At 34.4% G+C, this 72,089-nt stretch overlaps 1 protein-coding gene and 1 non-coding gene across 2 annotated transcripts; both read left to right on the top strand.

Annotated features, from left to right (window-relative positions):
• The first annotated feature begins 18,422 nt into the window (after nucleotides 1-18,422).
• Nucleotides 18,423-25,022, top strand: LOC139844906 (translocon at the outer membrane of chloroplasts 64-like). The gene is made up of 13 exons (XM_071835131.1): nucleotides 18,423-18,763; nucleotides 19,073-19,225; nucleotides 19,720-19,844; nucleotides 19,962-20,087; nucleotides 20,524-20,706; nucleotides 21,120-21,264; nucleotides 21,695-21,863; nucleotides 22,000-22,134; nucleotides 22,573-22,773; nucleotides 23,199-23,326; nucleotides 23,403-23,454; nucleotides 23,921-23,990; nucleotides 24,662-25,022. The coding sequence occupies exons 1-13, from the start codon at nucleotides 18,558-18,560 to the stop codon at nucleotides 24,742-24,744; spliced, it is 1,776 nt and encodes a 591-aa protein (XP_071691232.1). The 5' UTR covers nucleotides 18,423-18,557; the 3' UTR covers nucleotides 24,745-25,022.
• A 41,941-nt stretch (nucleotides 25,023-66,963) lies between these two features.
• LOC139845808 (small nucleolar RNA R71) lies at nucleotides 66,964-67,070 on the top strand. The gene has a single exon (XR_011758564.1). It is a non-coding gene; the product is annotated as a small nucleolar RNA R71 (small nucleolar RNA).
• Nucleotides 67,071-72,089: the final 5,019 nt, after the last annotated feature.

Genomic DNA, 72,089 nt, shown 5'->3' with positions numbered 1-72,089 from the left:
TAAATGTATAAATAATTTTTCTGACTTTTTTGTAACATTATAAGCATAGAAAAAATATTGGTTGAATTAATTTGGTTCATTTAATAATTAATTCTTTATAAACTTTGTATTATTACAAACCGAAAGGAAAATGGAAAATAAATACTTAAACACCATAACAAAAATCTATAAATTTTTCTTAAGCTTATTTTGATCAGTAGAACATAAGAAAAATATAAAATGTGATGTTTAATTTGTTTACCTATTTATTTACATTTTAGCTATTAAAACAATAATAAAAAGTGTTATTTAATACACAAAACTTAATATTAATGTGTATAAAAATTTTATTATGTTTTATACATATTACCTACTGATATTAAATCAATATTACACTTGTTAATATTATTAGATAATTAATTGATGCTATTATTGATCTAAAACAAAATTTAAAATAAATATATATATGTATCCTTACATATATATAATATTTATATATATTGAAACACTTATAAGTAAAATAACTAAAGTGTTGTATTCCTATACACACCTAAAAACATATTGGATCGGTATATTAGACTTGTATAGATCTTAAACTTTCTCGATGTGGATGGAAGCTCGAAAGTCTTAGGTGGAGGGTCTGGATTGACCAATTTAATGGATCCTAGTGCTCAGAAACCTAATGACCTGAAAAGTCCATTTTAAATTGAAAGTGGGTAGATTGGAAGCTTGTCTAATATGCAAAAGCCTTTCCAAAACGATAAACAATCTTTAAACTTACTACACACGAAAATACTTAAACTTATCTTCATACGGGCAAAACATCTAAACTATTCTCAACTTATTCTTAGGTTGACTTATCTTGTGCTTCGATCATCCATACATTCTCTTTAAGGACTACCTTACTTCATCGAATTACTAAGGTGATTTTTATAGCCCCACTTTACTTGAGCTCAATTTACTTTTTATACTTATTGGGGTGAGACACATGCTGCTTTTACTATTTACAATTTAGACACAAGTACCAACTAAAACTATGCTATACCCGGATATGTCCGACTAAGTCCCTACAGTGATATTTTTAGGTGCTGCGGCATGCTTAGTTATTGGGGGTAGGCCTATCGGGAGTAACGTCCCCGATACATTTGATGTTATCTTTGTATTGCTTGATAATGAAATTAAACCGACAAGTAGAACTAACTTGTCATGGGGCAAACTTGAACGTTTAGTCTAAATATCACGCACTGGCATAACTTTTTGATCCTGCGGGAGATCAACCTTACAAATTAAATCTTGTGGTCTAAAACAAACGGTCAAACTTATTTGTTAAACCTATGAACTTCACTCAACCTTTTGGTTGACACTTTAGCATGTTTTGTCTCAGGTGCTGTTTGATTCAAGCTCTTATACTTACTGCTTATGTGATGCTACTTGGACATAGGATCAAGAGATATCGCATTTATTACTTCTGCATGTGAACATTTCCATTATTGTTATTCCTATCATTGTAACTACGTTTCATTTTCCGCTGCGTGCTCAATAAAGTTTGTTTTATCATTTAGTATTGTTCTCGTATATTATAATATGTTGGTTGATTTGATATTAAGTCACATTTCACCCAGGCCCTAACTGGGGGTGTGACAGATTGGTATCAGAGCAAACCAGGCTGTTATAGAGAACCAGGATTGCATTTTTATGTGTGCCTTACTTGTTAGCTAGGGTGCCTTAGCAATCTAGGAAACTATAACCTTTCCTGCCTTAGACTTAAAGCACTTAGGATTGTCGTATAATCTTAACAATTATGCTTTAATAAACTTGACTCAAAGATTCTAATCAAGGTCTCTTTCCTAATGATAGGATGTCAAGCTCAAGCGTTAACAAAGCAACTCACAACCCTACCACCGAAGTAGGTGTTGGACACTCTTCAACTTCGAGACCAGTTCGAAGTCCTCTTTATAGTCCTGCTTCACCACCGCTGAATTATAGCCCGAATACTATTTTAGATTCACATGGGTCTCCTCAATACTACCCAACTCCGAGAACCCAAGATAAGGGAAAACGGCATGAAGAAGTTGGTCCATCAAGGAAGAGAGCCCGATCTCCTTTTTATGATGGTCCTAAGTATGAAATCATGAGATTACGAAACGATACCGAGAGAAACATTGGAGGTCTACTTCGCCACATGGAAAGAGTGGATCGTCGAATGAAGAAACTTATGAAAGAAAACGTCGAGCTAAGAAAGGAGTTGCTGATGCTAAAGTGCGAGGAAGAATGCAACACTCGCTGGGGAAAGCAATCACTTGCTTACCTCAAGGAGGATGTTGATGTCCGAATGAAAATGGAGAAAGGTCGAGTCGACGAACAACTTGCCATAAGAGAGTACAACACTAATGCCGTAAACAGTCGTGTTACCAACCTTTATGACAACTTCGAGTATCTCTATGAGAAACAAAAGACGAAAAATGAGAAAGTTGAGGAGTTTATGAAGAAGGTTGGAGACGAAATACGAAGACTACTTCAATCTTAATATTTCCTAGTTATTTTTCCTATTTTCCATCTATGTAAAGGCTGTGCCTTAAACAATTTCTATTGCCGAATCGTGTAATAAAGGCTTATTTAATGCCTCGTTCTAATAATATAAAGTGTTTTATTAATATCATGCGATATCAATACTTTAGTTTATTCATACTTGTGATTACTCAAACTTATAACTTGTTAAACTTATCAAACATATGTTCACTTTTATGTAGTGACATCATGGTTCGTTCAGCTGCACCTACCGTTAACAACGTTGTGTTAACTACTGAGCAATTCCAACAGTTACTCGCTGCTGCCCAAGGCAACGCCCAAGCTAATCATGCTAATACTCAACCAAAACCTTGTTCCTACAAGGACTTTACAAACTGTCACCCTCCCGCTTTTAAGGGAAACGAAGAAGCTGTCGAACTAGTTCGTTGGTTAGAAAAGATGGAATCTATTTTCCGTATTTGCAACTGTGGTGATGATGATCGAGTAAAGTATGCCACTAGCTCGTTGGGTGGTAATGCTTTAACTTGGTGGACTGCTTATGCCAAGTCCGTAGGAATTGATAATGCTAATGCAATTCCATGGGACGAACTCAAAAGTATGATGGTCAACAAATTCTGCCCAAGGAGTCAAGTTCAGAAGCTTGAAGCTGAGTTCTGGGAACTCAGGGTCAAGGGTACTGACATTGAGAATTATACCAATCGTTATCTGGAGCTTTCTACTCTATGTCCTGAAATGTTTCCTACTGAAGCTAGAAGAATTGAGCGGTATATTGAAGGTCTTCCCGAGGATGTTCAAGGGAATGTTATTGCTGCTGAGAAGGTTACTTTAGATGCTGTGATTCTCATGGCACAAAATCTCATGTTGGCCAAGAGAAGAAGGGCGTCGGCCAATAAGCAAGTTGAAACCAAGGGTAATGATGGTAAGAGGAAGTTTGAGCCGTCTCAAGGTTCAACTCAGAATGTTAGTAAAAAGCTTATGGATAGTACAAGGACGAATTATAAGGGCACTTATCCTTTTTGTGTTCGTTGTGAAAGGCATCACCCGGGGCAGTGCACTGCCACTTGTTCGTTGTGTAAGAAAGTGGGACACGTAGCTAAGACGTGTAGGACTCCTCCAAAGAATAATTCTATTGTTCCTGCCAAAGCTCCTCCTACTTGTTATACTTGTGGGGAAAAGGGACACATTAGTCCAAATTGCCCTAAGAAGAGAGATAATCCTGCTACTGGAGCCAATACTACTGCTGCAAAGGGTCGTGCATTTGTTATTACTGCTGCTGAAGCCCGAGATGAAGATGAGGTCATCACGGGTACGTATCTCGTCAATAATTGCTACGCAACTATTTTATTCGATACTTGTGCCGACCGAAGTTACGTATCTAATGAATTTTGTACCCTATTTACTGAAAAGCCTCAACCCTTAGAAACTAAACGATTAGTAGAAGTAGCCAATGGAAAGATCATGAAAGTTGATAAAATTTATAAAAACTGCAACCTAATCTTAGCCAGCAAAGAATTTAAGATAGACCTTTTGCCGGTCGAGCTAGGAAGTTTCGATGTCGTAGTTGGAATGGATTGGTTACGTCCATTAAGAGCTTCGATCATGTGTTACGATAAAACCGTTCATGTTCCATTAGGAAATGGAGAGACTCTTATTATCCAAGGTGAAAAGAGTGGTTCCAATCTCAATATTATCTCCTGTATTAAAACCCGCAAATACCTTATGAAAGGTTATCCAGCTATTCTAGCCCACGTTAATCTGATTGAATCGAAAGAGAAGCGAATTGAAGATGTACCAGTAGTTAAAGACTTTCCCGATGTGTTTCCCGAAGATCTTCCGGGTATTCCACCTCCTCGACAAGTTGAATTCCAAATTGATTTAACTCCTGGTGCTGCTCCTGTTGCTAAAGCACCATACCGTTTAGCACCTTCCGAAATGAAGGAATTATCCAACCAACTCCAAGAACTATTGGATAAAGGTTTCATTCGTCCAAGCTCGTCCCCTTGGGGAGCTCCTATTCTGTTTGTTAAAAAGAAGGATGGTACATTAAGGATGTGCATTGATTACCGCGAACTTAACAAGCTTACTATCAAGAACCGTTATCCGTTGCCACGTATTGATGATCTATTTGACCAACTTCAAGGGTCAAGTGTTTATTCAAAGATTGATTTAAGATCCGGTTATCACCAACTCAAGGTCAAGGAATCCGATATTCCTAAGACTGCTTTTCGCACTCGTTATGGGCACTATGAATTCTGTGTCATGCCTTTTGGTTTAACTAATGCTCCTGCCGTGTTCATGGACCTCATGAATCGTGTTTGTAAACCGTATCTTGACAAATTTGTCATCGTATTCATTGACGACATCTTGATCTATTCGAAGAATGAGAAAGAGCATGAGCAACATTTGCGCATGATTCTTGAACTCTTACGAAAGGAACAACTTTATGCTAAATTTTCTAAGTGCGAGTTTTGGCTCAAAACCGTACAATTTCTCGGACATGTTGTTGATAGAAACGGAATACATGTCGATCCAGCTAAGATTACTGCTATTCAGAACTGGGAGATACCAAAGACTGCAAAGCATATTCGTCAATTTTTGGGACTTGCCGGTTACTATCGAAGGTTTATAAAAGATTTTTCTCTCATTGCCAAACCTCTTACAAAGCTGACTCAAAAAGGGAAGAAATTTGAGTGGTCCGAAGAACAGGAATCTGCTTTCAAGATTCTGAAGGAGAATTTGACCACAGCCCCGATTCTTTCTTTACCTGAAGGTACCGACGACTTTGTTGTTTACTGCGATGCCTCAAAGCATGGCTTTGGTTGTGTTTTAATGCAACGAGAGAAGGTTATCGCCTATGCATCTAGACAGTTGAAGAAACATGAAGTAAACTATACCACACATGACCTAGAGTTAGGTGCCGTGGTATTTGCATTAAAGATATGGAGACATTATCTCTATGGTAATCACTTTACGGTGTACACTGACCATAAAAGTCTTCGACACATCTTTGATCAAAAACAGCTGAATATGAGGCAAAGTCGATGGCTCGAGACATTGAACGATTATTATTGTGAGCTGAAATATCATCCTGGCAAGGTGAATGTAGTTGCCGATGCCCTTAGTCGAAAAGACGATATTAAACGTGTTCGTGCTTTAAACCTAAAAATCAAATCGAATCTTATTTCACGAATCTGTGAAGCTCAATTGGAAGCTATTAGACCGACACTTATCGAAGGTGAAGGACCTATTGGTTTTGAGAACCAACTTCAAGTGAAAGCTAATGGTACACGGTACTTTGGCAATAGAATCTGGGTTCCTCGTTTTGGTAATCTTCGCGAACTAGTCTTGGATGAAGCACATAAGACTAGATATTCTATCCATCCCGGTTCCAGTAAGATGTTTCACGATGTGAAGGAATTCTACTGGTGGCCTAACATGAAAGCCGATATTGCTACTTATGTTAGTAAGTGTCTCACTTGTTTGAAAGTCAAGGCCGAACATCAAAAGCCTTCTGGTCTGTTGACACAACCCGACATTCCGCAGTGGAAGTGGGAAGGTATCACTATGGACTTCGTTACTAAGTTACCTAAGACTTCGAACGGTAACGATACTATTTGGGTCGTAGTTGATCGTCTTACTAAATCTGCACATTTCATACCGATCAAGGAAACCGACAAGATGGAGAGATTAGCACAGCTTTATATTAAAGAAATCATCTCACGTCATGGTGTTCCTATCTCGATCATTTCTGATCGCGATAGTCGATTTGTTTCTAGATTTTGGAAAACTTTACAATCTGCTCTTGGAACTCAACTCGACATGAGTACAGCTTATCATCCGCAAACCGATGGTCAAAGTGAACGAACCATTCAAACTATGGAGGATATGCTACGTGCTTGTGCAATCGATTTCGGCAAAGGATGGGATAGACATCTACCTTTGGTTGAATTTTCTTATAATAACAGTTATCACTCCAGCATTAAGGCTGCACCTTTTGAAGCTTTATGTGGACGGAAGTGTAGATCCCCTTTGTGTTGGGATGAACTTGAGGACAGACATTTAACTGGTCCTGAAATTATTCACGAAACTACCGAAAAGATCGTTCAAATCAAGCAACGTTTAGAAACTGCCCGTAGCCGACAGAAAAGCTATGCCAATAAGAAACGAAAAGACATCGAATACCAAGTTGGAGATAAAGTCATGTTGAAAGTATCCCCTTGGAAAGGTGTTGTCCGCTTCGGTAAGCGAAGTAAACTCAGTCCACGATATGTTGGACCATTCACAATCACTGAAAGAGTCGGTCCCGTGGCATACCGATTAGAACTGCCAACCGAACTTAGTCAAGTACATGATGTGTTTCATGTCTCAAATCTTAAACGGTGTATTGCCGATGACACACTCGTTATTCCTCTGGATGATGTCCGCATTGATGAGCAAATGCACTTCGTTGAAGAACCTATAGAAATCATGGAAGGAGAGGTCAAACAAACGCGTAAAAGCAATATACCTATCGTTAAAGTCCGGTGGAATTCGCGTAGAGGCCCCGAATATACCTGGGAACGCAAAGACCATATGAAACGGAAATATCCCCATCTCTTCTCAACTGCTGATGCAAACGAGAAAACTACCTAAAAACTTCGGGACGAAGTTTTCAATAACGGGGAGGTACTATAACGACCCTCATTTTTCCATTCTATATTTTTTCAATATTAAATGCCCAAACAATATAATTAAAACTTAATGATCAAACTTTAATCAACAATTGTTAAGTGTTAAGAGTTAGAAAACATATTAATTAACTTTGTGCAATAATTGACAAGTTAATAAAAGATGAAAATAATAAACTGTTAGTCGACACTCGCTACTAATTAAAATTTATGCATTTATGTAATATTATAACTAATAACCTGTAAGTAATAAATAAAAAGTGACATTTATATAAATAATAAAACAATTGGGAACTAAATATATACAAGTCATGAATTAGTAAAAAGAAAATAATACTTATCAATGTAGTAAATGTAAAAATAATAATAGTAATAATAATGAGACTAAAGAATCTTAAACCATTACATCCTTATGTTGACTAAAAATAAGGTATAAACTAGTACCACCTATTGTTGACTAAAAAAAAAAAATTATAAAACTCATTTTATCAACTTTATTTTCACTATAAATAGCACCCATTTGTTTCATTTCAACTCACACCTCAAAACACACTCTCAACTTGAAAGAAACTCTCCCAAGTCTCAGCAACTATTTTTTTTGTAAGTCCCCTAATTAATTTATATAGTTTTTATTAAGTTTTTATATAGTTTTATGCTAGTTTTTATGTTAAAAACTAATTAAATACAAAATTAATTTTAATAAAAAATGTAAATACATGATAATTAGTGTTAAGTATCCTAATGTCTATAAAAATTAGTTTCATGAATTATAAAGTCGGAATAGTATTTATTAAAAATCAAAAACTGATTTTTTTTATAAACCGAAATACATAAATGATTTTTATTAAATAGTAAACGAATTTTTTTGTAAAATTTTATTTTAGTCGCTTGCTATATCATATGTAAGGGTAATTATAAATTTTTTTTATAATTAAATTCGCATGTTTAATATTTAATTTGAATTTTCTTCTGAAAACGCTACAGTACCCGATTAAACTGTTTTTTTATAATAAAATGAAATTACATGTTACAGCAGGTTTTTAACCATGATAACTATTAAAAACTACTTAATAACTATTAATAAAGTTATAAAAATATTTGTAGAATTAATGGTTATGTATTTCTATTTAATTTTTTTTATTAAAACTAAAAACTACACAATAGTATGATTAAATAGTTAAACTATTTATATAAATGTATAAATAATTTTTCTGACTTTGTTGTAACATTATAAGCATAGAAAAAATATTGGTTGAATTAATTTGGTTCATTTAATAATTAATTCTTTATAAACTTTGTATTATTACAAACCGAAAGGAAAATGGAAAATAAATACTTAAACACCATAACAAAAATCTATAAATTTTTCTTAAGCTTATTTTGATCAGTAGAACATAAGAAAAATATAAAATGTGATGTTTAATTTGTTTACCTATTTATTTATATTTTAGCTATTAAAACAATAATAAAAAGTGTTATTTAATACACAAAACTTAATATTAATGTGTATAAAAATTTTATTATGTTTTATACATATTACCTACTGATATTAAATCAATATTACACTTGTTAATATTATTAGATAATTAATTGATGCTATTATTGATCTAAAACAAAATTTAAAATAAATATATATATGTATCCTTACATATATATAATATTTATATATATTGAAACACTTATAAGTAAAATAACTAAAGTGTTGTATTCCTATACACACCTAAAAACATATTGGATCGGTATATTAGACTTGTATAGATCTTAAACTTTCTCGATGTGGATGGAAGCTCGAAAGTCTTAGGTGGAGGGTCTGGATTGACCAATTTAACGGATCCTAGTGCTCAGAAACCTAATGACCTGAAAAGTCCATTTTAAATTGAAAGTGGGTAGATTGGAAGCTTGTATAATATGCAAAAGCCTTTCCAAAACGATAAACAATCTTTAAACTTACTACACACGAAAATACTTAAACTTATCTTCATACGGGCAAAACATCTAAACTATTCTCAACTTATTCTTAGGTTGACTTATCTTGTGCTTCGATCATCCATACATTCTCTTTAAGGACTACCTTACTTCATCGAATTACTAAGGTGATTTTTATAGCCCCACTTTACTTGAGCTCAATTTACTTTTTATACTTATTGGGGTGAGACACATGCTGCTTTTACTATTTACAATTTAGACACAAGTACCAACTAAAACTATGCTATACCCGGCTATGTCCGACTAAGTCCCTACAGTGATATTTTTAGGTGCTGCGGCATGCTTAGTTATTGGGGGTAGGCCTATCGGGAGTAACGTCCCCGATACATTTGATGTTATCTTTGTATTGCTTGATAATGAAATTAAACCGACAAGTAGAACTAACTTGTCATGGGGCAAACTTGAACGTTTAGTCTAAATATCACGCACTGGCATAACTTTTTGATCCTGCGGGAGATCAACCTTACAAATTAAATCTTGTGGTCTAAAACAAACGGTCAAACTTATTTGTTAAACCTATGAACTTCACTCAACCTTTTGGTTGACACTTTAGCATGTTTTGTCTCAGGTGCTGTTTGATTCAAGCTCTTATACTTACTGCTTATGTGATGCTACTTGGACATAGGATCAAGAGATATCGCATTTATTACTTCTGCATGTGAACATTTCCATTATTGTTATTCCTATCATTGTAACTACGTTTCATTTTCCGCTGCGTGCTCAATAAAGTTTGTTTTATCATTTAGTATTGTTCTCGTATATTATAATATGTTGGTTGATTTGATATTAAGTCACATTTCACCCAGGCCCTAACTGGGGGTGTGACACAGTGTTATCAATAATTTTATAAGCATCAGTTTCGGTTTTCTTCATAATAGAACCACCAGCTGCTATATCGATGTCTTTCCTTGTAGTGATGTCGCATCCTTGGTAGAATATTTGTACTATTTGACAAGTGTCTAAACCATGTTGCGGACATCCTCTTAATAACTTTCCAAATCTTGTCCACGCCTCATATGGAGTTTCATTCGGTTTCTGTGTAAACGTAACAATTTCTCCTTGAAGTCTTACGGCTTTAGATGCCGGAAAGAATTGTTTAAGAAATTTTTCAGCTAAAACATCCCATGTATCGATCGCCCCTTCAGGTAACGATTCCAACCAATCTTTGGCTTCTCCCTTTAAAGTCCAGGGAAATAACATGAGATATATCTGTTCATCCTCCACTTCTCTTATTTTAAATAGTGTGCAGATTCTATTAAAGGTACGAAGATGTTCGTTGGATCTTCCTTCGGCGCACCACTAAATTGGCATTGATTAGTCACCATGTGTAGAATTTGTCCTTTGATTTCATAATCTGGCGCATTAATGTCTGGATGAGTAATTGCGTGACCTTGGCCAGTGCGTTTAGCTCTCATTCGGTCTTCCATACTTAGAGGTTCCAGATTTTCCATGATTGAATTTGTTGAATCTGAATCACTAGAGGATTCTGATTTAATGGTTCATTCCTCAACAATCTCTGTTTGAATGATTGGTGGTTCCGGAGGAAAAATTAATGGTTCAGGATCTATGAATCGTCCCTGAATATTCTCCAGATTCTCAATTGTGAGGTCGGGTTCAAAAAATGGATTATCGGAAATTTGAATTAGAGTACTTGGTCGACTGGATGATGATTCTAAAGAAAAATCAACGGCGGTAATATTAGCTAGATGTCTTGATCAAGTTACAAGTGGTGAACGTACAAAAGGTGGTGAACGTCTTGCTCGGTGCATTCACTGAATATCCTATTAGTTATTAAAAGGAAAGAAAAATTATATAAGTTATCCAATTAATAGACTTTTCTGATTTTGCCCACGTTTCGAATAGCCAAAAGATGCAGCAGAGGGGCAGGATTCGTTTGGTCTCAATATAATTGAGTACTGTTTGGCTCCAATAACCCGGTCCACGTACAAATCCAACTATTACTACGAACTAGAAAATTTTGATGTCTATCAATTTAACCACTTAAAATAAATTTTCGTAATTTAAAGAAATATAGAGAAGAAGTAGAATAAAAATCTATGTCCTAAAACTAGAATGGCGAGAAATAAGGACGAAAAAGAGCGCGTCGGAAAAGGTCAAAAAAGAAAAGGGTTGAAAAATAAAAGGCGTCGAAAAATAAGAAAGAAAAAGAAAATGACTATAAAACTTTAAAACACTCGACTAACCCAACCTTATTATTATCACTAACTTAAAATTAAAATTGCAAATTGAGATTACTAATTGGAGTGATAATTGATACATAGGTAAAAGGCGTCGAAAAATTCTAAAGCACCTAGATCTTAGTCTAAAGAAAAAGCACTTAAGAGATTTTACGGCAAAGCTTAAAAATCTAGAAGTAAAAATAACTATGGCAAAAACTATGGATTAAAACTAAATATGAGCGAAAAATACAAAAAATTACGCTAAAACAATTAAAAAGGGACAAAATAAAAAAATATACTAAAAGTTGTAAAAATTACATTTTTTATAAAAATATTATTTTTATATCATTTATTTTATTTAACTATTAATTTTGTAAATTAATTAAACTAATTAAAACTAAATATATAAAATAATTAAAACTAAACTAAATTAATTAATTAACAAAACCTAATTAGGGTTTTTATAATAATAATAATAATAAACTCCGTATTAATTGCTGATTAGGGTTCTGTCAGGCGCGTCAGGGTAAACTCCGCGAGTCGCGGTTGGCCCGGTTCAAAAACTTCGCAAGTCGCTGGGCTTGAAAATTCAAATCAGGTGCAGGTCAAGTTTCGACAGGTCAGTTTTTTTTATATATTTTTTTCTTTTCTGTTTTATATTTTCTGTTTTAATAATTAAATAAAATATATATATAAATTATATAAAAACTTATGTTTTAAAAACTAAAATAAAAATGGAAATACTTTATAATTTTATAAAAATCTTAAAAATAAATTTATATATATATATATATTTTTTTTCGGTGTTTTTTTTATGTTTTAAATAAAAACAAAATATTTAAATAAAACTTATATTTTTATAAAATAAAAATAAAGAAACTTTATAAAACTTAAATATTTAACAAACTCTTAAAAATATTTATATTTTTGTTTTCTTTTTATGTTTTCGAATATTTAAAACATATTTTTACAAAAGCGTATTTTTATAAAAGTAAACTAAAAATAAAAATCTTTTTTTTTTATATAGCGTTGCGCTTCCGGCTTTTAAGCTAGATTTTGTTCTCCGGCAGCGGCACCAAAAATACTTGATAGTTAAAGCTAAGGGGTATAAAATACTATTAAATTTTACAAGGAAATACTATTAAATACGATACAATTTTACACAAGATATTTATTTATTTATAGAATGGATATACTTAAACCTTGCTACAACACTTATAGGCAGTGTACCTAATCGTACAGTAGTGTAGTTTTTAGTAAGTCCTGTTCGTTCCACAGGGAAAAATCTTTAAACAAAGCTTAACGCTATATCAGTTTTAATTTATAAAAATACAAATATATATATATAAGTAATATTATTATTATTATTATAAAGAGGGGTTTTTACCGTTTAATGACCGGTTTGTCGATTTTAAAAAAAACTTTAGTCGCAGTTAAAACCTAATGTAAAATATTAATAATAAATATAACTTAATTTAAAGCGTAAAGTAAATAACGATAATGAAATTGCGATAAATAAAAGTGCGATAAAATAAAATTGCGATAATTAAAAAGTACGATAATTAAAAGTTCAATTAAATACAATGACAATAAATAAAAGTGCGATAATTAGAAGTGCAATTAAATATAAAATAAAGGAAATTAAATATGAAATAAAATAATTATGCTTATTTAAACTTCCGTAATCATGATGTTTGACGTGTTGATTTTAGTTTTATGCCCATGGGTTAATTGTCCTTTATCCTGGATTATTTAATATGTCCGTCTGGTTTTTGTCCATAACAGTCCATCAGTCATAAATATAAAGTGCGAGTATCCTCGTCAAATTATCCTTATACCCGAAGTCAAATATTGTAACTAATTGGGGACTTAAACTGTAACAAGGTTTTAATACTTTGTTTAATAATTACATCAGGATATCGACTGCGTGTAACCCAAGGTTTTAATACTTTGTTATCAATTATGCCAAGTGTCTTTGTATATAATTTCACCCCTGTTTTAATAATTCTAGTGACTATTAATCCATTCCCGTGTCCGGTTAAATGAACGATTATTCGTACATATAAATACCCCGCCCATCGTGTCCGATCGAGTGTATATGGTTATTTATAGGGACGTCCAATTATAAATCTTTATATTAAAATTAACAAACTATCATTTAGTTAAACAAATATAAAGCCCATTAATAGCCCATAGTCTAATTTCCACAAGTGTCGTTCTTTTGTCCAAACCCCAATTATGGTACAAAACTCAATTACCCAATTTTAGTAATTAGCCCAACATCATGATTACTTCGATTTAAATAAGCATAATAATAACTTAGCTACGAGACATTAAATTAAAAAGGTTGAACATAACTTACAATGATTAAAAATAGCGTAGCGTTACACGGACAGAATTTCGACTTACACCCTTACAACATTCGCTAACATACCCTTATTATTATTAATTAAAATTAAAATTAAAATATAAATTATATATATATATTTACGTTTAGAGAGAGATTGATATATGATATATTTTACGTTCAGAATGCGCAAGCTTTTATAGGCATTTTAGTCCAGGGAGGCTCCGCGAGTCGCGGCCTTTTTGGCCTTCAAACTCCGCAACTCGCGGAGTTCGTAAAACCAGCTCACACAAGTTTGGATCCTAGTCTGCCGACGGTTTTAATATAAATATAATATATATATAATTTATATAATTAATTATATATTATATTATATTTATATACATAGTTAACTTGTAATTTTTAGTCCGTTGCGTCGAGCGTTGAGAGTTGACTCTGGTCCCGGTTCCGGATTTTCGAACGTCCTTGCGTATAATTTAATATCTTGTACTTTGCGTTTTGAATCTTGTACTCTTGTAATTTTGAGACGTTTCTTATCAATAATTGGAACCTCTTTGATTGTATTTTGTACTTTTGAGCGTTTTGGTCGTTTGCGTCTTCAATTCGTCGAATCTGTCTTTTGTCTTCACCTTTTATTATTTAAACGAATATCACTTGTAAATAGGACAATTGCAACTAAAAGCTTGTCTTTCTTGAGGGATAATGCTATGAAATATATGTTCATTTTTAGCATTATCAGGTAGCTACCGGGTTTAACACCCCCACCCAGAATGTTCACTAGACGGAAGAGCTAGTGGGCGTGGTGTTTAGTACTTCGAAGTTTATATATTTTACAGACGAGATGTTCTGTTTTGGGGATATTATTGATGCGCATTATATGTTAAGGTCGGTTACCAAGCCAAGCTATGAAAGCAATGTGAACGTTATGTATCGAGAGAATGATTTTTATACACAGGTTATGTGTATTAGTTTTGTGCACGAGATATGTGCACGATTATTTAAAAATCGCGAGGCAACCTACGGGGGAGAAAAGGATACGAACCTACTCTGCTAAGCATTATGAAAAATGGTTTCGTACACGAGATAGTTGTACTGTATTTGAATCTTGTGGTCTATCAAAATGATGAATTTTATTGTTTACTATAAACTTATGAACTCACCAACCTTTTGGTTGACACTTTAAAGCATGTTTATTCTCAGGTATGAAAGAAATCTTCCGCTGTGCATTAGCTCATTCAAGAGATATTACTTGGAGTTATTCATGACATATTTCAAAAGACATTGCATTCGAGTCGTTGAGTTCATCAAGATTATTACTAGGTTAATTATAGTTGGATATATTATGAAATGGTATGCATGACATCAACTTTCGATGAAATGAAAGTTTGTCTTTTAAAAACGAATGCAATGTTTGTAAAATATATCATATAGAGGTCAAGTAACTCGCGATGTAACCAAATGTAATGTATTCATCCAGATGGATTAGGACGGGTCGTTAAATTGTTGCCCGGGCGTTTGTGTTAATTAGTTAAGTTATTTGATCATTATTTTTATATTATTAAAAATTGAGAACACACGAACGACCAACATCACTCACCACAAGGAAGCATTTTTACGTAGTTTAATTACAACAAGCTTCACCTTGAGGTGTCCGGGGATATCCTTAATGTCGAATACCCGTTCGACGGGTTTCAACCAATCAAGAAAATCATCCGGTTGCATATTCATGTGAATCCCGGGATCTCCACTTTCATTCCCAAGGTTCGCAAAGGGTCATCGTACCCCTACGATCCCTCTGATAACTATCAATGAACACATTACCCTATTCATAATCATCGAGTGATTGCTCAGAATCACAATCATAGTTCTGTTGGTTGTGCAATTCCAATTCTGCGATCCTTCTTTGCAGGCGTTCGATCTCCACGTATGGATCAGTGTTTTCCGATTCAAATAGATCGGTAAGCACCACGACAAGGTTGTTGTTCGGCCATACTGACTCCTGATAACACTTAATGTAGAGGTTAATGATCGAGGCCAAACAAGATTAAAAAACACAAATAATTAGAACACTGATAAAAAAAAGTCGTTGCTTTTATTCACGATATGATAATGAACAAATAAAACTAATCACAGATGGCCAACTAATGCCTTATTTAAACACACTAATCCAGCTATGACTCTAACTGCAGCAACCATGTGATTTAAAACTCCTATTTCCAGCTCAATATTGAAGCCCAACAATGGGCCCAAACAATGTTTCTCCACAATCCAGCAGTCGAACTTGTTTCCTTGATCTCCTTTGATAAACTTGAGCCCATTTATTTTGTGAAACACCGTCGAGCTGTAATCCTGCATTATCTCACTAAGCATTAGCTTACCTCTCTCGTTGTTTACCTTTTTATAGGTACCCGTTGGATGTATTAAAGGATTCCTAGTAGTTCGACTAGAATGCTAGGAGTTTGCTTGAGCTTGGTGGATTTGGCTCTTGATACTTGGCTTCGGTTGGGGATGGATAGTCCCCGAGATCATGCTCTTGGTATCGGGTTGGGGGTTTTGAGTCTTAACCCATGATTTGGTGTATTTGGGTTGAAATTACAAGTTCAGTTTTGTAACGGGTCGTGGATGTTATAATTCATCTAATGACTAAAACCACATGTTTTGATATCATGTTATAAGTTAAAATGAGTTTTGGACTTATGTAGTCATCATCAAAACAAAGTGGTTAACATTTAAATATATCATTGAATCACTAACCAACAGTTTTGTATAGTCGAGTTGTTGCGGCTGGAGCAACGATGTTTACCGTTTGTGTTTCATCACCTCAAACCCTAATATCCCTAAATCTTCATTCGATTTTAAGAAACAGGGAAAAACAAGCGGTTCGTTGCCACGATTACATGCTCAAAAGTGTAAACCTACCAATAATTTATGTTAATTCCAACCAAGGGAGACATGACAATCGCCATAATGAATTACTTGGTTGGTGGAATGAGAAAAATGGTAGGTGGGGTAGGTAGGTTTATGGAATGATAATAAATTATAATTAGAATGTGTAAACAGACTCCATATATATTAGACACAAAACGACAGAGCTTATAAACAAAACGACTGAAATCAGTGAGCTTTTTAGTATTTAAAGGGTTAATAATAATAATAAATATTAAATTTTATAGATATGTTAAAATCATATCTCATTCTTTTCTCTCGTACAACTTCCCGCCTACCCCTTGTAACCGTAACTTTTGCGTTGCCACCATCATTTCCAACTTTTTTTTCTGCCATTTTGTAGCTCTAGACATCCTTCGTTCTTCAATCACCAACACCTCTTTGGTAGTTTGGTCTCTCCCTTATCTCTCCTCAGTTTGGCACGATGCCTGTGTTCCGTCTGACCAACGATTTCCTTTGGCGTCCCCGCAATCGAGTTCGTTGTATGGTTGGGATACATGTTGACTTACGGTTTCTTGTTCAGGATCTGGCCGATTTTGTTTATATTGTCGAAGTTTTGTTGACATTCTCCTGGCTGTCAGTGCACTCTTGAAGCTCCTTCTTCGTCGGATCTGGGTGTAGGCCGTTGGTGATGTACAGAGTCCATCAGGTCGGACAACTGGGCTTGGTCGATGGGCGGCCCATAAGTCTATTACCAGCACCCTAATTCCCTCTTATTTATAGAGGGTTCATTAAAGCAATTAGGGTAGACAATCTTCTTTGGGTTTTTTTGCCTACGGCTCCTCGTGGGATTCTTCCCTTCACTGCCGATTAGCGCTGTCTATCGGTCGGCGTTCTGCCTTTGACCATCCTTCCGAGATCATCATCTCGGCTAGGGCTATCACGGTAACCCGGCCGGACGTTAACGTCGTTGAATCTAAAAAACCCCTCATCCTTTGCACTCAAGTATGTTTTCAGCCCTTAGTAGATATATGCCTGATCCGCTGTGATTTTGCCTTTGCCCGGAATATGTTTTTTGTGTCAGAATCTACTTTTCTATTTCCTTTCGGCTCGGGAACCAGAAGGCTAGTACCTTTCTCGATACTCTAGTTCTAGTAGATGATAAGTTTTGGAGATTTGTTGATGCGTGTTCTTGGGTTTTGAAGGAGGTTTTGGTATGATGGTGGTTGAACTTTTTTCGGTCATCTTCTTTGTAGTCGAGGTGGTATGTCGGTTTCATTATGGTTCGCCTTGCAAGCCTTGCTTCCGCTGCGTCGTTTTCTTGCTTCGGGGTCTTGGCCATAATGTGTTCTTCGAATGTGGATTTTTTTTTGGCTGGATTATAGATAGCTAGCCATTGGGTTGTCGACCGTTTTGTTGCATTGGCGGGTAGGTGTTATTTCGCTTGTCTTCCCTGTTATTCTCAGATTCCCGCATGTTTGGGGGTCTCCGATCTTCTTTATGATGGCTATTGTGCTCATGTGAATGGTTTATTGTAGCCGGTACTACAGTTTTCCCGTGTTATATCGTTTGTTACATTTTATTTTCTAGTGAAATGCGTTTTCACCTTTTCGATGAGTCCATTTGTTTAAGGTGGTTATTGTTGTTGTTGTTCTGTTATTCTTTTAGGCGCTATTTTAATTTATTTTTGTATCGATTGTATTTGTATATTTTTTTGTTATATTTCTTAACATTTTTTTTTTTTTTCCGGAAAAACGTGTGATGGTAGACGAGTATTACTCAAAATCCTCGCGAATGTTAAAAACCTTTTGGAATTGAATTAGGTCTCGTTGTTTCTCGTTCACCTCACCCCCTTTCTCTTATCCTTTTATCATCTTCAATTCTCCAACAACATACCAAACCAACCTATACGTACAGTTTTCATCATTTATATATATATCGATCAGCTGTCTTAAATCTTTTCAATTGGTCAAATTATCATCCATGGCATCATCAGCAGCACCTAACTTATGGGTGCTACTGGGTTTAAGTTTAGCCGGAATCTTATTAATGGCTAAAAAATTTAAAAAAGTTATAAAAGTTGATTTTGGGGCGTTCGTTAACAAGTTTGAAATTCTACCACCGCCTCCGCCGGCGCCACCCAAAGCTCCTCACCCCCTCACCGGCCTCACCTTTGCTGTCTCTGATATGTATGCTGTTCCTTTCTGGTTTTTGTAAATAGTTCAAGCTTCCTACTTTTTATGCCCACCACCTGTTTGTGTTAATGCCCAAATGAGTTTTTATTTTATTTTTGGTTGAGTGATAAGAATATGTATTTTGTTAGTAGGTATTAGTTCATTGAGTTATTAATAAAACATTTGATGCATATTTAATTGATATTTTATTTTTATTAGTGTGTTTATGTTTACTGGCAATGGTGTAATTTTATGCTTTAACTGTGTGATATAGCCGGTATTTGAATTTTTTTGTTTATGTGAAGTGATTATTATGATTTGCAGATTTGATATCAATGGGTATGTAACCGGATTTGGGAATCCAGACTGGGAAAGAACACATGAATCTGCTTTACAGACGTCTGCCGTTGTTTCAGCTCTTGTAGATGGAGGAGCAACTTGCGTTGGAAAAACTGTGGTGGATGAAATGTCATTTGGGTTAGTGATGATTGTTAGTTAGTTGCTTATTTAAATGTTTAGTTCTAGTGCTTAGACATTTTAGTTATAGTATCATGAATTTATTTTTCAATTGAGACCAACTAGCATATATGTTTACCAAAGATATGAGGTGGCAAAATGGCCGGTGGAGTAACTACTAAGTAACGAAAAGGGTAGTTTCTTGGCATTGGACGAAATCAGGTGCTAGTGTGGTTACTAGCTAGCGTGTCAAGTTATATTACTGAAGTTACATTCATTCAGTAATACTCAAATTAGTATAAACAAATGATTGATGAGGTTTAAGCTTTAGAAATACTTTGGGCCAGAGTTTCTGGTTTGACCAAGGTTGTTTTATTGCTGTATTAATGAAATTGACCCGTTTATAAATAACTAGGTCGAAATTACTGCGACTAGATATAATCAATCGGTATCACTTTGTTTTTTCTTTAATTCATGACCATGAAATATTATTTATTGCGGCATGTGTTGTACAGTGTGAGTGGAGAAAATAGACACTATGGTACACCAACCAATCCGGTTGCTCCTGCAAGAATACCCGGAGGTTCATGTAGTGGAGCAGCTGTTGCTGTTGCTGCAAAACTTGTTGATTTCTCTTTAGGTATGATCCTTCTGTTAAGAGTCTGGAAATCTATCATTTTAGCACTTGGTCGTATGTTCTATTATTATCTTCTTTGTTTTTGGACCATGCATCAATGATGATAAAAACGTGCAATAGGTGTTGATACTGTTGGTGGGGTGAGGCAACCTGCTGGACATTGTGGCATTCTTGGTTTTCGGCCATCATATGGTGCTGTTTCTCATGTGGGAATTATTCCCGTCTCAGCAAGTTTGGACACTGTTGGTATGACTACACATTTAATGTTAATTTTCATATGCATCCTCAACAAGTTCTATCGTTTTTCAAGATCGAGCCACATCTTTATGTATTTTCACAAGTTGTATCTCAACTTTTTTATTGATTGTTCCTTTTAAATTACTTGTATACATCCACAGTGGCAGTTATCGTGACATTACTCTATTGTTGTGAAGTGCATTTCTGCGTTTCTTCAAATATTTGTTAAGCGTATACAACAAAAATGTCAAAAAGTTTTTTTTTTGGATCCGAGTTTTTTTGGTCAACCCAACCCATGGAAAAGTCATCCATTATTCGGCTCAGCCAATTGTCTACTCTATCTATATGCTTCAATCTCTAATGGAGTTTACTCTGTTATAGGTTTCTAGTGTAACAAAATCAACCATCTTCTTCTTTAACTCAGTTCTGTTTATTGATTTTTCAGGATGGTTTGCCAATGATCCCAGTATATTACGCCGTGTCGGACAAGTGTTGCTACAAGTGCCACTTGCAGTCCAACGTAACCCTAGGAATGTCATTATTGCTGATGATTGTTTTCAATTATCAAAAGTTCCTGTTGATCGGCTGACCCAGGTTGTAATCAGATCAACCGAGAGTCTATTTGGAAGTATGTCCTTTTTTCTTCCTATTTTAACTGCAATATATTATCCCCTTTCTTCTATCAGAGGTGGAAATACAGGCCACATCCTTATGAAATATGAATGGGGTGGTTTGGGTTCTGTTTTTAACGTTTTAAAATGGTAACATAAAACTTTTTAGCTAAAATGCAAAAAGGTCAAAAGTCATTAAAATGTATCTTTTAATATATGCTACTAAACTGTTTTGTTACTGCAATAATATATCTTGTCGTATTTAACATAGAGTTGTGTACTTGCTGACCTGACTCGACCTGTTTTGACACCTACAAGAAATTAAGAAAGTTATCCATGTTGACCCGAACCTGTCCCTTATATCACCTATCACCTCTACCATTTATGGATGGAAAAAGACCATTTTCTTATTAAATAGTGGTATGTGCAGAGCAAGTTTTGAAGCATGAGAATCTTGGTGATTACATTGCTTCCAAAGTTCCAAGCCTGAAAGCACTTGATTCTAAAAAGTCAAATGGTGATGTTAAGCTCTCATCTCTAAGGTCACTTGCTAACATGATGCAGTTAATAAGAAGGTAAGTTACCAACATCTTTTTGAGTCCTGTGCGCAGCACAGTTGCACCATAGTTTCATTGAGTTCTAATTTGAGATTATGCAAGAATTTGAATACCCTTCTGCAAGTTCTGATCTATTAAACCCGTTTGACCCATTTCATCTTTACCCAAGCTCTATAATCTTTCCCATTAACCGCTAAAGCTATCCATTATACTGTTTTTTTGTAGAGTAGTACTGGACTATGAATTTGCAGTAAAACAACTGTAAATTAAAAATTAATCATTATGACCCATTCAAGTAAAAAAATGGATTCGATCATGAGATCTTAATTGAAAACGTGATGAACCATTTATTGAGCTAACCGACAAACTGCTGTAATACTTCCCGACCATTCCTAATTGATGAAAATGTTTCACAATTTATGTGGTAAATTTAAAATCTTCTATGCAGGAACGAATTCAACCATAATCACTTTGAATGGATTAACTCAGTGAAGCCCGCTTTAGATCCCCTTATCTCCGCTCAGGTACAAGAGAGGTTGGAATTAGCAGAGAAGGATGTAGAGAATTTTCGTTCCGTTAAAGGCGAACTAAGATCGGCTTTAAGCGACCTATTGAAGGTATCAATTTGATTGTTTGACTTTCGTATATCGTCTTCTTATTGGCCGATCTATATTATCATGAACGCTCTACTGTTCATTGATATTCATCTTTATATTTTTCACATGGCTGTTCTTACTATAATTAATATGGCAGGATGATGGAGTCCTTGTGATCCCTACCGTTTCCAGTCCTCCTCCCAAACTTGGCGCTAAAGAGCTCTTATCTGAAGACTATCTTCTGAACGAATTTTCACTCACGGGGTTAGCAAGCATCTCAGGTTGCTGTCAGGTCAGTTTCTTTAGTGATTGGGTAACGTTTGGGTAGGCGAGTTGGTGAATGGGTCAAAACGGGTGATTTTTGTTATGGGTAGAAATATGTTGGTCTGGCTTGGTTGACCAATCATTTTCGTTCAAAATATTTTATGAACAGTTGACGTGTCATATGGTTTCAACTATATTTTAATCTAATGGTGTTCTAGTTTATCAAAATGATTTATTAGATCGTTTATGAAATAAAAGTACTATTTGTCTGACTTTTGACCAATTTCTTCATAAATATTTTTTATACTACCCATTTGACTTTAAGAGATTGGTTCATAAGTTCAATTGATAACTACTTCATTTGGGGCTTTTTATCTTTATCATTATCATAATATATTGGCTGGTCTTAAAAGTTCTGTTGGATCAACTCTTGTGTTTATTTTTCCCTTTTGACATTTCGATCTAGGCGACGGTACCATTAGGATTGTATGAGAACTACCCTGTTTCTGTGTCTTTCATTGCAAGACATGGGGGTGATCGGGTTCTGCTAGATACACTTCATACGATGTATGCGTCTCTCCAAAAGAAAGCTGATGAAGCTGGAAAGTCAAAATCATCTAATGATGATGTCACCAAGGAAGCCTCGGCTGATATGGCAAAAGAAAAGGTAACAGACTATTGATCATTGAACCTTGTTATGTAATAATCTCAATGGACCCATTAATGAGTTAAAGGGTTGTGTAGTTTTATTTATAGTGTTAGTATTTGTGAATTTACGTTCACTTCTTGAGTGGATGATTATCTGTATGTCCATTGTATCTTATTAATGGTTGCTCTTTGTAATTTTTCTAAAGATAGCCCAGTGGTTGGGGCCCTGAGTTCCTTGCAAGAGGTCTCAGGTTCGAATCCTGTCTAGGACGAATATTTAGTGGTGACCAGGGACGGGTTGTAAACTGCTGGGGAGTAATCCTGCTGGCTGCGTACATCTGGGGGGTCGGATTACTCGCCCTCCCGGGTAGCTCGAATAGGGAAAGCTTTTGACCTTTGACCTTTGACCTTTGTAATTTTTCTAAATCTAATTTACTCAAATAGGGAAACAATGCATTCAAAGCAAAAAATTGGCAGAAGGCTATCGGGTTCTATACAGAAGCCATTAAACTGAACAACAACAACGCAACATATTTTAATAACAGAGCTGCAGCATACTTGGAACTGGGAAGGTATATCGTATCTATTCATAGGCAAAATTAACATCGTACATAATCTGAGATGTTCTATTATCATGTCTTTGTTCAGTTTTATTCAAGCTGAAGCAGATTGTAGCAAAGCTATCGCTCTCGACAAAAAGGTATTTGGCAATTTCCAAATTACTAGTTAAAGCATTTTGCGTTGGTTTCTCATGTTCCAAAATTTGAAACTCACGTTTAAAAAAAAAAAACTGTTAGGCATTCTGACCCATCCGTATCTGAATGGGCTGATTCAGACAATGTTTAACTCACACACATTAAGGAAATTTGGCTAAAAAACGAACGGTTTGAAGTAGCCCAAAGTAATAGTTCTATTGCATCAAACAACTTAAAACGTCTCATTAGAAAATCTATATCATTGATGTAAACACGTTAAGTATTTAAAGGAACTGTTTGGTGGGTCAACCCAACCTGACCTGTACTAAAGAACTGATTGTATTGACCAGTAACCCAGCCTGCCCGAACCTCCCATTTTGCATATATCTAACTAAGGCTATAAGTGAAATTGAGGCTGCAGAGATGTTACATTTTTTATATGAATTTATTCAATTTTTCATCGTCTTACAGAATGTGAAAGCGTACTTGAGGAGAGGCACTGCACGGGAGATGCTTGGATACTATAAAGAGGCAATCGAAGGTAGTCATTTGTCAAGCTTTTTAATCGTTTTTCTAATTTATGAAGGTTGAAGTTTACTACCTTCTTTATCTTTAGACAAAAAGTAATAGGCTAGTGAACTTGCAAAAGAAATTAGAAACTCACATGCCTTTGTCTTCCAAGAGACTCGGGGAGTGTTTGGATTATAGAGTTTTTTGAACTGATATACTCACAGTGATCAGTTGTTAATGTTTGGATTAGCATCTAGAGTATCTGTTTGTTAGTGGGTGAAATAATTGGTTTCATATCTGATGCAACAAAACTAATTATATAAGGTGAAGTAAAATGTCTTGTTTATACTTTGCTTAACTTTAGTCAATGAGACCCCTAATTTATAAAATGGAAAATGTTAAGTTTTTTTTTTTTTTTTTTTTTTTTTGTTTTTTTTTGTTTTTTTTTTTCAATTCTTCTAAGAATTCAGAATCTCTGGTACCAAGATATGTGATTATAACAAAAGTGCATCCAAACATTATTTTTTGTGGTATGCTTTGCTAAGATGATTCTGATTATGCAACGTCTTTTAATAACTTACAAACCTACATCCAAAAACACTTTCTCTGACTTACAACCTAAAGCTTGAATAACATGCCAGACGGTCCTCACGATTTACCATTTTCTTGCTAACAAGTTTTGCGTATGTCTATCTGCTGCAGATTTTCGGTATGCGCTTATTCTAGAGCCAACCAATAAACGAGCAGCAATGTCCGCTGATAGGCTAACAAAATTATTTCAGTAGAAGCTTTGGCTAAAGGGAACCCTCAAGCACACTTGTCTTGCAACTGATATTCATGCACCGTGCCATACTTTTGAAGAAAGGCCCGAGGTTATGTGCATTTTATGTGCTGGCAGGTTTCCATTTGTGGATCAAGTTTACTGTTATAGGAAGGTTTGTAATATAGGTCAATTTTGCTCCTGGTATTACTATGCAGTTCAAGTCCAGTTTACGATTTTTAAGATATGCGTTCAGATGAGGTAGATCTTCCAATTTATCATGTTACAATTTTTGTGTGTCCATGTCATAATTTTACCATCAGTACAAATATGTACTCAATTTCTTGAGCATTCATGTAAAGACCCGTCCTAATCCATAAGAACGAATACAATAACATATGATTACATCGCGAGGTATTTGACCTCTATATGATACATTTAACAAACATTGCATTCCTTTTAAAAGACAAACTTTCATTACATCGACAGTTGACAGGCATGCATACCATTTCATAATATCCATCTATAAATGATCTAATCTGTCATTTACTAAATCATAATCTTTACTGAACTCAACGACTCGAATGCAACGTCTTTTGAAATATACCATGAATGACTCTTAAGTACTATCTTTAAAATGAGCAAATGCACAGCGGAAGATTTCTTTAACACCTGAGAATAAACATGCTTTAAAGTGTCAACCAATAGGTTGGTGAGTTCATTAGTTTATCATAAACGATCATTTTCATCATTTTAATAGACCACAAGATTTTCATTTCCATTTCTCATAAATATACGTCCTATGCATAGAGACAAATCATTCATATGGATTGAACACCTGGTAACCGACATTAACAAGATGCATATAAGAATATCCCCTATCATTCCTGGACATCCATCGGACATGATAAAACAAAATCGAAGTACTAAAGCATCCGCTACAACGGATGGGGTTTGTTAGGCCCAATAGATCTATCTTTAGGATTCTCGTCAATTAGTAGATTGGTTTACTAATTCTTAGGTTACCAAGCAAAAGGGGCATATTCGGCTTCGATCATTCAACCATATAATGTAGTTTTGATTACTTGTGTCTATTTCGTAAAACATTTATAAAAATTGCGCATGTATTCTCAGCCCAAAAATATAAAGGGTAAAAAGGTAAATGAAACTCACAATACTGTATTTTGTAGTAAAAATACATACGACGGAACTGAATAATGCAAGGTTGGCCATCGGATTCACGAACCTATATCAAGTATATATATTAACACATATGATCACATACTTCCTCTTACATAATATTTATATATTAAGTGTTGTAGTTATATATATATATATATATATATATATATATATATATATATATATATATATATATATATATATATATATATATATATATATATATATATAACTACAACACTTAATATATGCTTTATTTATATTTTATATCTTCAGTTATATTTTATATATAGTTATTTTGCAAATAATCAATATTCATATATATAGTTATATTACAATAGATATATATTTGTAGTTGGTATTATATTAAAAATCAGTAATTTGTTATATGTAGTATTTATATAATAATGTTATTATGTTTGTAGTAAAAATAATAATACTGTAATAATAATAATACTACTGATGATAATAGTGATAATAAAATAATGTAATTAAAATTATATATAAAAATCATGTTAATGAAAATAATAATAATGATAGTAATAATGAAAATAATAATGATAGTTATAATTTCAATTAAAATATTAATTTTTAATGTAATTGATAGTAATAATAATAATAATAATAATAATAAGATGATAATATTATTAAATGAATAGATAAGTAACTACCTCAAAGAAGTAGCCCTTAAAAAATGCCCAAGTCCGGGTTTGAACCCGCGACGTCCCGCTAACCCGACATGTCCTTAACCGTTGAACTATTTTCGTTTTTCTGATCTATATTACAAACTTAATTTATTTAACCCATAAATGCTACTGCCTTCTACATGCACAACCCACTTAACATCTTCATCCTTTTTACCTTCAATATAATTTTTATCATCACAGCTCATCATGATCACTTATCATCATTATCAACATCATCACGGAGGCTTATTATATCATCATCATAATCATTCATCATTAACGCTATTCATTAGCATAATCATCATAATCATCTCACACGTACGTAACCATCATTATCATTATCACAACCGTACATAATCATCATAACCGATTCATCGTTGTTACCTCTTTCTTGATGATCTGACGTCAAGAAGCTCACCAACAATTCTAAATCACCTCCTTGTGTCCTCACTAATTAATCTCACTATTAATTAAATGTATATCTTTCTTTAGTGAGCTGTTCGTGAAATTAAAAACCCAAAAAGGGTTCACCTTTTGTCGCCCTCCTTTTGTCTCCAAGAGAGTACCACTAATATAAAAAAAAAATATGACAAACTTAATTCTAACGAAATTAAATCCCTGGATGTGAGGGTTTGGGCAAATATATAGCACTGAGTCAAAGTGTAGATCAAGCCTTATTTCCACTTAAAAGTCTCGGCCCACAGACATGTAACTAATTCGACCCCTTTATTTGTGTTTTAAATCACCACGGCCCACCATCTAGTTAAATATTCTCCTTGTTTACTTGCAAATGCCCAACTTTTGTGACACAACCCATATGCGTGGCTAACTATAAGACCTCATACAACATGACGTGGACATCCACTATCAACATCTTTCACATGTGGGTTGTATCCGTATGTACCTCCAACAATTACAAAATATAAACAAACGAGAATTGGGTTTTGAGTAGCAAAGGTTGATGATCGAACTAGTAATAATAGTAGTAGCCATCGATGGTTGTGGTGGTGGCATTTTGGGTGAGGGTGGAGATCGATGATATGGGTTAAACTAGAAACGGATGCCATAATAATTTTAAGAGTGGCGGTGGTGATGTTGTTCACGTCGACAGGAAAACAGATATAAAATAAAATAAAAAACGAAGCCAATAGCAATGAAGATGGTGGTTATGGTTTACGCTTGGGGTACATCCGAAAAGTGAAGCAGTTGCGTTTTGAGGATGATGGTTATCGAATGGTAGCAGCAGGTAGTATAGGAAACAAGTTTGAGCAACAGCGAAACACACCATTATGGTGATGGTGATTGTGATGGTGGGTTTAAAATGAAGAGAGGGAGAGAGAAGTGGTTTGAGGTGGTAGTTGTCGTGATCATGATGGTTGTTTGGGTCTTCTTTGATGCAAGGTTATACGTACAACAGTAGCAGCAATTTATCGTGAGTTTGGGTGGCCGGTGTTGTGGTTATTTGATTTAAAACATCAACATAAAATCGTAGTAACAGTGGTGGTAGTGATTCTCATGTCAGCTGAGACATAAAATAGAATTAGGAGAGAGATGGTGAGAAAGAGAGGTAGATAGAGGGGTGGTTTCGATGGTTGGGCAGGATGGTTCACAGCTGAAAAATGGCAGCATATGGTGGCTGCAAAAATGGTGGCAAGTGGTGATTGCAAATAGAAAAAGAAAAAAACGAGCAAATGTGGTTGATGGATTCTCAATCAACATGTATATGTTATATATGCATTTAGATTAGATACAGATTATGAATGTGAATATATAGAATTTACTTTATAGAAAAATCAAACACACTATTATAACACCAATCATCTACAGTACTATAATAATGGTGTCAATGAAATGGAATAAAGTAAACAGTAAATTAAATGTGATGTAATTCAGCTGCCTGTACTATCAATTATTTATACCGACACTATAACACGGACTGAATTTCGTGCTCCAATGTTAATCAGTGATGGATAAAAGTCTTCAGAAAAATCTTAAATTTTTATATTTATTATATTTATTTATTTTGGTCATTATGGTATAAAATTCGATCCTTAATTTATTAAATAAAAATTACATCAATTATTCACTCCCAATCCCAAGTAAAATATAAAAAGTGATAAAATTTGTTACATAACCTCTAAATATTTTATTAATAAGCTTAAAATTGATAAAACTTATTTTCGGATCACCGTTTATTTTAAAATTACATAAGTGTGAATTTAACTTGCTTAATATCAATCGGAACATCAAACGAGTATTACAATCATTAAATATTTATTTTTAATATACTTTATTTATATATAGAGATATATTTTAAATAATAATTATTATAATATCCTATTTTTATTTTATTAATTTTTAATAACAACAATATATAATACTTCAAGTTATATTTTGAATTATTATTTATATATACATACACACATATCTATTTACAATTAATTGTTCGTGAATCGTCGAGAACAGCCGAAGGTCAATTGAATATATGAAACAGTTCAAACTTTTTGAGGCTCAACCTTACAGACTTTGCTTATCATGTCGAAATCATATAAAGATTAAGTTTAAATTTGATCGAAAATTCCCGGGTCGTCACAGTACCTACCCGTTAAAGAAATTTCGTCCCGAAATTTGAGTGTGGTCGTCATGGCCAACAATAAAAATATTTTCATGACGAATATGAGTTGATAAATAGAGTTTATCATCATTGAGTAATATAGATAAAACAATTCGATGGTGTAAAGAGTACGAGTGAAGCTATCACAAAATAGTGAACTGAGGAAAATAGTATTCTTCTTGACTTTTGACGTAGTCAGGGTTGAATTCCGGAATTCAAGGGATTTAGAGAAAATCTTTGTAATAAGATTTGATTTCTTCGGAATTTAAGGAAGTTAAAATCTTCTTTGATTAAATACGATGATGTAACGACCCTGGTTTTTCCAACGTTAATTATTAATAATAATTATTATTAATACGTGTGATTAATCGAATGTATGTTATTACATTTACATGTTGCTTTGATTGCCCGTACTTGAACTTTAAATGCCCGAAACATCTTTGTGACACCCGGAACTTGCACGAATAATATTTTAAGATATTATTTACATTCATGATTAATTTTATTAATCATTTTAATTAACTAAGGTGATAGGTTAATTACTTGGGCTTTATTTGGTTTAACTTGGGATTTATTGAACTTGGGCTTTAATTAATGAAGTGGACTCTTGACTTGGGCTTCCAAGCCCACCCTACTTATATTAGTGGACCTTTAGCCCATTCTTTTAAGTGTAAGTAATACTTGAACTCAAACTAGGTAGTTAACTTGCAAATGGAATCTAGTTGCCATAATCCCCATGTAACCCCATTCTTTAACCAACTTTTAAACTCTTTACATGCTAGTGACCATCAAACACTTCCATCCACCCTCCCATTGCAGCTGGCCGAAAGTTTGAGGCCTTTAGTGGAGTCTTTTACTTTCAATTTTTCATTACATTCATCCTTGTTTCATTCTCTCAAAACACACACACAATTTCCTCTCAAGTTTCTCTCCTTTTTCTCTCTAATTTGTAAGTTACTTGAAGCCTTTTTCTTTTCTTTTTCTTCTTGTCTAAACCGATTTCTAACATTCCATAATCATCATCAAACTTTGTTCTTTTAATCTTTGTTACTTGTCTTGATTACTAGTCACTTAAATCTTGTTATTTACTAGTTGTTATTTACTTACTTACTTGTTATTCCTTACTAGTTACAAGATCAAACTTTTTAGTTTTGATTCTTCATCTTTATCTTGTTTTAACAAGAACATCAAGAACATAATCTCTCTAGTTATGTTCTACATATTTTGTTTCAAAATAACTAAAGTTCATAGTTGTATAAACTCATTACTTGTAGTTCTTGAAGTAACTTTAAAGTTACTTCACTTAAAGATCAACTTTGGTTGAATCTTTAAAGTATGAGCAACACTTGAACTAATTACTTGTTTAATTAACTTGTTTCTTTACTTTATGCACTTAAATTACTTGTTTGTTGGTTTGTTGGTCAAGAACTACAAGTTAGACTTGATCTCATAATCTTCTTGAACTTAAAAGTTAACTTATAAGTTTCAAGAACATGGAAGTGTAACTTACTAGTTACAACTTCAAATACCTTTGAAAGATCTAAGCTATCTAGCTTATGGTCTTCTAAATTTTTCATAAACAAAAGCTATAAAGCTTACATACACTTTACTAGTTGTTGATTTAAGTTTATAACTTGTTTTTACTTCTAAAGTTCATGTAAGTGTTGAAACTAAGCCTTGATGTAACCTTGGTTCATCAAACACTTACAACACTTGCACTTGAGTTATGATGGACAAACCTTGGTCAAAATGATGTTAACACATCAACGAGTTGTACACTTGAAGCTATACGCATCAAGGATGAGAACCGTGATGAACATCAAGCACCGAGACAACCGGAACTCTCCAAAACCCACTGTTTCTGTCCAAAAGGGTCTGTTCAGCTGTTTCTGGACCAGACCAGTAGGTCTGGGCTGATCCCATCTTGATTTTTGGATAGAACTTTTCGAGTAGATAATTTTTCATTTAGGACTCGTCTTCATCCGAGTTACGGTTTAGGATTTATGGCCCTCCGATCGTCACTATGTCCGTTTAACATTGTGCAGAAATTTCAGACCTACTCGCACTTATACCGCTGCCACGGTCAAACGAAGACGAGTTAGCTTCTGTAAATTTAACCACACTTAAGCGACTCATATACGGAGCCATAGCCACTGGCCTCACCTCTGTTCGGTTTGTGTAGAGGCCGTGGTGACTGACCGAAGTCAGCCTTTGTTTTAAACGACTTTCATAAACGAGTCTTACTTGTTACCTTTTGTTTAATGATGATTGATGATGACCCTTATGACCTTAATTACATACTTGTAAACCTTTTGAGATGACTTATTGACTTAGTGCTATTTGACTTAGGTTGAGGACGTTTGGACCGTTACTTGCACACCACTTTCCGACTACTACCTTACCGTTACTACTAATCATTGTGAGTTATAGCATTCCCTTTTTACTTAACTTATTTTGGGAACTGAGAATGCATGCGGATTTTATGTTTTACATACTAGGCACGAGTACTTAAACTTTATATATGTGTGGGTTATATAACGGCAGAAACATTCCCTTTAGCTCGGTAACGTTTAATCATTGGTTTTTGAACCGTGAACGCGAATCTTAGATATGGATCCATAGGGTTTGACATCCCCACTCGGGCTAGTCGCGCTAGCATTTAACGAGTGTTTAATACTTCGAGGTTATACGCACTTGCCAAGTGCACTTTAAGGGGGTACATTAAACGTTAAGTTAGTTACCGGGTGCCCACGGTTAAGCATATACTTTTACATACTTTTGAACGCTCGTTGTAGCACTGAAATCTCGTGGCCTACTTACATTACTGTTATACTTAAACTATAGCTCACCAACCTTTGTGTTGACCTTTTTAAGCATGTATTTTCTCAGGTGCTTGAAGTCGCTTCCGCTATCATACTTGTTGTGCTGTAGAACCCGCTGCCTAGAGTTGTATTCGCATGACTACTTATCTTGCATTCAAACTTTTTACTTATGAACTTATGTTATGTAACGACCATTATGGTCACGTACACTTATTTAATGCTTCTACTTAGTGAAGCATACTTTTGATTTGTAAAACAATTGACGTATGTTATGACGTCACTTTTATTAATGAACGCAAACTCTGTTTTGAAAACGCATATAGTACTTAACCTTGTAATGATCCTGTTGATGATGGTCCGTACATGATGATTTAGTACGGGGCGTCACATTTGGTATCAGAGCATTGGTTGTAGGGAATTAGGATGCATTAGTGAGTCTAAGACCGACCCGAGTAGGATTCACTAATAGGGCTAATCTACAACTTGTTAGTTTACTTGTTTCCGCTGAACTTACTGCATGCTGCTGCTTACTGTTACTGCTATATGCCGTATGCTACTAGGTGATTTCACTACTGCATGCTATTACTTGCTTTCGATTGCATGCTAGTTTCGTACGATTACTGATATTGCCATGCTACTTATTGATATACATGATTTAAACTGTTGGCCTATTATTTGCTTGCTTTATGACATACCGACATGGAAAATTTATTTTTCCTTGTTCAGATGTCGGACGTTCCACCTGCTGACATCCCGAGCGGCTCAGGCCCCGTTGTTCCACCCACTGCTGCACCTGTTGCTGCTGCTGCCGACATTCCGGCCCCGACACCCACTGGCGACCCCAGCGCCTCTAGTTCTGGAGCTAGCTCTAGTGTGCCTATCCCGGCGTCTTCTTCCAGACCCCCGAGGCAACTGGCTCGCATTGGTGGCATGGAGATCCCCGCGGAGTTCGGGGAAGGTCCCTTCCGTAATCACTGGCGCACACCTTGCCGACGCACTGCCGACGGCCGCTTAGCCGTGATTACGCCAGGCCGACACCGACAGATGTTAGCCGCTTTCGGATATGTTGAGCCACCCGCGCCACCACCGCATGATTCAGACGACGGTTCTTCCACCGATGCTTCTTCAGACGACACCTCATCTGACGACTCCAGTGATGAGGAGGATCCCACTGACCGACCGATTCAGGCACCTTCTACCCCGCCGAAGAAGCGGTATCGCTTCGCTGGCATAATTCCTGGTCGTACTGTCACTGACGCTTATGGTCGGCGTCGTAGGATCACTGCTCGTAAACGGCTGGTGCCGTACCCCGCCGACCCACAGATATTACCGTCTCCACCCAGAGCCGGACCATCCACTTCAGCACCACCGGCTCCACCTGCACCGCCAGCACCACCTGCCCCACCATCTTCCTCTAATGAGGAAATGAGGCGGGAGATTGAGATTCTCCAGACTCGAGTTACTGAGCTCGAGGAGCAGTTGGCTCATGTTTTGGACATCTTGTACCCACCATCACCGTAGGACTTTGTACTAGATTCTGTATTGTAATCTCTTTTGTAATTTCATATTTCACTTATGTAATGTACGAACTTATTGTAATGTATGAACTTATTATCATTAATGAATGGAATTTGTGTTGCTTACTTCTTGCGCAAGTGTTCTATTTACGTTATCATCTCATGGTTTTGTGGTACTTATATCTGCTTGTGTTATTTAATCAACATGTGTTGTGCTGTTTTCATGTTGGTTGTTATATAATGTACTATTATTATTTGCATAATGGATTTTGACTTGAGTCAAAATGTTTGTATAGAACATCATGGCCAACGGGAGATCTACCCCCACCGCGGCACAAATTGAGGAAATGATTAACGAGCGAGTCGCTGCTGCACTAGCTGAAAGACAACCACAAGCTCCACCACCACCGCCTGTCAATCCACCTGTCGTCCGAGATGGGTGTACTTACAAGGAATTTCAAAGCTGCAAGCCACACTACTTCAGTGGCACTGAGGGACCCGTCGGTCTCACCAGATGGTTCGAAAAGTTGGAATCGGTATTCAGGGTTAGCAATTGTTCTGAGGCTAACAAAACGAAATTTGCATCTTGCACACTTTCTGATGGCGCGCTTACATGGTGGAATACCATGGCCCAAGCGCAAGGAATTGATGAGGCGTATGCTACGCCTTGGGAAGAATTTAAATGTGCTATGATCGAGGAATACTGTCCGAGAACCGAAATTCAAAAGATGGAAATCGAATTTATGCAATTGAAAACCGTAGGGAACGACCTTAACAGCTACAACCGTAGGTTTTTGGAATTGGCTCTTATGTGTCCAACCATGGTCACCCCCGAATTTAAGCGTTTGGAGAAATACTTCTCGGGACTTCCTAAGTCCATCAAGGGTAATGTTACCTCATCCAAGCCACCAAGCGTTCCCGAAGCAATGCGCATGGCGCATACTCTCTTGAATCAAATCATCCTTGACGAGCCGGAGAAGGCTAAGTTTGAAACTGTTAGTGGTGAAAAGAGGAAATGGGACAACAACCACAACAACAACAGGGGTAGGAACTATGATCAAAACCCGGCAAAACGACATGAAGGGTTCAGGCAAAACAACAACATGCACAACAACAACACCAACCCCAACAACAACAACCGCACCAATCCGAACTACAAAGGAACCTTACCACAATGCAATAGGTGCTACAAGCACCACACTGGGTATTGCAATGTTATCTGTGAGAAGTGCCAACGATCTGGACATGTTGGCAAGGATTGCAAGGTTACCACTTTGAATGTGAAGCCAAACCACAACAACAATGGGCCTAAGAAGTGTTATGAATGTGGAAAGACGGGCCATTTCAGAAACGAGTGTCCTAACAAGCGTAAGGATGGCGGACCACCACGTGCTAGAGCCTTCAATGTTAATGCAAGAGATGCACGCGACAACCCCGACTTGGTAACAGGTATATTCAAAATCAACAATCTTTTAGCTTCTGTCCTATTCGATACTGGTGCCGATAGGAGCTATGTGTGTAGACATTTTTGTGATAAGTTAGATTGGTCGTTAGTTCCCTTAAAGGAAAGTATGCTTGTCGAGGTAGCCAACGGAAAACTTGAAAAAGTGGACCAAATTGGCCGAGGGGCTATTATCAACATAGCCGGTGTAGACTTTGAGATAGACTTGATTCCCATTAAGTTGGGAAGTTTTGATGTTATTATTGGTATGGATTGGTTGACTAAGATTAGAGCCGAGATTATTTGTGGAGACAAAGCTCTTCGTATACCCCAAGGAGACGGTGAGCCACTAACCATTTATGGCGAGAGATGTACCTCACAACTGAACCTCATTAGTTGCGTGAAAGCGCAAAAGATAATGAAGAAGGGACGCCTTGCTGTCCTAGCTCATGTGAAAACCGTAGGAACCGAGGAGAAGAAAGTGGAAGATGTGCGTATTGTGAACGAGTTTTCCGATGTGTTTCCCGAAGAACTGCCTGGATTACCACCACCGAGGGCAGTAGAGTTTCAGATTGACTTAGTGCCAGGATCTGCACCTGTAGCTCGCGCACCCTATAGACTTGCACCTTCCGAGATGCAAGAATTGCAAAGCCAACTACAAGAGTTACTTGATCGAGGGTTTATTCAACCAAGTTCTTCGCCGTGGGGCGCACCTGTATTGTTTGTGAAGAAGAAGGATGGATCCTTCCGAATGTGTATCGACTACCGTGAGCTTAACAAATTAACAATCAAGAATCGGTATCCTCTTCCACGAATTGACGATCTTTTTGACCAACTGCAAGGATCGTGTGTTTACTCAAAGATCGATTTGCGATCGGGCTATCACCAGTTGAGGGTGAAAGAAAGCGACGTGATGAAAACTGCATTTAGAACCCGCTATGGTCATTATGAGTTTCTTGTAATGCCATTCGGTCTAACCAATGCACCTGCTATATTTATGGACCTTATGAACCGTGTTTGCAAGCCGTACTTGGACAAGTTTGTTATAGTCTTCATTGATGATATCCTCATCTACTCTAAGAGCGAGGAAGAACACGAGCATCATCTCCGATTAGTACTTGAGCTCTTGAGACGAGAGCAACTCTACGCGAAGTTTTCTAAGTGTGAATTCTGGTTGAAGGAAGTTCAGTTTTTGGGTCATGTTGTGAGTGACCAGGGCATCAAAGTTGATCCCGCCAAGATAGAAGCGATCAGCAAGTGGGAGACCCCCACTACTCCGACTCACATCCGCCAATTTTTGGGTCTTGCCGGTTACTACCGAAGGTTTATCGAAGGTTTCTCTCTGATTTTACGTCCGTTAACCGCACTCACTCACAAAGGAAAGAAATTTGTTTGGGGAGACGAACAAGAGAAGGCATTTCAATTCTTGAAACAGAAGTTAACCACCGCACCTATCTTATCACTTCCTGAGGGTAATGACGATTTTGTTGTTTACTGCGACGCCTCGAAAACTGGTTATGGTTGTGTACTGATGCAACGCATGAAGGTCATCGCCTATGCTTCTCGTCAACTTAAGATCCACGAACGAAACTATACCACACACGATCTTGAACATGGAGCCGTTGTCTTCGCACTCAAATTGTGGAGGCACTATCTGTATGAGACTAAATGCACTATCTTCACCGATCACAAGAGTCTCCAGCATATATTCGATCAGAAACATTTGAATATGAGACAACGAAGATGGATTGAGACACTAAATGATTACAAGTGTGAACTTCGCTATCATCCGGGTAAAGCCAACGTTGTTGCTGACGCATTAAGCCGAAAGGAGAGATCGGCACCTCTTCGTGTTCGAGCATTGAACATCACGATTCATTCCAATCTCCAGAACCAAATCCGAGCAGCCCAAGAACAGGCTCTCATAGAGAAGCACTTACGGTATGAGTATTTGAACATCCTCGTCTCCAAATTCGAAGTTAGGGAATCCGGACTCCGATGTTATGCCGGAAGAATTTGGGTACCACGTTATGGAGATCTACGGAGCCTCATACTTGATGAAGCTCATAAGTCTAGATATTTGATTCATCCCGGAGCGGGCAAGATGTATCATGATATTAAAGAACAGTATTGGTGGCCCAATCTCAAGAAAGATGTTGCATCTTATGTTAGTAAGTGTTTGTCTTGCTCAAAAGTTAAGGCCGAGCATCAAAAACCTTCTGGGTTACTTCAACAGCCGGAAATCCCACAATGGAAGTGGGAGATGATAACTATGGACTTTATCACCAAGCTGCCAAAGACGGTGGGCGGATATGATACCATTTGGGTTATTGTTGACCGTCTTACCAAGACTGCACATTTCTTAGCAATGAAAGAAACCGATACAATGGAGAGGCTTGCTCAACTTTACATTAAGGAGGTTGTGTCACGACATGGTATACCTATATCAATCATCTCCGATCGCGACCCTCGTTTTGCTTCTAGATTTTGGCGTTCTTTGCAAGAAGCCATGGGAACTCGTCTCGACATGAGCACTGCGTATCATCCTCAGACTGACGGGCAAAGTGAACGAACAATTCAAACCTTGGAGGACATGCTACGTGCATGTGTTATTGATTTTGGGAAGGCCTAGGAAAGGCATTTGCCACTCGCCAAATTCTCGTACAACAACAGTTATCACTCGAGCATTAAAGCTGCACCTTTTGAAGCGTTGTATGGCCGCAAGTGCCGTTCTCCTCTTTGTTGGGCCGAGCTAGGTGAAGTGCAACTCACCGGGCCCGAGATAGTCCATGAAACATCAGAAAAGATTGCTCAGATTCAAAACAGACTCAAGGTAGCCCGTGATCGCCAAAAGAGTTATGCTGATCTTAAACGTAAAGACTTTGAATTCAACGTTGGTGATCGTGTTATGTTGAAGGTTGCACCTTGGAAGGGTGTGATTCGTTTTGGGAAACGTGGAAAGTTAAACCCGCGGTACATAGGTCCATTTGAAATTTTGGAACGTGTTGGACCCGTTGCTTATCGTCTTGATCTTCCAGCACAATTGAGCTCAGTTCATCCTACCTTTCATGTATCAAACTTGAAGAAGTGTCTTGCTCCACATGAACTTATCATACCATTTTAATTAACTAAGGTGATAGGTTAATTACTTGGGCTTTATTTGGTTTAACTTGGGATTTATTGAACTTGGGCTTTAATTAATGAAGTGGACTCTTGACTTGGGCTTCCAAGCCCACCCTACTTATATTAGTGGACCTTTAGCCCATTCTTTTAAGTGTAAGTAATACTTGAACTCAAACTAGGTAGTTAACTTGCAAATGGAATCTAGTTGCCATAATCCCCATGTAACCCCATTCTTTAACCAACTTTTAAACTCTTTACATGCTAGTGACCATCAAACACTTCCATCCACCCTCCCATTGCAGCTGGCCGAAAGTTTGAGGCCTTTAGTGGAGTCTTTTACTTTCAATTTTTCATTACATTCATCCTTGTTTCATTCTCTCAAAACACACACACAATTTCCTCTCAAGTTTCTCTCCTTTTTCTCTCTAATTTGTAAGTTACTTGAAGCCTTTTTCTTTTCTTTTTCTTCTTGTCTAAACCGATTTCTAACATTCCATAATCATCATCAAACTTTGTTCTTTTAATCTTTGTTACTTGTCTTGATTACTAGTCACTTAAATCTTGTTATTTACTAGTTGTTATTTACTTACTTACTTGTTATTCCTTACTAGTTACAAGATCAAACTTTTTAGTTTTGATTCTTCATCTTTATCTTGTTTTAACAAGAACATCAAGAACATAATCTCTCTAGTTATGTTCTACATATTTTGTTTCAAAATAACTAAAGTTCATAGTTGTATAAACTCATTACTTGTAGTTCTTGAAGTAACTTTAAAGTTACTTCACTTAAAGATCAACTTTGGTTGAATCTTTAAAGTATGAGCAACACTTGAACTAATTACTTGTTTAATTAACTTGTTTCTTTACTTTATGCACTTAAATTACTTGTTTGTTGGTTTGTTGGTCAAGAACTACAAGTTAGACTTGATCTCATAATCTTCTTGAACTTAAAAGTTAACTTATAAGTTTCAAGAACATGGAAGTGTAACTTACTAGTTACAACTTCAAATACCTTTGAAAGATCTAAGCTATCTAGCTTATGGTCTTCTAAATTTGTCATAAACAAAAGCTATAAAGCTTACATACACTTTACTAGTTGTTGATTTAAGTTTATAACTTGTTTTTACTTCTAAAGTTCATGTAAGTGTTGAAACTAAGCCTTGATGTAACCTTGGTTCATCAAACACTTACAACACTTACACTTGAGTTATGATGGACAAACCTTGGTCAAAATGATGTTAACACATCAACGAGTTGTACACTTGAAGCTATACGCATCAAGGATGAGAACCGTGATGAACATCAAGCACCGAGACAACCGGAACTCTCCAAAACCCACTGTTTCTGTCCAAAAGGGTCTGTTCAGCTGTTTCTGGACCAGACCAGTAGGTCTGGGCTGATCCCATCTTGATTTTTGGATAGAACTTTTCGAGTAGATAATTTTTCATTTAGGACTCGTCTTCATCCGAGTTACGGTTTAGGATTTATGGCCCTCCGATCGTCACTATGTCCGTTTAACATTGTGCAGAAATTTCAGACCTACTCGCACTTATACCGCTGCCACGGTCAAACGAAGACAAGTTAGCTTCTGTAAATTTAACCACACTTAACCGACTCATATACGGAGCCATAGCCACTGGCCTCACCTCTGTTCGGTTTGTGTAGAGGCCGTGGTAACTGACCGAAGTCAGCCTTTGTTTTAAACGACTTTCATAAACGATTCTTACTTGTTACCTTTTGTTTAATGATGATTGATGATGACCCTTATGACCTTAATTATGTACTTGTAAACCTTTTGAGACGACTTATTGACTTAGTGCTATTTGACTTAGGTTGAGGACGTTTGGACCGTTACTTGCACACCACTTTCCGACTACTACCTTACCGTTACTACTAATCATTGTGAGTTATAGCATTCCCTTTTTACTTAACTTATTTTGGGAACTGAGAATGCATGCGGATTTTATGTTTTACATACTAGGCACGAGTACTTAAACTTTATATATGTGTGGGTTATATAACGGCAGAAACATTCCCTTTAGCTCGGTAACGTTTAATCATTGGTTTTTGAACCGTGAACGCGAATCTTAGATATGGATCCATAGGGTTTGACATCCCCACTCGGGCTAGTCGCGCTAGCATTTAACGAGTGTTTAATACTTCGAGGTTATACGCACTTGCCAAGTGCACTTTAAGGGGGTACATTAAACGTTAAGTTAGTTACCGGGTGCCCACGGTTAAGCATATACTTTTACATACTTTTGAACGCTCGTTGTAGCACTGAAATCTCGTGGCCTACTTACATTACTGTTATACTTAAACTATAGCTCACCAACCTTTGTGTTGACCTTTTTAAGCATGTATTTTCTCAGGTGCTTGAAGTCGCTTCCGCTATCATACTTGTTGTGCTGTAGAACCCGCTGCCTAGAGTTGTATTCGCATGACTACTTATCTTGCATTCAAACTTTTTACTTATGAACTTATGTTATGTAACGACCATTATGGTCACGTACACTTATTTAATGCTTCTACTTAGTGAAGCATACTTTTGATTTGTAAAACAATTGACGTATGTTATGACGTCACTTTTATTAATGAACGCAAACTCTGTTTTGAAAACGCATATAGTACTTAACCTTGTAATGATCCTGTTGATGATGGTCCGTACATGATGATTTAGTACGGGGCGTCACAGATGATCTGTCTCGGTTGCTTTGTCTGATATTGCACTATAAATCCATCCTCTTCGTTTCCTTTATATTTTGGAGTTCCATCCTCTTATTTTCTCTTCCCGACTTTAAGTCAAGCGAAAAATGGTCCAGAATTCATAGGTATGAAGTTTGGAATGAACATAACTAATGTCCCGAGAGAGGGATTGCAATAGCACGATCTTGATTGGTCAAATTACCAGAATTCAAGAGAAAAGATTATACTATCAAGAAAATATGTTCTTGATATGTTTGGAGATTAGATAGAATGCAAGAGTCGTGTAAAATGGTACATGATGACGTTATGGTCTGTGAATCATCACGTTTCATTAGAAACTCAGCATGACTTACTGTAATATAATCACGTTGATCAAGTGTCATTATATTATACTAACTCATGCATCAGTTCCCAACACTTACTTCAAAACATTCAAATTTTAAGCTCAAAGGTTTATAGAAACCAAATAGTTTCCGTTCTGATGTAACATTGATATCGCGAAGAGATAAATGATTTCAGATAAGAATAGTCATGAAAATATTTTCAGAAATATCGAGGATATTTATAATAGAGGATACGATAATATCTTAGAATTTTAGAATCAAATTGTGATGAAGAAATTCATTCGCGATGATTTAGAGCGATTAAGGAGCAAGGTATTCGCTAAAGATTTCATCAGAATCAGAATCATCAGGATTCTTTATGTACAAGTTTAGACCTTGTGATTTATCCACAGCCTCCTTCATAATTTCACATAATCCGCTTTTTGGTACTATATTTTCTATTGAGCGTTTCCAACTGATGTGTGCGAGGTGTACTAGGAAATAGTATTATTTTAACAACGAAATAATATTAAATACGATACAATTTTACACAAGATATTTATTTATTTATAGAATGGATATACCTAAACCTTGCTACAACACTTATAGGCAGTGTACCTATTCGTACAGTAGTGTAGTTTTTAGTAAGTCCGGTTCGTTCCACAGGGATCTCTTAAACAAGCTTAACGCTATAATTTTAAAAACTATATTTGTAAAAATACAAAAATATATATAAGTAGTATTATTATTATAAAAAGGGGGTTTTTACCGTTTAATGACCGGTTTGTCGATTTTAAAACTTTAGTTGCAGTTAAAACCTAATGTAAAATATTAAAAATAAATACAACTTAATTAAAGCGTAAAGTAAATAACGATAATGAAATTGCGATAAATAAAAGTGCGATAACTTAAAATTGCGATAATTAAAGAGTACAATAATTAAAAGTGTAATTAAATACAAAGATAATAAATAAAAGTGCGATAATTAGAAGTGCAATTAAATATGAAAATAAAGGAATTATGCTTATTTAAACTTCCGTAATCATGATGTTTGACGTGTTGTTTTTAGTTTATTCCCATGGGTTAATTGTCCTTTGTCCTGGATTATTCAATATGTCCATACGAATTTGTCCATAATAGTCCATCAGTCATAATCATAAAGTGCAAAAGTCTTCGTCAAATTATTCTTATTCCCGAAGTCAAATATTCCAACTAATTGAGGATTCGAATTATAACAAGGTCTTAATACTTTGTTTAATGAATACACCAGGTTATCGACTGCGTGTAAACCAAGGTTTTACTACTTTATTAACAATTACACCAATTACCCTTGAATGTAATCCACCCCTGTTTCAACAAGTCTATTAACTATTAATCCAGTTCCGTGTCCGGTAAAATGAACAATTATTGGTATTTATAGATATCCCGCCCACCGTACCCAGTCAAGCGTATGTGGTTATATATAAATACGTCAAATTATAAGTCTATATATTAAATTAATGAGGTATCGTTTAGTTAATATAAAACCCATTAATAGCCCATAGTCTAATTTCCACGAGTGTCGTTCTTTTATCTAAACCCGAATTATGGTACAAAGCCCAATTACCCAATCTTAATATTTTTAGCCCAACATCATGATTACTTCGTCTTAAATAAGCATAATAATAACTTTGCTACGAGACATTAAATTAAAAATAACATTAACCATAACTTACAGTGATTAAAAATAGCGTAGCGTTACACGGACAGAATTTTGACTTACACCCTTACAACATTCGCTAACATACCCTTATTATTAGAATTTAAAATTAAAATTAAAATATAAATATAAATATATATACGTTGATGAATGAGAAGAGAAAAGATGTTTGATATTGAACCAAAACACACGAATTTATAGCAATGTGGGCTGTCACCTACTGTCATGCGATCGCATGGCTTTTTGCCTTCCAGGCCATGCGATCGTATGGCCCCTTTTTTCAGCTCACATGTGTTTGTTTTCATTCTGCCGACAGATTTAATAAATAAATATAATAAATAAATAATTTTAAGAATTATTTAAATATTATATTATATTTATGTGCATAGTTGACTTGTAATTTTTAGTCCGTTGCGTCGAGCGTTGAGAGTTGACTTTGGTCCCGGTTCCGGTTTTTAGAACGTCCTTGCGTACAATTTAATATCTTGTATTTTGCGTTTCGCTTCTTGTACTCTTGTAATTTTGAGACGTTTCTCATCAATAATTGGAACCACTTTGATTGTACTTTGTAACTTTGAGCTTTTTGGTCGTTTGCATCTTCAATTTGTCGAATCTGTCTTTTGTCTTCACCTTTTATTATTTAAACGAATATCACTTGTAAATAGAACAATTGCAACTAAAAGCTTGTCTTTCTTGAGGGATAATGCTATGAAATATATGTTCGTTTTTAGCATTATCAAATATTCCCACACTTGAGCGTTGCTTGTCCTCAAGCAATATAGTCTTGAAATAAAAACATACTTGAATCACTTCTTTATTCTTCATACTTTGTACATCAGTGATTTTAATACGGCGGTTATGAACAATGATAGTAACAATGTGGTTTACAGTCCCACATGACTATAAAATTTAGATCCTTAAGGAAATTGGATCTTTATGAAAACATTTGATCTTTTGAAAATTAAATCTAGCTTTCATCCTAGATAAGTTTTCCGGAATAACCCTTCACCGGTGTTTGCAAATTGTTTTTGTGGGTTTGGTAGGTTTCAGATTTGAAAACTTTAGCTCAAAACTTGCGGTTTTGTATCACCCACTTGCTATCCTTGTATTGGGAAAGCAACACGTCCAGTATACTTGCTCCGTATATTACCTTTCGGTAAACTACCGTCCGGTTGTAAAGGAAAGCGTTGAACAAGCAACTGTTAAGGCAATGTCCCCTGACATGCTTTTAATTATGGTCTATAACGTGTCGGATGCAATTACTATCCTTGGTAGGAGCAATAGTAAAGCTCACCCTTATAATTTTCCGGTCTGGCACAAGGTCCTGTCTTTGACCATGCTATGCAACCACTGTTCTTACGGTTGACACCCGATTTGGTTCAGGTGACCTAATGAATTCCAGGTGAATTCCTAGGATTTTACGTTCAATGGTAATAAACGCATTGAAAATGGTTTTTTAGAAAACAAATCGGTTTGTAATTTTGATCAAAATATTTTCTCGTTCAAGCTCGAGTTTAGATATCATCGAATTTCATGAGTTTGTAATTCTCAATCTTTAAGGTCAATCTCAAGGATTGAGTAATATCAGTCTTAAAAGCTGATTTTTAATCTTTAAGGAGATTATCCTTTCTGGAGATCTGATTCATTAGTCTTATCCAGCTAATTTGCACGGCGTCCTCCCCATTGTACGAGACAGATCCTCTCATGGTTAGGATAAGTCTGACCACTTGGCGACCCTGTTTGATGCTGAGGTCCGTGGATTTCCTGCTGATTTTATTGATGACTTTTCTAGATTTTTCATCAACCTACAGCTGGTTTGGACGACAACTTCATGACCTAAATCAAGAAGCGCGTTTCTTTTTCAGAAGACTTTACTTCCTTTTAATGATGGAATTGATTCATCGTGTAGATCAATCTTTCTTTTAAATGTATTACAGTAAATTGGGTAAAACTGTTTAGATTAGTCTAAAGCAAAAGTATCTTCAGTTATTTGTTACAAAAATATGTGACTTATGTTTTAAATAACTTGGTAAATTTTTCCCACACTTGGCTTTTATTTTCCTTTCTTTGCCTTTTTATTGTCCTCTATTCCATTTTAAATGAATTCTAACATTTTAGTTTGTTTCTCAATTTATGTCCTTTCCGAGGTAACAATAATTTCGGTGTTTAACACCTAGTTTTATCATTCATAAATATGTATAAACATGATTTTGAATTCATTTAATTGAAAATTTTGAAAAATTTTACTAGAATTGGGTAGTCAGTATATAAGACTAAGGCTGTTCTTTATTATCAGAGAGCACTAGATTCTAATACAACTACTGCTTTACTAGTATTTTTAATGGTAACCAAGTGTATAAGTTTAAAATTTTAAAAATCCGAAAGAATTTAACCCCTTCCCACACTTAAGATCTTGCAATGCCCTCATTTGCAAGAAATCAGTAACAATTTAAATTATTGAGGGTGATTAGCGTAGAAAAATGATTAAATTTTACCAAGGTTTCGAAACATATTGGCGTTTGTTTGTTGAATGATAAATGGTGCACATCATTTGTTCATTCCATCTTGTTGTTACATCACATTTGTTTTTCGTTTTTTCGTCAAAAGTACTAGCTTCTGCTGAACTTAATGCCAGTCTTTGAAAATGTGCTGTTTTACCCTGTTGTGTACAATTGACAATATACATACATACAAATATAAACAAGCATTGTAATTTGAAATGGGACTTAAAATCCCACTTTCAAATCAAATATGAAATATTAGTACCAAATAATAAAAATATTAAACAATACATTAATGTATCAAAATATAATGTGTTTAAACATAAATAAACAGAAATAGTAAAAATAAAAGTCATAAAAATTACCAACAGGAATTAAATCAATCTGGATAGGGGTTCCAGTTCATGTCATCATCCGGGTTCCATGGTTGGTGATAGGTGTACTGGTATGCCTGGTTAGGGTCGTAGAGAGTATAAGGTGGTCTCATCTCGGGCTGGTGTTGAGGATAGTAAGCGGGTCGGGTCTGAATGTAGTGATCCTGAGGTGACATCCGGCTCATAATCTGACGCTGATGATAGTCCCATCTATCATGTTGTCGTTGCCTGGAATGCTCGTAATCATTCCGGGCTTGCCACTGCTCCATCCGACGAAATCTCTCCGCGTTTGTCATGTCTACCTCATCTACACGCTGGTAGACATCAGTCATAGCCTCCCGAATGACATCCCTAATGTCATCTGCTTCCTCCATCTCCTCATCTGAGCCTCTCTCTACCTGAGGATGACTACCTTCATAGGGTATTGCTTGGTTACGTCTACTCTTTAATACCTTAGCACCCGTATAAACCCTCAATCCTAAAAGCTCAACCTGTTCCCTACATTCCAAAAGTGGACCCCCTTGGTCCTTATCTACACCTAAATACTCTCCAATGAGAGTAACAAAAATACCTCCTCCAATTATCCCCCCTTCCTGTATTCCTTCAACCATCTTAGATAAATAAAAACCAACACAGTAGGGGATATTAACAAAGCCTCTTGGGTCTCGAATACACTTTAAGTAAAATAAATCATGTAAGGTCAATTTTTCCTTGTTGTGACCTCTCTGTGTAATCGAGTTAGCCAAAAATCTATGAATTATACGAAGCTCGGCTCTGTTAATATGTAAGTAGGTATGTGTTCCTCCCCGCCCAAAAACATTATAATCTGACATACGCCTCCAGACGGCGTTCGCATCAAAATTCCTATCTACCCTTTCACCACGATAAATCAAATTCATACAATCGGGTAGTAGTAATTCACTAGGAGTGTAAATCTGTAATGCCCTGGCCATGTCCAGCATGGACATCCTGTACATCCTACCGCCAAGTATAAATCTAAGAAAACTTCTATCATCTAATCTATCTACATCTACATTTAACGCTATAGTACTCATCAGCTCAACACATCATTCCTTATATACAGGTCTACGAATGGTGAATAAGCGTTCCCAATCAGTAAAAGAAGAACTGCCATACCTTTGGATCAAATGCTCCCTAACACGGTCAGCAAGTTGGACCCTTTCCAAAGGATCCCAATCAATTACCCTAGGCACCTCTACATCCTTCGTTACTAATTTGAATTTATTACTTTGATATGCCGGGTAATCTCTCCATCGTCTATCGAATCTCAGATTAGGATGCAACGTGTGTTCAGGAATCGTTGGGTATTCTACAGGCGGATGCATTGGAAATACTATGAATTCATTAACAAACTGTAGCGGATCATAATAAGGTACATGTTGATCAGGCTGATGTTGTGGTTCCTGTTGTGGTTCTTGTTCGAGTTCATATTGCATTTCTGGTTCAGGTTCTGGAGCAGGTCGTCTAGATGATGATGATGAACCTCCAGTATCGGTTCTCTGCAAAACACATTAAACACAAAATTTGTGCATCCATATATGCATTAGTGTTAGCAAAATAACAACTTAAAACAATCACAATAACATGTTAAATCAAAATTAAACTTATACACATTTTCACATTTTTTTACAATTCTACATTTTTCAAATAAGCACATATGAAAATGTAGACAAAGTTCATAAGCATTTAACTCAAATAACATGTCAAAAATAGTCATTACTAACAATTAAACAAGTCTCAACTGGTAATTATATCAAATTAATCAAGTTCATGAATTTTGCAACTAAAAAGTCCACTTTAATCTTCAAAAATCATGTTTAGGATTAAAGTTTGGATCATTTAGCTACCTAAACATGTTACACTACTCAATTTAGCAATAATTCATGACAAAAATCGGCCATAACCTGTTTATATCAAAAAGCCCCAAATTGCTCAAGAACACAAACCCTAGATTTCTAAAAATTTTGAAGTTTTTGGCTTCAAATCATGTTAAATAGCATCAATCTAGGTTATACATGCATAAAATACTAACAATTTAACTCTAATTACACTAGAAACTAACAAAATCAAATTAGGTAAAATATAGCTCAAGAACACTAAAAATTAAATTTAAAGAGATTTAGGGGTGTAATTTTTACCTTTTTTGATAAACTTCTGAACAATTTCATGATTAGAGTGAGAATTTTGACGAATTATGATGAAAAATTGCGAATTTTAGAGGTGATTTGGGAGATGGTTCGTGTATGTGTGTGTTGAAAGTGAGAAGGAGCAGAACTCGCTGCCCTTTTTGTTTCTAGCCAAAAATACAGCCTCATGCGATCGCATGAGGTTGTAGTGCAAACCCCATGCGATCGCATGGGGGTCCGGGTACAATATATATATATTTTTTATATATAAAAAACCTTAAAACTTATAAAACATATAATTAATAAAATTTTAAAAATTTGTTTCTTTTTAGGATGAGGGCGTTTCGGATCGATGTCCTAGTCCGTCCCTCAACAAAATTTTAAAATTTGTCAATTCAAAGCGCTGTTTTAAAAGTAAAGATTTTTGGGTTTTTTAAATGTTTTTGGCATACTTTAATTCAATAAGATTAAAAATAATGATAATAAAAGTTCTCGTCCCTCCCTTGGGTAGAGCAATTTCGTTTCAACGACCTAGTCTTCAACTCACGACGAATTTTTAGAAATCAATTTTTAACTTAGCGAAATAAAGTAAATTTTTGTTTTTAAATTCACACAAAACATAAATTTAAAATGTATAAAATTAAAAATTCATATTAATAATATTAAAAATTCACACCAAACTTAAATTATATTTTTGTTTTTATTCTTACAAACTTATATTAAAAGTATTAATTTTTCAAATATTTACAATTTTAAATATATTAATTTTAAAAAGTTACATTAATAATTTAATATTAATTTTAATTTTAAAAACAAAGTAATAATAAAATTAAAAATCTTTTTGGTCTTTTATCCCACTTTAATCAATCAAATATTATCAAAAATATACGCCCCTCTTTTCGGTAAAGTAATTTCGGTTCCATAACCTAGTTTAACTCCTGACGAATTTCTGAAATATTTTGGGTTGATTGATTAAAGATATTTATACCTTAAGAATAAACGGTAAATTTCACAATGATGTAGTAAATTTTTTTATGATATCAATAATTTCGGTCGCAAAACCTAATTTTACTGAGTACCAAATTAATACTTTATAGCGAACGATTTAGCGTTTATTATCAAAAGGTTAAAAATAAAAATAAAAATAAAAACTGAAAACTGTACAAACTTACCTGTGAAATAGAATTCTTAGTGACCTGCTTTAGCCCACTCATAAGATAGTCGGACTAATTGGTTTTCCATAGCTACATATGAAATGCCCCGTCCTAATCCATCTGGACGAAGTCTTCAACAGTTGGTCCCATTGCGAGGTTCTGACCTCTATATGCCATAAACGACTCCATGTAATATGAGCAAATGCACAGCGGAAGATTTCTTTCATACCTGAGAATAAACATGCTTTAAAGTGTCAACCAAAAGGTTGGTGAGTTCATAAGTTTATCATAAAACAATAAAATTAATCATTTTGATAGACCACAAGATTTAAATCCTGCATGGTACAAATGGGCCCGAATCCTATACCCACCTGTAATGTACATGCTATATCTTTTAAATACAGTACATCTTTCTCGTGTACGAAACCATTTTCATAAATCATAGTAACCGTACACATATCTTATGCACAAAAATAACATACACATAACCTGTGTATAAAATCATTCTCTCTATATATAACGTTCACATCAACTGGTGGCAATTATCATATCCACATAATTCAATGGTGGCAATTATCATATCCACATAATTCAATGGTGGTAATTATCATGTCCACATAATTCAATGGTGGCAATTATCATGTCCACATAATTCAATAATAATCCGCAGAACTTCTGTCTGCATAATAATTCATTCGAGGAATGTTTTGCTTGTGTCAATCTCGTCAAACATTTATAAAAGCATTTCATGTATTCGCAGTTCAAAATATATTTCAAAAGCATTTAATAAAGCAGTTGTAAAACAGCGCATGTATTCTCAGTCCCAAAAATATAAAGAGTAAAAGGGAATCAAATGAACTCACCATACTGTATTTTGTAGTAAAAAATACATATAACATCATTGAACAAGTGTAAGGTTGGCCTCGGATTCACGAACCTATATCATTTATATATATATTAACACATATAATTGTAATCGAACAAATTTATATATTATACTTAGTGATATAATTATATTTAATAATTTATAGGTTTCCTTAATAATTTAGTTATATATATTTACTTTATTTACTTTAGATAGATAAAAATACTAATATAGTTATGTTATATGTATCAAATATATTTTTATATAATTAATGTTTATTATTTTTTTTATAATATTAATAATAGGAATAATATTAATAATAATGATACTTATAATAATAGTACTGATAATACTAATAATAATGTTAATATTCATAATAAAAATAAAAATGATAATAATAACAATGTTAAAAATAATAATATTAATGTCAAAAATAATATTAATAATGATAAAAAAATGATAAAAAAATGATAATTCTAATAATAATAATAATGATAATAATAATAGTAATAGAATACAACCTTTGAAGACAAGCTTTAAAAAGAATGCACCTGCCCGGGCTCGAACCCGTGACCTTTCGATTAACTCAAACACACCCTTAACCATTTCATGTTTGTTCACTTCAATTTTAGTATATACTTTAAGCCAATATAACCATGTATGAATCTGTTTACCAATATCATTCGGTTATCATTATCACTCGTATCATCATCTATCTAATTCACTTATCCTAATCTAATCATCATCAACTTAATCATCATCATCATTCGTTCATCACCATCCTTCTCAACCCATCATCATAATGATCATCATAATCATCATACGTTAATTATCATAATCATCATTCTAACATCTAACCATCATTATTTTAACATTATAGATAATCACATATCATAATCATATCATAATTATAATCATAACATAATCGTGATCATTCTCTATGTCATCAACCACTCGTGATCGATTATCATATCACCAAATCATACTCGTTAACACCATGTACACCCTCTTATTACTATCATCATAAATATAATATATCATCATCAATATTTTATTGCAGTCGATCATCATTCCTAATCATAATCTAAATATCATCATAATTCATCATTATCAATATCATTTTCATACTTCATCATTACCCCGATCATTCCTAATCCTAACATCATAACATCGTATGAAAAGAGGCATTCAATATCGTTTGTTTGGTTTATGTTCCTAAACCCACAGCCAACATAAGCTTGGCCCAATAGCATAGCAAACACGGCCCAAGATTTGAGTTGGATCTTAGTCCAACAAAACAATTCGTGGCCCAACAGAGAAAGAAATCGGTTCATTATGTAAAAAAAAAAAAATCACAGCCCAACATACTTTATAGTAACTTAACAAATGGTATCGAGTTTTCGAGCTTCATCTCTTCGATTTGTATAGAGGGTAATAGTAAGCAAAATATGAAATTAAAACAAGTGGGTGAGGTTGATGGGAGAATGGGTCCCCTAAAGACAACGAACGTTTCATTTTTGTTTTCCTTGTAACCCACTAGCAAGTATAGTGGTAAGTGGGGTAATGTTTGTTAAGGTTTTGTCGGCAAATATATAATAGCAGCAGCAATGTCTCACTCTTATGTTAATTGTCGAGCAAAACAGATTCAAAAGGTGGTAGAAAAATCACGAAGAAGAAATTAAAAAAATAAACCAGAGTATGGTGGTTCACGATGGTCGTTGTGGTGACTGAATGAACTGAAGGTGGTTTGCAACGGTTGGGCTACCAAACAGGAACCTGCAACAGCCGTAATAGTTTTATGTGGTGGTGGTTTACGATGAAGAAGGTGGTTTGTGGTGGCTATGAATCGAAGAAGGAAGTGGTGGTGGTTTATTGTAGCTTAAACAGAACATTTTAGATGGGTGATGGCTGTTAGTTTTCGAGCTGTACTGGCAACAGAAGAAGGGAATAGCAGTTGGTTGTGAAGTTTACGAACAAAACAGAAAAACGGAATATAGACGTGTGATGACAAAATGGTGGCGGTTGTCTAAGGAGAAGAAGAAGATAGGAGGAAAGAGTGGCCAAGGTGATGATTGATTAAGATGATGATCAAAGGTGGTGGTGATATTCGATGATGGTTTGTAGTGTTAGTTTTAACCGAACATTAGATCGTGATTGGTGTTCATGGTTCGACGTAAAAATCGAAAGAGAAGAGAGGGAGAGAGGAGAGAGAGATAGATAAAAATGGTGGCTCGTTGGTGATGGAAAAGGTGACGGGTTGTTTGAAGTTTGAGAAGTGAATGGTGGTTTTATGATGTGGTGTGTTTGTGTGTTTACTTAGAGAAACAGAAGCCAAGAAATAACATAACAGAAATGATGAGATGATGGTTGTAGGTGTTTGATGATCTGGATAAGTATATACATATATAAAATATATGTGTCTAATGTGATGTTTCTTTCACAAACCAAATGCCAGCAAATCATTTAATAATTGTAAGGTAATATAATAATAATAAATATACATCTAGATAAAGGATCGTGCAATAATTTAACACAGTGTAGCAGCCATCAAATTTGGAATGATACTACCGACAGTTTAACCCGGATGGCTATATCGTGTCCATTGCTAAACGGTTAATGTATAAAAGTGTTCCTAAAAATTTTAAACTTTTAGATTAAATATATTTAATTATTTCACTCATTATCTGTTTGAAACCTGATCAAAAAGGTTCGATAATTATTTATTTTCTATTCCAATTTATATGTACGGAGTACTAATATTTAAACTTAACAATGTAAAAATATTTTTTAACAAACCTAAAATCTTCGTAATCAAATTACAGTCCAACTTTTATTTTAATCCTTCATGAACATGTATAATATCTATATTAAAACTAACAAAACATCAACCGAGTATTACCGACGTTTACCAACTAAGCTCAAAATCATTCATTTTCCAATTACTCTCTCTCTCTCTCTCTCTCTCTCTCTCTCTCTCCATATAATCAATTTTAAATAACAAGTTTTATCACATAAACATATATTATATATTTTTAAACAAATAGATTTAATATTATTTTATATACTTAATATTTACAAGTAGTATTTATATACATATTTATATATACACACACACACACACACACACACACACACACACATATATATATATATATATATATATATATATATATATATATATATATATATATATATATATATATATATATATATATATTATAATAGTTTCCATTACATCGCATATTATCTTACATATTTATTTCCAACAATTAAACTATATATGATTTCAAATAATATTTCAAATTTATATTTAAATATATACGTATCTATTTACAAATAGTTGTTTGTGAATCGTCGGGAATGGTCGAAGGTCAATTGAATGTATGACAACAGTTCAAAAACTTTGAGACTCAACATTACAGACTTTGCTTATCGTATCGATATCAAATAAGATTCAGGATTAAATTTGGTCAGAAATTCACGGGTCATCACAGTACCTACTCGTTAAAGAAATTTCATCCCGAAATTTGAGTGAGGTGGTCATGGCTAACAATAAAAATATTTTCATGACCAATATGAGTTGATAATTAGAGGTTTATCATCATTGAATAATAATGATAAAATAATTCAATTTTTCTAAGAATACGAATGAAGCAATCGCAAAAGAGTGAATTGAAGAAAATAAGATTTTTCTTAGCTTTTGACGTAAACAGGGTTGAATTCCGGAATTCAAGGGATTTATAGAAAATCTTCGAAATCAAAAAAAAAAATTTGATTCTTCGGTGAGTAAGGAATTTAAGATCTCTATAATTAAATACGGTGATCTACCTCGATTACTCTGTCTGATATTTTCATTATAAATTAAGCTCTTTTGTTCTATTATTCTCGCCATTTCTATACTTTCTTTCTTAATTCATACATCCAAAAGATTGTGAAAATGCTTAATCCAGTTCTAATCCTTGATATTTTCCTAATTATTATTTCTATCATCATTCTTTTAAATCTTCCATCAGAAAAATCTGTTTACTTCTTCTTTTACCTTGGAGTGATACTATTCTTAATTCTACCGTGTCTTTACATTGCTATTCGTATTAATATTCACGACTTGTAACCTCCGTGTTGTTATTGGGCTTTATACTTTCTCTTATATTTTGAATTTCTTTGCCTTTTTATTATCCTCCCGATCTCTAGTAAAGCGAGCAACGGTCCAGATTTCGTAAGTACGGAGTTTTCGAATGAACTTAATGTTCTAACCAAGAAAGAACGTAATCGTACGATTTGATTTGTCAAATTATAAGAATCACTGAGAATAGAACTATCAAGAATATATTTTCTTGATATGTTCAGAAGTTAATCAGAATGAATGAGTTATGCAACATGATACATGATGACGTTATACTCTGTGAATCATCATGTTCCATTTAGAAACTCAGCATGACTTACTGTAATATAATCACGTTGATCAAGTGTCATTATATTATACTAACTCATGCATCAGTTCCCAACATTACTTCAATAACATTCATATTTTAAGCTCAAAATTTTACAGAATATAGAAACTAACAGTTTCTATATGATGTAACACTGATAGCACGAAGAGATTAATGATTTCAGAAAAGAATAATTATGAAAATATCTTCAGAAATATGGAGGTTATTTATAATGAAAGATACGATGATATCTTGGAATTTCTAATATCGAAGGATGATGAAGAAGATTTGTCCGAAAGGTTTAGAGTCAAGAGCAAGGTATTCTCTAAAGATTTCATCAGAAACAGAATCATATGGATTCTGTATGTACAATTTAGTCCTTGTGATTTGTTCAGAGTGTCCTTCATGGTTTGCTTAATCCGTTTTCTAGTTCCAACTTTTCTGAGCTTTGCTAACATACTATTCTTTATTATTAACTTTTGGCTGTTGAGATCGTTTACAGTTTTTGTTGCTTCATTCAACTTTTCAAAATTCGGAGCATTAATTCGCAGACTGGGTGCTTTTCAGAAATTTCAGAATGATAGATCATGATTCTAAGAGATAAAGGTTATATGTATACATATAACTGTTGATGTAGAATCGTTGCGAGATTCGAAATACTGATTGCTGATTCCCGGTAATTGGTATGGTAATTATCGTTACAGAACGCGGATGAGTATATGATAGGGTATTAATGAATAAATATAATGATTTATCGAAGTGACTTTCGCCAAGGAGTAGTGAAGTTGCTGGTACGTTTACTGTTAATGTGGTGGGATTTAAACAGTTCTCCGGTAACGATGACGAAAGGCAGACTTATATATCAAAGTTATAATAAGTTTAATCCGAATGAAAATCAAAGTTGATTTGCTGAAGCTTTGACAAAATTGGCTAATTTAGAAAGGAATTGTAAAATTATTTTCGGTAATAGTAACGCCAAAGGAGCTAGCATATATACGTGTTAAATGTTTATTCAGGTTCCGAAAGTTTTTCAGGTGCATAACTATATGCATCGATCTTTTCTTCCGTAGATGAAGTGCGGTTGATTTATCCTCTCGATTGAGGTGTTTTCAAGAATCATGAAATATTTGAACGCAGATTGTAATCGTCAAGATACAAATGAAGCTTAGGATGAAATCAAGTGGCAAACTTGAAGAAATATTTAGTTTCATATGTTATAATCAATATTTTAATTCATTTTAATTGTCCAATAATGTTAGACCACAGTCGATAGTCCACAGTTAGCAATTCAATAATTCATATATAGTTTAATATATAATATTCGAATTAATTAATACGTAACGTGACCCGTATTCATCTCAGACTCTATCACAACTCAAAGTATATATATTATTTGAGAATCAACCTCAACCCTGTATAGAGAACTCGATCATTACTGCATATAGAGTGTCTATGGTTATTCCAAATAATATATATAGATGCATCGATATGATATGTAAAAACCTTGTATACGTGTCCCGATATTTAAAGTGCGTTAAATAAATAACAGAAATTAAATAACGATAAATAAAATTGCGAGAATGTAAATTGCGATAATTAAATTGCGATAATATAAAATGTAATCAGTTAGCTAGGAACAATTAGCTAGGAATAGTTAGCGTGGATTCTTAACAAAATTTCTCATAGTTAATTTGTTTGTTTCTAACAAATTTTTATTTTGTCAAATGTTTTCTTCATTATGCCACTTGTTGGATTCTAATAAATCAAAATCCCAATATGAAATTGTATGAATATGGTTATTCTGTGGTGAACGGATTTGTATATCGGTGGGTGTAAGTAGGATAGTAAATGATCGTTGAATCAGATTCGAAGAATGTACAGTGCAACTTATTAATGTGAAATCTGAATATTCTTCGGGTATTACCTACCCGTTAAAATATTTTCACAATTAACACTTTGTACGAAAGAATTTCTAATTACATTCTTTATGAAAACATATATACATATATATTTTCTTCAGATGTAATCATGGATTCATTGAGTTAATATGATATTAAACTCATTTGGTTTACCGTTAGAACTATAGTACATAATCTCTAAAACATTTAGAGATTACTTAATCGCCATGAAGAACGAAGATAATTGATGTAGAATGATACGTAGAACGATGATTATACTCGAGGTACAGAATGAGATGTTGAGGCATGGATTGTTGATTGTACTAGTGCTGTTACTGATGGTACTGTTGGTGCCGGTGATGTTGCTGAAGCTGGTACGTTTTGCACCATATTTTCCAAGGCTACAACTCGGGCGCGAAGCTCGTTGACTTATTACTCCGGGATGATTGTCGGTAGGAATGAGCGAATGAATAAGGTTTAAAATTTTAGATAGAATATAATCTTGACGGGATATTCGGGAAATGAGAGAGAAAATAGTATTACGAACAGGTTCGCCGGTAAGTGTTTCAGATTCATCGCCAAGAGGTAAATTTGGTTGATGGAAAGGATCGCCTTCTTCTCGTCTCTATTGATTAAGTCGACTACGAACACACCCTCAATTCATCCAGAACAGATGATGACTAATTGGTTGATCCATTCCGGTCATACTGTTTTCAGAGCTCGAGTGAAAATCCATGTCTGAATAGCTGTCGGAATAACTATCGGAATAGCTATCGGAATCTGAGGGACTCGAATTGGTTGAGGGATTCATCTCGTACGATCAGATGAAGGATTTTCGAAAATAGATTATAGGATGTAGATTAGTACTCTGCAATACATAATTTACATATGCATATATAATACTAAAATCCCATAAGTTACGGAGGAATCTACGGAAGTTGTCAGGCAAAGTCTACAGTAACAGATATGCTAAGATATGAATTAGCAAATACGCTAAGATACGAATTTGTCAATACCCTATTCATGCAATCATTGCAGTAAGATATGTCTAGACTAAGAATGATAAGCAGGTAATTTCCTAAGGATGATAAGCAGATGATTTCCGACTAGAAATGATAAGCAAAACTTTTGACATGCAGACACGGTCGAAGTCCAGACTCACTAATGCATCCTAACGACTTATCAGTTATACACACTAATGCAAACCTGGTTCGCTAAGACCACCGCTCTGATACCAACTGAAATGCCCCATCCTAATCCATCTGGACGAAGTCTTCAACAGTTGGTCCCATTGCGAGGTTCTGACCTCTATATGCCATAAACGACTCCATGTAATATGAGCAAAGGCACAGCGGAAGATTTCTTTCATACCTGAGAATAAACATGCTTTAAAGTGTCAACCAAAAGGTTGGTGAGTTCATAAGTTTATAATAAAACAATAAAATTAATCATTTTGATAGATCACAAGATTTAAATCATGCATGTTACAAATGGGCCCGAATCCTATACCCACCTGTAATGTACATGCTATATCTTTTAAATGCAGTACATATTTCTCGTGTACGAAACCATTTTCATAAATCATAGTAACCGTACACATATCTTGTGCACAAAAATAACATACACATAACCTGTGTATAAAATCATTCTCTCTATATATAACGTTCACATCAACTGGTGGCAATTATCATATCCAAATAATTCAATGGTGGCAATTATCATATCCACATAATTCAATGGTGGTAATTATCATGTCCAAATAATTCAATGGTGGCAATTATCATGTCCACATAATTCAATAATAATCCGCAGAACTTCTGTCTGCATAATAATTCATTCGAGGAATGTTTTGCTTGTGTCAATCTCGTCAAACATTTATAAAAGCATTTCATGTATTCGCAGTTCAAAATATATTTCAAAAGCATTTAATAAAGCAGTTGTAAAACAGCGCATGTATTCTCAGTCCCAAAAATATAAAGAGTAAAAGGGAATCAAATGAACTCACCATACTGTATTTTGTAGTAAAAAATACATATAACATCATTGAACAAGTGTAAGGTTGGCCTCGGATTCACGAACCTATATCATTTATATATATATTAACACATATAATTGTAATCGAACAAATTTATATATTATACTTAGTGATATAATTATATTTAATAATTTATAGGTTTCCTTAATAATTTAGTTATAGATATTTACTTTATTTACTTTAGATAGATAAAAATACTAATATAGTTATGTTATATGTATCAAATATATTTTTATATAATTAATGTTTATTATTTTTTTTATAATATTAATAATAGGAATAATATTAATAATAATGATACTTATAATAATAGTACAGATAATACTAATAATAATGTTAATATTGATAATAAAAATAAAAATGATAATAATAACAATGTTAAAAATAATAATATTAATGTCAAAAATAATATTAATAATCATAAAAAAATGATAAAAAAATGATAATTCTAATAATAATAATAATAATGATAATAATAATAGTAATAGAATACAACCTTTGAAGACAAGCTTTAAAAAGAATGCACCTGCCCGGGCTCGAACATGTGACCTTTCGATTAACTCAAACACACCCTTAACCATTTCACTGTTTGTTCACTTCAATTTTAGTATATACTTTAAGCCTATATAACCATGTATGAATCTGTTTACCAATATCATTCGGTTATCATTATCACCCGTATCATCATCTATCTAATTCACTTATCCTAATCTAATCATCATCAACTTAATCATCATCATCATTCGTTCATCACCATCCTTCTCAACCCATCATCATAATGATCATCATAATCATCATACGTTAATTATCATAATCATCGTTCTAACATCTAACCATCATTATTTTAACATTATAAATAATCACATATCATAATCATATCATAATTATAATCATAACATAATCGTGATCATTCTCTATGTCATCAACCACTCGTGATCGATTATCATATCACCAAATCATACTCGTTAACACCATGTACACCCTCTTATTACTATCATCATAAATATAATATATCATCATCAATATTTTATCGCAGTCGATCATCATTCCTAATCATAATCTAAATATCATCATAATTCATCATTATCAATATCATTTTCATACTTCATCATCACCCCGATCATTCCTAATCCTAACATCATAACATCGTAGGTTTATGTTCCTAAACCCACAGCCAACATAAGCTTGGCCCAATAGCATAGCAAACACGGCCTAAGATGTGAGTTGGATCTTAGTCCAACAAAACAATTCGTGGCCCAACAGAGAAAGAAATCGGTTCATTATGTAAAAAAAAAAATCACAGCCCAACATACTTTATAGTAACTTAACAAATGGTATAGAGTTGTCGAGCTTCATCTATTCGATTTGTACAGAGGGTAATAGTAAGCGAAATATGAAATTAAAACAAGTGGGTGAGGTTGATGGGAGAATGGGTCCCCTAAAGACAACGAACATTTCATTTTTGTTTTCCTTGTAACCCACTAGAAAGTATAGTGGTAAGTGGGGTAATGTTTGTTAAGGTTTTGTCGGCAAATATATAATAGCAGCAGCAATGTCTCACTCTTATGTTAATTGTCGAGCAAAATAGATTCAAAAGGTGGTAGAAAAATCACGAAGAAGAAATTAAAAAAATAAACCAGAGTATGGTGGTTCACGATGGTCGTTGTGGTGATGGAATGAACCGAAGGTGGTTTGCAATGGTTGGGCTGCCAAACAGGAACCCGCAACAGCCGTAATAGTTTTATGTGGTGGTGGTTTACGATGAAGAAGGTGGTTTGTGGTGGCTATGAACCGAAGAAGGAAGTGGTGGTGGTTTATTGTAGCTTAAACAGAACATTTTAGATGGGTGATGGCTATTAGTTTTCTAGCTGTACTGGCAACAGAAGAAGGGAATAGCAGTTGGTTGTGAAGTTTACGAACAAAACAGAAAAACGGAATATAGACGTGTGATGACAAAATGGTGGCGGTTGTCTAAGGAGAAGAAGAAGATAGGAGGAAAGAGTGGCCAAGGTGATGATTGATTAAGATGATGATCAAAGGTGGTGGTGATATTCGATGATGGTTTGTAGTGTTAGTTTTAACCAAACATTAGATCGTGATTGGTGTTCATGGTTCGTTGTAAAAATCGAAAGAGAAGAGAGGGAGAGAGGAGAGAGGGATAGATAAAAATGGTGGCTCGTTGGTGATGGAAAAGGTGACGGGTTGTTTAAAGTTTGAGAAGTGAATGGTGGTTTTATGATGTGGTGTGTTTGTGTGTTTACTTAGAGAAACAGAAGCCAAGAAATAACATAACAGAAATGATGAGATGATGGTTGTAGGTGTTTGATGATCTGGATAAGTATATACATATATAAAATATATGTGTCTAATGTGATGTTTCTTTCACAAACCAAATGCCAGCAAATCATTTAATAATTGTAAGGTAATATAATAATAATAAATATACATCTAGATAAAGGATCGTGCAATAATTTAACACAGTATAGCAGCCATCAAATTTGGAATGATACTACCGACAGTTTAACCCGGATGGCTATATCGTGTCCATTGCTAAACGGTTAATGTATAAAAGTGTTCCTAAAAATCCCAAACTTTTAGATTAAATATATTTAATTATTTCACTCATTATCTGTTTGAAACCTGATCAAAAAGGTTCGATAATTATTTATTTTCTATTCCAATTTATATTTACGGAGTACTAATATTTAAACTTAACAATGTAAAAATATTTTTTAACAAACCTAAAATCTTCGTAATCAAATTACAGTCCAACTTTTATTTTAATCCTTCATGAACATGTATAATATCTATATTAAAACTAACAAAACATCAACCGAGTGTTACCGACGTTTACCAACTAAGCTCAAAATCATTCATTTTCCAATTACTCTCTCTCTCTCTCTCTCTCTCTCTCTCTCCATATAATCAATTTTAAATAACAAGTTTTATCACATAAACATATATTATATATTTTTAAACAAATAGATTTAATATCATTTTATATACTTAATATTTACAAGTAGTATTTATATACATATTTATATACACACACACACATATATATATATATATATATATATATATATATATATATATATATATATATATATATATATATATATATATATTTATAATAATAGTTTCCATTACATCGCATATTATCTTACATATTTATTTCCAACAATTAAACTATATATTATTTCAAATAATATTTCAAATATATATTTAAATATATAGGTATCTATTTACAAATAGTTGTTCGTGAATCGTCGGGAATGGTCGAAGGTCAATTGAATGTATTACAACAGTTCAAAAACTTTGAGACTCAACATTACAGACTTTGCTTATCGTATCGATATCAAATAAGATTCAGGATTAAATTTGGTCGGAAATTCACGGGTCATCACAACATAGGTGTAACCTCGAGCATTCAACGTCTTTTCTTCGAAACATATGAACGGTCCTTCTCTGCATAAAGTAACGAATTCGGTATTGGAATATGTCTGATTCGTCGAGCATTTTCCTTCGTGTGACCATTTTCCGCATTTGTGACATCTTTCAAGGTGTCATGCTCTTCTTTTCGCTGCGGATTTTGATTTTCCTTTACCAAAATGTAATTTATTATTTTTGTTCCTGGATTTTTTTCTTACTCCGTCCAATTTGGCTCTTATTACTGACACCAGGTCACTCGGAAGGGTGTCATTATTATGTTTAGTAATCAAAGCGTGTAGCATTAGACCATGGTTTAGTTCACAGGAATTCTTCATCTCGTAAAACCTAAAAAAAAAAAATTCAGAATGGGGGGAGAAGACTAGTTCTTTAGGGCCTGCTAGGGAAAGACCATTCGGATTCCATTCTCGAGAACTACTCGAAAACAGAACATCTAACTCTAACAGAAATACATATTATCCTTTAAAGACTTGATTCTCCCCACACTTAGTTAGTTGTGGTGTTGAAATTGTGATTAACTTCGTTGTCAACTTCCATCGGATCATATACGTAATGTTTAACTCTATGACCATTAACTTTAAATTCAATCCCATTTGAATTTATTAACTCTATTGTTCCGTATGGGAAAACTCTTTTGACTATGAATGGTCCAGACCATCTTGATTTCAATTTCTCAGTAAATAGCTTGAATCGTGAATTGAAAAGAAGAACTCTGTCTCCTTCTTTAAATTCTTTTGAACTTCTGATTCTTTTATCATGCCATTTCTTCATTCTTTCATTATAGATTAACGAATTTTCGTATGCTTCTTGTCTTAATTCTTCTAATTCATTTAGTTGACTTAATCGTAGACGTCCGGCTTTATGTAAATCAAGATTACATGTCTTCAAAGCCCAAAATGCTTTGTGTTCAATTTCTACTGGAAGATGACATGCTTTTCCGTAAACGAGTCTAAAAGGTGTGGTTCCAATTGGAGTTTTGTAGGCTGTTCTAAAAGCCCAGAGTGCATCCTCCAATTTAATGGACCATTTCTTCGGATTTGATCCTACGGTTTTTTCTAGAAAACGTTTTAATGCCCGGTTGGTATTTTCAACTTGCCCACTTGTTTGTTGATGATAAGCAGTGGAGATTTTATGAGTTACTCCATATCTTATGAGAACTTTCTCAAGTTGATTATTACAAAAATGAGTACCCGATCACTTATTAAAGCTTTCGGTGTTCCAAACCTAGCAAAAATACGTTTTAAAAGGTTGACTACAACTCGTGCATCGTTAGTTGGGAGAGCTTGTGCTTCCGCCCATTTAGATACATAATCAATGGCAACGAGAATGTAGAGATTATTATGAGATTTTGGAAATGGACCCATAAAGTCAATACCCCAAATGTCAAATACTTCACATACTTGAATGACATTTTGTGGCATTTCATCACGTTGACTTATTTTTTCGGCCCTTTGACAAGCATCACAGGATTTGCAAAGAAAGTGTGCGTCTTTGAAAATTGTAGGCCAATAGAATCCAGCATCGTAAACTTTTCTTGCTGTGAGTTGAGGCCCATAATGCCCTCCTGTTGGTCCTGTGTGACAATGGTTTAAGATTTGACTAGCTTCATCTCCGAATACACATCGGCGTATTATTCCATCGGGATAACTTTTAAACAAATGTGGATCTTCTCAGAAATAGTGTTTTATATCACTAAAAAATTTCTTTCGTTTTTGGTACGACAACCCCTTTTCAAGGAATCCACATACTAAGTAGTTTGCATAGTCTGCAAACCATGGAATTTCATTATAATCTATCTTCAATAGATATTCATCAGGAAAGTTGTCTTGTATGGCCGATTCATTTAGAACTTCTAATTCAGGATTTTCAAGACGAGAAAGATGATCAGCGGCGAGATTTTCTGCTCCCTTTTTATCTCGGATTTCAATATCAAACTCTTATAAGAGTAAGATCCAACGGATTAATCTTGGTTTAGCATCTTGTTTTGAAAATAGGTATCTAAGAGCAAAATGGTCGGTATAGACCACCGTTTTAGCTAGAACGAGATATGAACGATATTTGTCAAAAGCAAAGACAATAGCAAGGAGTTCTTTTTCAGTAGTTGTATAGTTCGTTTGTGCTCCTTGTAATGTCTTACTAGCATAATAAATAGGTTGAAATCGTTTTTCAATCCTTTGTCCTAAAACGGCTCCCATTGCAAAATCACTTGCATCGCACATAAGTTCGAATGGTAGATTCCAATTTAGAGTTATCATGATCGGCGCATTAGTGAGTTTTTCTTTAAGAATATTAAAAGATTTGATGCATTCATCCGAAAAGGTGAATGGAGCATCTTTTTCTAGGAGTTTATTCATAGGAGTGGCAATTTTAGAAAAATCTTTTATGAAACGTCGGTAAAAACCGGCATGCCCTAGAAAACTCCTAACTTCTCTAACATTGGTGGGATGTGGAAGTTTAGCAATTACATCTACTTTAGCTCTATCCACTTCAATTCCTTCCTTTAAAATTTTATGACCAAGAACGATGCCTTCTTTAACCATGAAATGGCATTTCTCCCAATTAAGTACTAGATTTGATTGTTCGCATCCAATAAGCATTCGTTCAAGATTAACTAGACAGGATTCAAAAGTATCACCGAAGACTTAAAAGTCATCCATGAAAACTTCCATGCATTCTTCTATCATGTCGTGAAAAATCGCCATCATGCACCTTTGAAAGGTTGCAGGGGCGTTGCAAAGTCTAAATGGCATGCGTTTATAAGCAAAAGTACCATAAGGGCACGTCAATGTGGTTTTCTCTTGGTCCTCGGGTGCTATTGAAATTTGAAAATATCTGGAAAAACCATCAAGAAAACAATAGTAACTATTTCCGGCTAATCTTTCCAACATTTGATCAATGAAAGGTAAGGGAAAGTGATCTTTTCTGGTGGCGTCATTTAATTTTTTATAATCAATACAAACACGCCATCCTGTTACAGTCCTAGTAGGAATAAGCTCATTTTTCTCATTTGTGATGACATTCATGCCACCCTTCTTAGGCACGCATTGAACTGGGCTTACCCATGGACTATCAAAAATTGGATAAATTAAACCTGCATCTAGCAGTTTAATAATTTCTTTCTTAACAACATCTTGCATATTCGGATTTAGCCTTCGTTGGCGCTGCACATACGTTTTATGACCTTCTTCCATAAGGATTTTATGTGTGCAATACGAAGGACTTATTCCTGTAATGTCATGAATCTTCCATGCAATAGCTGGTTTATGAGCTTTCAACACAGAAATGAGTTGAGATTTTTCATTTTCAGTAAGAGAAGACGATATTATTATAAGTAATTCAGACTCACCATGTAAATAAGCATATTCTAAATGGTTTGGAAGTGGCTTTAACTCTAATGTCGGTGGTTCTTCTATCGATGATTTATATCGATATCTGTCTTCTTCTTTTAGCATTTGAATTTCTTCTGTTGTTAGTTCATATCCATTAGCCATAAGTGTAGCTAACATTTCAGTTTCATCAATTGGGTCAGTACCTTCTCCTAAAGAACATTCTCCTGTTCCTTGTAATTCTGGAAATTCTTCTAAAAATTCTGCATGTGATTCTATAGTTTGAATATAATAACATGTATCATCTGCAGATTGCGGTTGTTGCATTGCTCTATCAACAGAAAAGGTAACACTCTCGTCATCTATACTTAGGGTCAGTTTCTTACCGAACACGTCTATTATTTCTTTAGCCGTGTTTAAGAATGGTCTTCCTAATATAAGAGGAACTCGAGAATCTTCTTCCATGTCCAAAATAACAAAATCTACTGGAAATACTAAAGTACCAACTTTAACTAGCATGTTCTCTATTATCCCTCTAGGATATTTTACTGATCTATCTGCTAGTTGTATACTTATTCGTGTTGGTTTCAATTCTCCAAGGTCTAGTTTAGCATATAGTGAATACGGCATTAAATTTATACTAGCACCTAAGTCTGCTAATGCTTCTATTGAACTAAGACTACCCAGAAAACATGGAATTGTGAAACTTCCTGGATCTGATAATTTTTTTGGTATCTTATTCAATAGCACTGCAGAACAATTAGCATTCATAGTAACAGCCGAGAGTTCTTCCATTTTCTTTCTATTTGTGATTAGATCTTTCAGAAATTTAGCATATCTAGGCATTCCTGAATTTACATCAATGAAAGGAAGATTGACATTTATTTGTTTAAACATATCCAAGAATTTGGATTGCTCAGCTTCAAGTCTCTCTTTTCTCATTTTACTCGGGTAAGGAAGTGGTGGTTGGTATGGTTTAACATAAGGTTTAGCCTTAACTGTGTTATCTTCATTAACCTTTTCAACTACCGGTTCTTTTTCCTTATCTTGATCAGATTGTGGTTCTTGTGGAGTAGGAATAGCTTCATCAGAAATTACAGGTATTTCAGGTGGTTTAAGTGTGATACCACTTCTTGTGGTAATGGCTTTAGCTGTTTCATTCCGGGGGTTAGCATTAGTATCACTAGGTAGACTTCCCGGTTTTCTTTCACCTATCAACCTTGCTAGGTTGCTCACTTCTAGTTCCAGATTTTGAATAGAAGCATGTTGGTTTCTAAATGCTTGAGCATTTTGTTCATTGGTTTGTTTCTGAGATGTGAAAAATTGAGTTTGAGATTCAACTAGATTCGACATCATGTCTTCTAAATTTGGCTTTTTATCATCGGTTTGTGGTGGTTTATTTTGAAAAATAGGTCTTTGCTGATTGTAAGTATTGTTAGATACTTGTTGATTGATAGGACCTTATTGGTTGTTGTATGGAACATTTCGGTTATAATTCTGGTTTTGATTGTAGTTTGGTCTTGGCGGTTGATAATTATTCTGATAATTATTTCCAGGCCTTTGGTTTATGTATGAAACATTCTCTCTTTGTTCCATTGTTAGTTCAATACTGAGACAATCTTTTGTCAAATGTGGTCCTCCACACTGCTCACAACTAATTCGTATTGAGTGGATATCTTTAGTCATCTTTTCCATTCGTCTCTCGACAGCATCTATCTTTGCGGAAATGGAATCTAAGTCATGGCTAGAATCGGCTCTAGCTGCTTTAGATGATCTAACGATATCTTTTCCTTGGTGCCACTCATGTGAGTGGAAAGCAGTGTTATCAATAATTTTATAAGCATCAGTTGCGGTTTTCTTCATAATGGAACCACCATCTGCTATATCGATGTCTTTTCTTGTAGTGATGTCGCATCTTTGGTAGAATATTTGTACTATTTGACAGGTGTCTAAACCATGTTGCGGACATCCTCTTAATAACTTTCCAAATCTTTTCCACGCCTCATATAAAGTTTCATTTAGCTTTTGTGTGAACTTAACAATTTCTCCTTGAAGTCTTACGGCTTTAGATACCGGAAAAAATTGTTTAAGAAAATTTTCAACTAAAACGTCCCATGTATCAATCGCCCCTTCAGGTAACGATTCTAACTAATCTTTGGCTTCTCCCTTTAAAGTCCAGGGAAATAACATGAGATATATCTGTTCATCCTCCACTTCTCTTATTTTAAATAGAGTACAGATCCTATTAACGGTACGAAGATGTTCATTTGGATCTTCCTTCGGTGCACCACTAAATTGGCATTGATTAGTCACCATGTTGAGAATTTGTCCTTTGATTTCATAATCTGGCGTATTAATGTCTGGTTGAGTAATTGCATGACCTTGGCCAGTGCGTTTAGCTCTTATTCGGTCTTCCATACTTAGAGGTTCCAGATTTTCCATGATTGAATTTGTTGAATCTGAATCACTATAGGATTCTGATTTAATGGTTGGTTCCTCAATAATCTCTGTTTGAATGATTGGTGGTTCTAGAGGAAAGATTAATGGTTCAGGATCTCGGAATCGTCCCTGAATATTCTCCGGATTCTCAATTGTGAGGTCGGGTTCAAAAAATGGATTATCGGAAATTTGAATTGGAGTACTTGGTCGACTGGATGACGACTCTAAAGAAAAATCAATGGCGACAATATTTGCTAGATGTCTTGATCGAGTTACAGGTGGTGAACGTACAAAAGGTGGTGAACGTTTTGCTCGGTGCATTCACTGAATATCCTATTAGTTATAAAAATAAGAAAAATTATATAAGTTATCAAATTAATAGACTTTTCTGATTTTTCCCACGTTTCGAATAGCCAAAAGATGCAGCAGAGGGGCAGGATTTGTTTGGTCTCAATATAATTGAGTACTGTTTGGCTCCAATAACCCGGTCCACGTACAAATCCAACTATTACTACGAATCAGAAAATTTTGATGTCTATCAATTTAACCACTTAAAATAATTTTTTCGTTTTGAAATTTTAGAGAAGAAATAGAAAAAAAAATTCTATGTCCTATAAACTAGAGCATCGAGAAATAAGAAAGAAAAAGAGCGCGTCGAAAAATGTCAAAAAATAAAAGGATGAAAAATAAAAATAAGAAAGTAGCGCGTGGAAACTTAAAAAGGAACTAAAAACTAAGAATTAAAAGTTGCGTCTAAAAAAAAATATTAAAGCTTAGAGAAATACTATATCCCAAATGGCATTAACTTAAAAAGGGTACAAAAATATAAAAACGGCGTCGCAAAACTCTAAAGCACCTAAATCTTAGTCTAAAGAAAAAGCATTTAAGGGATTTTACGGCAAATCTTAAAAATCTAGAAATAAAAATAACTATGGCAAAAACTATATATTAAAACTAAAACGAGCAAAAAATACAAATATTACGCTAAAACGAATAAAAAGATACAAAATATAAAAAATAAACTTAAAGTTGTAAAAAGTAAAAAAAAATTTTTTAAAAAAAATATTATTTTTATATTATTTATTTTATAAAACTATTAATTTTATAATTTAATAAAACTGAATTAAAACTAAATAATACAAATTAATTAAATAACACTAAACTAAATAATAAATAAATAAAACCTAGTTAGGGTTTTAATAAATTATAATTAATAATAATACCCCGTAATGATTGCTGTTGGAGTCAACTGTGGCGTGTCAGAGACCCTCATGCGATCGCATGAAAATTTGCCTTCGGGCTCATGCGATCGGATGGGCTAGGTTTTCGGGCCAGAGAGTGGGCAGCTACAGTACCGGGCCGTTTGATTTCTTTTATTTTTTTTTTTCTGTTTTTCTGTTTTATATTAATACAAAATATTTAAATAAAATTTATATTTTTACAAACTAAAAATAAAAATAAAGAAACTTTATAAAACTTAAATATTTAACAAACTCTTTAAAAATATATAATTTTTGTTTTTCTTTTTATATTTTCGTATATTTAAAACGTATTTTTACAAAAACGTATTTTTACAAGAGGAAATTAAAAATTAATAAAAATCTTTTTTTATATATTTAGCGTTGCGCTTTCGGCGTTTATGTGTTCCTCGGCAGCGGCGCCAAAAAATATTTGATGTGTGCGAGGTGTACTAGGAAATAGTATTATTTTAATAACGAAATAATATTAAATACGATACAATTTTACACAAAATATTTATTTATTTATAGAATAGATATACCTAAACCTTGCTACAACACTTATAGGCAGTGTACCTAATCGTACAGTAGTGTAGTTTTTAGTAACTCCGGTTCGTTCCACAGGGATCTCTTAAACAAGCTTAACGCTATAATTTTAAAAACTATATTTGTAAAAATACAAAAATATATATAAGTAGTATTATTATTATAAAAAAGGGGGTTTTTACCGTTTAATGGCCGGTTTGTCGATTTTAAAACTTTAGTTGCAGTTAAAACCTAATGTAAAATATTAAAAATAAATACAACTTAATTTAAAGCGTAAAGTAAATAACGATAATGAAATTGCGATAAATAAAAGTGCGATAAATTAAAATTGCGATAATTAAAGAGTACGATAATTAAAAGTGTAATTAAATACAAAGACAATAAATAAAAATGCGATAATTAGAAGTGCAATTAAATATGAAAATAAAGGAATTATGCTTATTTAAACTTCCGTAATCATGATGTTTGACGTGTTGTTTTTAGTTTATTCCCATGGGTTAATTGTCCTTTGTCCTGGATTATTCAATATGTCCATAATAGTCCATCAGTCATAATCATAAAGTGCGAAAGTCTTCGTCAAATTATTCTTATTCCCGAAGTCAAATATTCCAACTAATTAGGGATTCGAATTGTAACAAGGTCTTGATACTTTGTTTAATGAATACACCAGGTTATCGACTGCGTGTAAACCAAGGTTTTACTACTATGTTAACAATTACACCAATTACCCTTGAATGTAATCCACCCCTGTTTCAACAAGTCTATTAACTATTAATCCAGTTCCGTGTCCGGTAAAATGAACAATTATTGGTATTTATAGATATCCCGCCCACCGTACCCAGTCAAGCGTATGTGGTTATATATAAATACGTCAAATTATAAGTCTATATATTAAATTAACGAGGTATCGCTTAGTTAATATAAAACCCATTAATAGCCCATAGTCTAATTTTCACAAGTGTCGTTCTTTTATCCAAACCCCAATTATGGTACAAAACCCAATTACCCAATCTTAATATTTTTAGCCCAACATCATGATTACTTCGTCTTAAATAAGCATAATAATAACTTTGCTACGAGACATTAAATTAAAAATAACATTAACCATAACTTACAGTGATTAAAAATAGCGTAGCGTTACACGGACAGAATTTCGACTTACACCCTTACAACATTCGCTAACATACCCTTATTATTAGAATTTAAAATTAAAATTAAAATTATAATATAAATATAAATATATATACGTTGATGAATGAGAAGAGAAAAGATGTTTGATATTGAACCAAAACACGCGAATTTATAGCAATGTGGGCTGTCACATACTTCCATGCGATCGCATGGCTTTTTGCCTTCCAGGCCATGCGATCGCATGGCCCCTTTTTCCAGCTCACATGTGTTTGTTTTCATTCTACCGACGGATTTAATAAATAAATATAATATATAAATAATTTTAAGAATTATTTAAATATTATATTATATTTATGTGCATAGTTGACTTGTAATTTTTAGTCCGTTGCGTCGAGCGTTGAGAGTTGACTTTGGTCCCGGTTTCGGTTTTTCGAACGTCCTTGCGTACAATTTAATATCTTGTATTTTGCGTTTCGCTTCTTGTACTCTTGTAATTTTGAGACGTTTCTCATCAATAATTGGAACCACTTTGATTGTACTTTGTACTTTTGAGCTTTTTGGTCATTTGCATCTTCAATTTGTCGAATCTGTCTTTTGTCTTCACCTTTTATTATTTAAACGAATATCACTTGTAAATAGAACAATTGCAACTAAAAGCTTGTCTTTCTTGAGGGATAATGCTATGAAATATATGTTCGTTTTTAGCATTATCACCAACACTCCATTCTTTATCATCATACTTTCGACGGTTAAGGTCGTATACGACTGTCTACAGTTTCTGCTACTTCATTCAACTTTTTCAAAATTTGGAGTATTGATTCGTAGACCGGGTGCTTTTCAAAATTTCAGAATGAAAGATCATAATTCTAAGAGATAAATGTTATATGTATACATATAACTTTTGATGTAGAAACGTTGCGAGATTCGAAATAATGATTGATGATTTCCGATAGTTGGTATGGCAATTATTGTTACAAGATGCAGATGAACATATGATAGGGTTTCGATAAATATAATGATTTTTCGGAAAGTCAAAGATCAACGAAGTTGTTGGTAAGTTTACTGCTAATGTGGTGGGATTTAAACGCTTTTCCGGTAACGATGATGAAAAGCAACTTTTATATCAAAGTTATAATAAGACTTATTCGAATGAAAGTCGAAGTAGATTTGCTGGAGCTGTGACAAAATTGGCTAATTTGAACAGGAATTGCAAAGTTATTTTTGGTAATAACAACGTCAAAGGAGCTAGCACAGATATGTGTTAAACGTTTACTCAGGTTCCAAGAGTTTTTCAGGTGCATAACTATATGCATCAATCTTTTCTTCCGTAGATAAAGTGTGGTTGGTTCATCCTCTCGATTGAGGTGTTTTCAAGAATCACGAAAGATTTGAACGCAGATTGTAATCGTCAAGATACAAATGAGGTTTAAGATAAAATCAAGTGGCAAACTTGAAGAATTGTTTAGTTTCATATGTTATAATCTGTATTTTAATTCATTTTAATTGTCCAATGTTATTAGTCCACAGTCGATAGTCCACAGTTAACAGTCCAATAATTCATATATAGTTTAATATATAATATTCGAATTAATTAATACGTATCGTGACCCGTGTACATGTCTCAGACTCGATCACAACTCAAAGTATATATATTATTGTAGAATCAACCTCAACCCTGTATAGCTAACTCAAGCATTACTGCATATAGAGTGTCTATGGTTAT

Source organism: Rutidosis leptorrhynchoides, chromosome 4, assembly GCF_046630445.1.
Source record: "Rutidosis leptorrhynchoides isolate AG116_Rl617_1_P2 chromosome 4, CSIRO_AGI_Rlap_v1, whole genome shotgun sequence".
NCBI classification, from domain to species: Eukaryota; Viridiplantae; Streptophyta; class Magnoliopsida; order Asterales; family Asteraceae; genus Rutidosis; species Rutidosis leptorrhynchoides.
This window is presented reverse-complemented; position numbering and strand designations above follow the sequence as displayed.

Excerpts from the sequence above, each read along its gene's own strand:
- LOC139844906 (XM_071835131.1), top strand. The coding sequence starts at position 18,558 with ATGGCATCATCAGCAGCACCTAACTTATGGGTGCTACTGGGTTTAAGT. Across the intron at positions 20,088-20,523 it reads AGCAAGTTTGGACACTGTTG|GATGGTTTGCCAATGATCCC; the intron begins GTATGACTACAC and ends TTGATTTTTCAG. Across the intron at positions 21,864-21,999 it reads CTTTAAGCGACCTATTGAAG|GATGATGGAGTCCTTGTGAT; the intron begins GTATCAATTTGA and ends TTAATATGGCAG.